This window comes from Bos grunniens, chromosome 18, assembly GCF_055505025.1.
Source record: "Bos grunniens cultivar Pamir isolate PY7600 chromosome 18, Bosgru_T2T1.0, whole genome shotgun sequence".
In the NCBI taxonomy this organism is placed as follows: domain Eukaryota; kingdom Metazoa; phylum Chordata; class Mammalia; order Artiodactyla; family Bovidae; genus Bos; species Bos grunniens.
Genome location: NC_141182.1, coordinates 23,704,364 through 23,776,264, shown reverse-complemented (window position 1 = coordinate 23,776,264; position 71,901 = coordinate 23,704,364). Strand labels below are relative to the sequence as shown.

At 44.1% G+C, this 71,901-nt stretch overlaps 1 protein-coding gene and 1 long non-coding RNA gene across 3 annotated transcripts; one reads left to right on the top strand and one right to left on the bottom strand.

The window, feature by feature from the left end:
* Positions 1-38,444: 38,444 nt before the first annotated feature.
* Positions 38,445-45,001, bottom strand: IRX6 (iroquois homeobox 6). 2 transcript variants are annotated; one of them, XM_086349540.1, is made up of 6 exons: positions 43,826-45,001; positions 42,586-42,843; positions 41,787-41,896; positions 41,275-41,582; positions 39,862-40,470; positions 38,445-38,905 (listed from the first exon to the last, which is right to left on the bottom strand). In XM_086349540.1, the coding sequence occupies exons 1-6, from the start codon at positions 43,868-43,870 to the stop codon at positions 38,898-38,900; spliced, it is 1,338 nt and encodes a 445-aa protein (XP_086205666.1). In that variant the 5' UTR covers positions 43,871-45,001; the 3' UTR covers positions 38,445-38,897. The 2 variants fall into 2 exon arrangements, with proteins under 2 accessions (XP_086205666.1, XP_086205667.1); XM_086349541.1 differs by having other exon boundaries at positions 38,445-38,902; positions 43,826-44,443.
* LOC147353240 (uncharacterized) lies at positions 42,808-46,399 on the top strand. The gene is made up of 2 exons (XR_015145015.1): positions 42,808-43,594; positions 45,947-46,399. It is a non-coding gene; the product is annotated as an uncharacterized LOC147353240 (long non-coding RNA).
* The last annotated feature ends 25,502 nt before the right edge of the window (positions 46,400-71,901 follow it).

Genomic DNA, 71,901 nt, shown 5'->3' with positions numbered 1-71,901 from the left:
GATTTGTCAGAGAGAAATGGGACTCCTGTCACTAGGAGGGAGAGTACAGCTAGGGGCGTCAGTGTCCATCACATCAACTAAAGACGGGATGTGTCTCCTGGTCAGAGGTCACCGATGGGGACAAGGAAGAGATCCTCGAAGAGTTAAGAGCCTTGGTGGGTTAACCAAGCAGGTCAGGGAGGTCCTTTGTAAGCACAGATGCAGTCAGCTTCCCCCCCTGGGCTTTTGATAAAAGCTTTTCCTCACAAATTCCTTAGCTTTAGCACCATCTTTCACAGCTTTCAGGTTGTTGCCACATTGTTCAGAAGAAAAGTTGATTTTCACACTTAAATTAGGTTGTTTAAAAAAAGCCAGCAGCTACCCTTACCTCTCCCGCACCTCCACTTTGTTCAAAGACAATATCCCTTATCTGGAACCCACTGGAATTTTTGTGTGCTAATTGTATATCCCGGGGCATAGAGAAGGAGGCGTTCAAGTGGAGATATCTCTCCAGGCCCTAAAGAGGGTCTTTACTGGAAGGGGGATGGGTGCTGGGACTGCAAGGAGTGCTAGAGAGGGCTCCAGTGGTCACCAAAGTGGACCCCTCCTGGAGCAACTCCCAACCCACCTGGGTGACAGATTGGGGAAGAGGAATGAACAGGAATGAGATTGTCTAGTCACCAATGACTGCATAGCAGATTCAGATAAACATCACACCAACCTTGTGTTCTTCCAACATTTTTGTTACTATACTAAAAGGCTACAAGCAAAACACGGGAGAAATATTTCAGTTAATAACGTGCCAAAACATTAGCATCCCAATTACACAACATCCTGTTACAAATTGGTTCGACCAAGATGTAGTAGTTCTACTAAGACAGATGCCCAAGTAGAAAAACAGTTAAAAGACTTAACCAGGCTGTTCCTGGGCTTCCCCGGTAGCTCAGCTGTAAAGAATCCACCTGCAATGCCAGAGCCCCAGGAGACACGGGTTCAATCCCTGGGTCAGGAAGATAGCCCTGGCAGAGGGCGTGTCAACCCACTTCAGTATTCTTGGCTAGAGAATCCCATGGACAGAGGGGCCTCGCAGGCTACAGTCCATGGGGTTGCAAAGGGTCGGACACGACTGAGTGACTGAGCAAGGCAGTTCCTAAATGAATCAATACAGAGGAAAGTTCAATCTTCATAACTTCCTAGCAATTGAGGAATTGAAAACAAGAAGATGCAATATTTTGGGCCTATCTAAAAGGTAAAGGTATTTAAAGAGATGCCACCCAGGGTTGGTGGAGATGTAGACATAAACTCTACCTTGAGTAGTAGCGTGTCAAGTGATCCAAATTTTTGGAGAGCACTTTGGAAATTTCTATCAAAAGCTTGAAAAATATGCATGCCCTGTGACCCAGCAAGTCAACATTTAGGGATTCTCCTGGAGAAATGATCATAAATATTTATAAAGATTTATGTATAAGAATAATTACTGAAGCCCTATTTGCAATAGCACAAACTAGATGAAACTGAATTTCCAATAATTGGAGGTTGGTTAAAAGAGCCATGAAAACAATAATTTTTGGAAGGATTTGATGACATGGGAAATGTTTATTATATACCTGAAATTAATGAGTCAAGTATGGAATACTGTGGGCTTCCCTGGTGGCTCAGCTGTAAAGAAACTGCCTGCAACGCAGGCGATGCAGGAGATCAATCCCCGGGTCCAGAAGAGCCCCTGAAGGATGGCATGGCAACCCACCCCAGTGTTCTTGCCTGGAGAATCCCATGAATAGAGGAGTTTGGTGGGCTACAGTCCGTGGGGTTGCAAAGAGTTGGACGTGACAGAAGTGATTGAGCATGCACTCACGCATGTGAAAGAGTGTATACATTGTACATACCATGTGTAACATATATATATTTGTATGTTATATATATTATGTAGGTTTGGAAGGAAGACTGGAAAGAGAATCCCCAGAATGTTCATTATGGTTATCTCTAGGTTTGGGATAATAGGTGATTTTTCTTGTGTGTATGTTTCTATATTTTCTATCATTTAAAAAAACAATATTGACAATGGCTACTCTAGTATTTATTGAGGACTTAATTATATGCCAGGCATTGTGATAAACTTTTCATAGATAAATCTACCATGCAACTATCTTGTAAGATAGGTACTATAATTATACCCACTTTACAGATGAGGAAACTAAGGGGGCATGCCCACCCAAAGCCCATGCTCCTTTTCTGATCTTTGCCCTGGAAACCCCAGAGTCTGGGTTCCCTGCTGAAAGGGCCCCATTATGGGTGGGCCTACAAAGCGGGCCCAGGGAGGAAAAGGAGAGAAGCTTCTGCCTACTGTTCAGGTCTTCCTTTGTTAGTTAATGCTCACTCATATATGTATGTTCTGAACTGATTTCCCCTGTCCTTCTTTAACCTAAAAGGAGGAAGCGGGGTACACAGGAAGGCGCACTATGTAGAATTCTAGTCCTGGTTTGCCTGTGATCTTGGGCGAGTCACTTCCCCTCTCTGGGCCTCAGAGTTTCCAGCTGGGATTAGACTTGCTGCTCTGATGCTATATGACTCTACTCACTAAAGAGGATCTCTAAATAACTCAGGGGAATTGCTGAGAGCTGGAGTCAAGGAGTCTTCTTTCTTCAGGCCCCCAAATCAGGATATCTAGGCCCCAAGTTCTTGGAGCTGTCCAAGGCACAGATGAGTCATCCAAGGCACAGGTGAAGAAATCCATTTGTTCATGCCTGTAATGAGTTCCTATGTACTGCTGCTGCTGCTGCTAAGTCTCTTCAGTCATGTCTGACTCTGTGTGACCCTATGGACAGCAGCCCACTGGGCTCCTCTGTCCACAGGATTCTCCAGGCAAGAATACTGGAGTGGGTTGCCATTTCCTTCTCCATCCTATGTACTACATTCACATATATATTCTTTTTGTTTTGTTTTCACCTGCATATCTTTTTTAAAAATTATGTATTTATTTTAATTGGAGGATAATTACTTTACAATATTGTGATGGTTTTGCCATACACCAACATAGATCAGCCATAGGCATACATGTGTCCCCTTCCTCTTGAACCCCACTTCTGCTTCTCTCCTCACCCCATCCCTCCAGGTTGTCCCAGAGCACTGACTTTGGGTACCCTGAATCATACCTCAGACTCCCACTGGCTGTCTGTTTTACATATGGTAATATATGTGTTTCAATGCTATTATTCTCATTCAATACTCACTCTACATGGGCCTCTATTTGGGAGGATATTAAATGACTCATGATTGATTTTTTTTTTAATCTATAACTTTTCCAATATAAAAATTTTAAGTTTATTTGTTGGTTTTTCATTTTTTATTTGGCTCAAGAAGTTTTCTGGTTGTATTTATTTATTTATTTTTGCCTTGCAGCATCTTAGTTTCCTGAACAGGGATTGAACCGGCATTCCCTGCAGTGGGAACAGGAGTCTTAACCACTGGACCTTCAGGGAAGTCCCATGACTGACCTATTGATTTCTGGAGAGAAATACATTTTTCTATAGCTTCGTTGACTGTGGGATGAAAGAAATCAAAACAAGGTTTTGTAGGAGTTCTCTTTGAACCCTCCTGGGAAGTTTAGTTTCAGAGTCAGCTCTTATTTTATTTGTCATCATCTACCAACTCGCTGAGCCTAAGTGAGGTCTGCAGGTAGCACCCAGAATAAGTGGGCTTTCACAGTCTGTGTCCTCACCTAAATCCTGACCCATTTTCAATTCCGTGTACCTTGATGAGGGGGCTGCTGTGGGTGTATATTGTCTGTAAGCGCTGGATCAGAGGTGAGAAACCTGGAAAGAAGGCCTCCTGTGAATATGCACAGTTCTGTGGAAATAAAGTGTCATGGTTCCATGACAGTTCCATGGTTTCAGTGACCCCAATTCATATCCTCACCTGGGGTCCACAGATCCCATATGACGGAGCCCTGCCCACTTCTCCAATCTCACCCTGACTCCACCCTCTAGCGTCCTCAGGTCCAGTGCTCTGGCCTCCTTTGGCCTGCAGAGATACACCCTGGGAACTTTGTCATTTCCGTCTCTTCTGCATTGTATGCTCTTCCCCTGGATTTTCAGATGCCTAGTTCCTTCTGGAGTTGACATTCAGGTATCCCCAAAAAGGCAAAGGCCTGGTTTGTTTACAGAGAGTCTCCAGTACCTAAAATAGAGATTGCCACATTTATATCCATAAATATTTGGTACATGAATAATTCTTCCAGTAGCCATCCCTGAGGTCTGCCTGGAGGAAGGAGCATGTGAGCTGGGCCCCAGACTCCAAGCAGCTCACTGGGCCTCCCTTCCTCTGGCCTGCTTCACATTTTTTCCTTCCAAACACACGCTCTTTCCCAGGATGACCTCATCTATGCGTGTGCTTGATTTCAGCTACTATCTTTGCTCAGGCCTCTCACCGCGACGCCGGTTCACCGTCCCTCCCTTCCCCTCTCTTTGTCTGTTCTCAGCTGTCCTATTTCTGGCGCTTAATTACAGTCCTGCTATGCAGACAATGACGATGCCATCATTCTCAAAAGATGATTGTGTCTGCTCGCTCTTTTGTCCCCAAGCAGAAAGACGGCAAGACTGTCCGGGTCATAAAAATGAGTGCAGTGTTAGTTAGAAACCATTTCAGAAAGCACTTGTGTGATGCTGTCTGTCACCACTGCGCTCATGAGGCTCACTCAGATGGCACAGAGAGCTTCTGAGCGGCTCTGTGCAGGATGTCTTATTAAACTAATTACAATTTTTTAGACCAGGACTCTTTTTTTAAAGAAGTTTTTAAAACAGGTTTTGTTTTGCTTTGCTTTGGTTTAAAGGACAGGAACTAGCTTTCTTCCAGCCAGGAGCAAATTTAGTTACTAAATAGTTCGGGTGGGAAACATGCTCTTGGGTTCAAGTCCAATTTAGGTCTTGGCACACAGAGCTGTTGCCTTCACTGGACACAATAGGCAAGGGGCCAGAGCCTCAGACTTCTCAAGGGCCTTCAAAAATCTTTGTGACCTGGTGGGGCGGGGGGCGGAATCAGTGGCTGCCAAAGGAAAATAGAATCAATCCTATCTGTTGAAAATGAATAAATAATGTTATACACAAAACTAGAAACTTCTTTCCCATTTTGTATAGCAAAAAAAGAAAAGAAAAAAGTTACATCTAAGGTAGGATTTGAGTGTGTACTTGATACAACACAGGAAGGAGCAAAGCAAAGTAGACAGGTCCAGTCTGTGGAAACTTCTCAAAAGCCTTCCTGCTAAATAGGATCACCATTCTCTGCCTCTCCACCTTCCCAGTAGCCACTTGAATGCTCGGGGAAGAAAGCTTTTGTTTTTACTCCTCTATCATAAATTGGTGAGCTTAAACTTCAGTGGCAAGAGGAAGGTTTAAGAATTAAAACGATGAAAACTTCTAAAATCTTTCTTTCCAATAGGACGGTAATTGCGGTAATAATCCCCTTTGTTATAGAAGCTACTGTATTATGCATGACCTTGACTTTTATTATGTACTGTTACCTTTAACTCAGAATCTATAACTCAAGGGACTATTAATTATCTCACCCTAAGTGTTGGTCCGAATGGGGGACTTTCTGGAGAAGTAAATGCCACATCGATATGAAGTGGAGCCCCTCGGTAGCTTGACGGTTGTTATCAGTGATTAGGGCTCAGCAGCCCACGGTCAAAGCCTTGAGATTATTCCTGCCTAGCTTCCCTTGCCACCTCAAACTTTTCTCATCACTGTGACCTCTATCTGGGATTTACCCCAGGTTGCAAAACAAAATAAGTTTACATACATGGTTTAAACACTCCTACTTTTTCATCAACCACATCCCTGGGGTGTGCTCTGCTGCTAAGAGTTGTATAAAAATAAAACATTGTTTTCAAATATTTCCTTCCTTGGGGTATTTTTTTCCCCCAATTTATGGTTTGTCCTGTGGAATTTTGTATTCTCATTTTCCACCATTTATGATCCTTGGAATAGAGAATGTGAATGAAGCTTTATATCTCGTTCAATAAATGTTGACTCTGCTATGTTGGGGGAGACACAAAGAAGAGAGTTTTTAAAATGAGCTAGAAATCAAGCAAGAAGAGGGCATTTCCTTTGCCATCTTTTTCTTAAAAGGGCGAGCCCGAGCCAATCTTCTGACTACTCGGCATCCGTTGGAAATTTTATCCTTCGATTTCAATCTTCGGTTACAGCCAAGGAACTATTCCGAGAAGTTCTCAGCAGTGTTGACTAACCCCAGAGCAAAATTTCCATTTTCCCCTTGCTAATGCCCTAATTGAATTTAGGGGGTCGGTTATGTCTTGCATAGGCATCTCCCCCACATCAATGGCATACATTCAAAAAGAGTCTTATGGAGTGGATCAGATAAATATGGGCTGCAAATGTGCTGATTTACCCCAGCTTGTAAAACAAAACAATTTACGTATACAATTTAAACATTCTTTCTAGTTTTTCATAAACCACATCCCTTGGGTGTATAATTGAGATTTCCTTGCCACCCAGAAGATAGCAAGATAGTCCGCTGGGCTTTGTTCCTCTTCTGCAGGAGGGCGGCTGGAGCTGTGAGCTGCTTCTCAGAAAGGAGCTGCCGGCAGCTGCAGATTGGAGTTTGTCAGATGCTGGACGCGGCCGGCGACGCTAGGGAGCAGACTGACACAAGGATTATGGGTGTGCTGCAGACGCCCCGTCTGAAGAGGCAGAGCCGCTGCAAAGAAAAGCGTTGTCTGTTTCCTTCTTTATTTCAGTTCTGTCTGTTGCCACAGACAGGGAGAGAAAAGAGGGAAGGAGGGCACGTTTCACGCTCAAAGGCTCCTGCCAGCTTGAGCCAAACTGATCAGAGTCCTCGCATAAAATTCAAGCTGAGGAGGAGCCCGAGGAGCAGGAGTAGGGGATATTTTTGTCACTTGGATCTCTCATGTTTGAGTCCTAGAGGATGGGGTGTAGGTCTTCCCACAGGTAAGGCTGTGGCCTGTCTTAAGACCTGAAATCTACATCTATGACCAAGGGATGTAGGCACCTTTCTCCTAACTGAAGTCAGAATAACCTTAGCAAGCCGGCTCATTCCAATCGCCAGTCAGGAGAGGAATGAATGAGTGAAAAAAAAAAAAAAATCACAAGTCAGAATATCAAAAGAGATGACTTAGGGTGCCAAGTGGGAAAAGCCAGTGGTAGAATTTCACAAGCACATCTAGTGATACTATGCTGACTTATGGGGCCCTATCTATTTAGTAAGAAGAGCATAGAACTAAGGACAAGAAGGAAACACACAACATTCAGCCCAGGTTGTAGAGAGGGAGAAGGGAAAGAAGAGAGGTTGAGACAGAGAGGGGGAAAAACTTTTCTGTGCATTGATTTATTTGCATTAAAATAATCTGATGCAAATATGACACTAGCATTTTTTTCCTCTCTGGGTTGCGAAAGCCTGTTTGTTTTTTACTATTCTCAGTGCTTTTTCTGTTTTTAAGTAATTTTTTTAAAGGAAAAATAATCAGCAATATGAGCCTTGTAGACCCCAGACAGAAGTCCACTTTCAACATAGCTCAGGCCTTGGTTCCCTAAGCCACTAAGTCAGACTAGAGCTCAAAAGTTGTAGGAGTTGGTCACCTTTATAATTTTAAATTGCACCATTTGGGTGTAATTGAGTCACTTTTCTCCACCCCCCCCCCACCCCCGCCCATCTCCTTTTAGTCAAATTAAACTTATTGATTAGAACCCATTAGTATGTAATGGATTGTTAATTTGACTCTTTTTACAAATCATATTTATCTGCACCAATAAAATATTTGGATTTAATATTCATCTGTCACATTTATGGTGATGTTGATTGAGGGCCAGGCAATTTGAAGCGAAAGCAGGCAACTTGTCCTTTTCTCACACAAGGGAAAATGCACAATTAGCTCCATGAAGTCTCCCGGAGGTGGAAAGCTTAAATGTAAAGAAAATTTGAGAAAAAGAGAGTGAGCCCCCCCAACTCCTGTCTTTGTGCTGTAAGCTCAAAACTCCATATCGCGTTTGCAAACTTCTCAGCAATAGAGCAGAACTGGGGTACCCCAGTGTGGTATTCAATTTATTTATAATGGTGTTGCAAAGTCTGTTAGGAAGAAGAATCAGATTTTTGGTAAACGTCAATTGAGCAGTGGCCTCTTGTGCTCATTTCGTCTACTAAGGAAAAATAGAACCCAGAGAAAGATCGATTTGATTCCTTGTCTTCTTTTGCTGGCAGAAGGCACTTAGCAGGCAGCTGTTTAGAGGGAAAACATGAATATATTTTCTGTATATTGCAAATATATATGAACTGAATACCTGCTACCGTGTATCGAGTGCCTCTTCTCTGCCTGGCTCCTGGGGTGATGATAAACATATTTAACAGCTAGCACAGCATCAGCACCCACAAACTGGAGCGGAAGCCAGCCGAAAACAAAACAGCTGGGTAAGTCTGGTAAGTTGCGCTACTGTCCCAGCTGAGTTTCTGTCCGGCTTGTTTCTTGAACAGGAAATACTACCTCGAAGTTCCTTTAATGCTCAATTATAGGAGCTGTATTTGCCTAGGCTAGTGATGTGTTTGATTATTTTCTTTCTTTCTTTTCTTGCTTTTAAAACATTCTATTTTATTTTTTTTTAACATTTCATTTTTATGTTTGTACCCAGTCCTAATGCAGGCGGTTTTTCTGTTGTGTTGTTGTTTTTGTAGGCTATCCTAAACCTTTTGAGAAGCAGGAAGGCTATACGTTTTAAATAAATAAAAAAGAAACACATGCTTTTCCTGATCCTGGCCAAACCCCATTACAAAGAGAACCAAGGCACCGTTAGAATTCCTTTGTTGTCCAGGGGTTGCCCTATCAATATTGTATAAAGCAAGCAGGTCGTTGGCTGGGCCTCGGAATTCTTTTTGTTATTTCAAGGGTTTGGGGTGATATTTGTTGTAATGAGAGCCAATCTGTAAAAATAAAATTTCCTTTTGCAAGGTGGCAACAAAAAAAGGCTTGCACAGCCAGTCCGGGCTATGACAATATTTAGTCTATAGTCTTTGCAGACAAAGAACTTGGCTGGTCATCATTAATGATGAAATGCATGATGGCTACAACTTTTTTGACAGCCAGCTTCTGTAGAAACTCTACGCAGCCTATTGTCAACTCATTTTACAGAGTTCGGGAAATTTCCATTTGTCACTTAACAGTCGTGTCGGAAGCAGGGTGCTTTGAACACAAATTAAGATTTTTTTCAATATCTCTTAAAAATTTCTGTTCTTTCAACAGTATGAAATGACCTAGTTTTTGAAGCAATGACCTTTGTGAACAACAACAACAACAACCAAAACAGAACTATTAACATTGGCGTTTTCATATTCAATACCATCATAATATTTTTTTCTCTAAGAAACCCAACCCCCTTCCTAAGCAGTCATTATTCTAGATAAGTGTGTGGTGAGCCAGGATATAGAGCGGAAGTGGGAAGTTTCCCTGGACTCAGCAGAAATTTGGTGTCAGAAGCAGAAATAGCCCCTTGTAAGTGCTAGGCTAATAGTCATGTAATTCTTCCTTTACTGGCCAGGTTGTAGGGGATAGATTTTTACACGAATACGTTATGACTCCGGACTGAACTGTAAAATCCTAGAGGACAGGGAATAGATTTCATTTGTTTATTCCTCTCTGCAGGCTCTAACGACATAAGTATTTGTTGGTTTTATGGTAGACTTGGGGATGAGAAATGTCTTTAAAATCTTGACCAAGTTACTTCAAATTCTAGCAATGCTGCTTTATCATCTCTGGACTGAGATAGTAATATTTTGAGGATTATTGAAATGTTGGGCAATTCTTGTGCTATTTGGCTGTTGTAAGGAACTGAGAAGCAAGACAAAAACATTTATAAAATACATAATAATGATTTATACAGTAAGTTATACTCCCTTAGGCAAAGATGTTATATAAACCACAAAGTATTTGGCTACAGCAGCATTTAAGACATCTTAAGATGCTTAAATACCATGAGATTTATAAATATTTTAATAGTTAAATGAATTTAACTTTGAAAGTTACCTAATATTCTATGAGGTTTGAGGTTGGAACTTGTTTTTCTTTTTTGTATTTGAATGTGCTTCATTCAGGTTGATGCAAGCAAGTTAGTAGGGGTACTTAATGGCATATCATAAAGGATTTAACTTAATTCCACCATAATGAATTAATTCTCCCAGTGACACTGTTTTCATTATAGATTTAATGACATCACCTTGGCCAAGATTCAGGAATTTAGAACTCTAAGTTCCCTGAATTATATGAAAACGAAAATGGAAAGATGATTCTTCTTTCTGCCTATGTGTACTCCAGCTGTGGATAAGAGTACATGGGGAATGTCTATTATTTTGAGTAGTTGAGTTAAAAATAAAACTCCTAACACCAGTAAGGAAATTGGATTCCACATTCTCTTAAATTGTCTTCAGGGACATTCATTTTACAAGACATAAGCCCAGAAGAAGAAGAAAGCCATAGTGTTTCTTTTCATTTGCTTATGTCATGATATTGGTTGTAAGCATAAAAGGATAAATATGCAATCTCAAATCATAATTCAGGAACAAGTTCTCGCCAGCTAAGGAAAGGGGGAGCGGGTGCAAAAAATATGCATTTTCAAGGACTGTGTTTGATTTCCTTTTGGATTTGTTTATTTTGTGGAATTAGAGGGATGGTGCATCCTATTTTTACAGGCTTGTATTGTTACCCCAGGAATGTTTTGGCAGATGCAAAATTAGAAACAAATTTTGCACATTCTCCAGTGCCCTTCAGGCCTTAAAGGACAGGAACAAAGTGTGGTGGTTTGTCATCAGAACTCCAGGAAGCCACAAGGAAAGAGGGCTTAGGCACCAAATTGTTCAAAATGGGAAAGAAATGAAAAACGTACAGCAGATGCTCGCAGCCCAGAGTGTGAACCTCGGGAAGAAGGGAGCACCAGTAATGCTAATTGGTCTTGAACAATGGCTGTTTGCACGGAGACACGAGAGAGAGCCCTGTTTCCCTCTGATTCTGTTCTATAGACATCGTTCCAGGATTTGAAATTGATAATTGTAGACACAAAGATACACTTGGCCTAATTTGCCAGCCTATTGGAGTCATGGGTGTCACCCTGCATGTCTACATGTGTGCAGATGGTTCCTGCCGGCTCCAATAAAATTGGAAAACACAGAATCCGTATTTTATTTTTTTCCATCAGACTATTGAAAGGGGCTGGTTGTCAGTGCTCTGGGTGTTGAAATGAGAAGTGTTATGCTGAATTTTTTTTTTTTCCAGAAAAGTTCCTTATGTTTTTAGACCAGAAACACGATCAAATCCAGTTATTTGGACTAAAATTCAGGGGCAGAAAAATAGGGCCAATCAGTAGATCACTAAATAGATAATAAAGCCACTCACTTAATCAAATCTGAATTAGTGAATGCTTTAGCAGAACAGATATGATTTCTAAGTTCCTTATGTAAATAGAACTTCTGCTTTAATCACTTAAGTATTTGTTAACACAGTGATTTCCAAACATCATTCAAGCACCAACTTTGTTTTTTGTCAGATCCAAGTGTAACTTATACTATTATTTACCTATTTTTCTATTCAAACAGACTTAATTTTTAATTAAGTAAATTTATTTTTAAAGGGGAAGTTTGCATCACTTCTAGAAATGGAAAAAAACTCACTAATGATACCACTTACTACCAATAGAAAGTAACCATCAAAATAATTGTTACTTGCCTAAGGCTTTCTGAGCCCCAGGCTTTCTCTTTCTTCATTAAAAAGGGGGATTATCCTGTGTCCTATGTCAGAAAGGTGCTGAAGATGTGCTAGGACCAATGGAGAATATCTCTTTGATAATCAGAAGGATGTAAAGAACAGTGAAAAAAGGACTGAATGATTTGACTCCACTCAAAGTGCTCACAGTGGTCCCATTCCTTTGGGCTGGACCCAGAAACTAGTTTGGCTTTTAGATGCTTGCCTGTTGGGTAAGAAAGTACTTGCCCATCAGAATGATTACTCACCTGTTATTTTCCTAGATATATGCTGAATTTTGTTTCATAGGAGTTTGGAAGATGGTAGGCTAACTGAAAGTTACCTTTAATTGAGTTCTTGTTATGTGTGTGGGCACAGTGTTAAATGTTTGCAATGTGATCTCAGATTTAACCCTCACAGTAAATCTAATTACACAGGCATCCCACTTAACAAATGTGGAAACTGAGGTCAAAAGAAGTTAATCAGCCCCAAATCATACAGGACACAATCCAATTTAGGCTGCCTACAGTGTAGGAAGTTTTAATTCTATATTTTACAACAAATAAAGCTTATTTTTATTTGGTATTTTACTCATAGGGCAATATAAATTCCCTTCTATAAAAAGCTCCCTTTTATATTGGTCAGCTATTGCCACAGCAAAGCTGTGTAATAAGCCATGCCTAAACTCAGTGACTTGCAATAATGATCATTTATTATTGCTCATACATTGAAAGATTCTGCTTTAGGATGCAGCAGTTGAGACAGCTCTGCTCCATGTCTCTCTTTCTTCTCCTGGAACCAGCAGGCTAACCAGGATATGATCTTAGAATGATGGCAGAGGGGCAAAACAGCAAGCCTATCTTTGCAAGCACAATCAACCAAGCACATTTCAAGCCTCCAGTAACATCAGTGAACATTGTATTGGCCAAAGCAAGTCACAGGGCTGAACTCAAAGGGCAGAGAAATATACAACAAATATGTGATGAAAGGCATGGACACGATGGGGTGTGGTGGGGTGATGAATCTGGGTCAATAATGTAAACTCCACTCCCTCTTTGTTAAGCACAAGAGGAGATCTCTTTCTGCCACTTTCCTGGTTATTTGTTTATCTTCTCACATACAAAGAGCATCTCAATGCAGTCCCAGTTCAATAGCAAAACTATTGAACTAGAGAAAGGAGAAGTGTTCTAATTCTACATACCTAATGTAGTTCTTTTGGCTTCCATCATAAACTTAAAGTTCAAGAAGAGAAAAATACCTTTTCCAGGGCAAAGAATGAGTGGGTGGTGGGGCAGCTGACCCAGATTTCCCCACTCTCATCTAGCAAAGCTTCCACTTTGCAAAATCAATGAGGTCAGAATCAGGGAGATTTTCTTGAAGATTTTTCAAGTAAACAAGGGAGTTATCACACTCACAGAGAACAAGATGTCTTATTTGAATTAAAAGAACAACACAATAAAAATGTTTGGAAAAGTTACCATAGAGATATTTTGGATTCATCCCGCCCTTGTGTCTAAAATTAGATGTTACCCATGATGAATTGGCAGGTGGATTCTTTACTGTCTGAGCCACCATGCAAGCCCAGCATAAGCTTACATTTAAGTTAATACTTGGAGATCGATTTGTACTGCTTTACTAGAACAGTCTTTTGGACTCTGTGGGAGAGGGTGAGGGTGGGATGATTTGGGAGAATGGCACTGAAACATGTATATTATCATATGTGAAATGAATCACCAGTCTAGGTCCGATGCATGACACCCAATGCTCGGGGCTGGTGCACGGGGATGACCCAGAGGGATAGGATGAGGAGGGAGCGGGGAGGGGGGTTCAGGATGGGGAACACATGTACACCCGTGGTGGATTCATGTCAATGTATGGCAAAACCATTACAATATTGTAAAGTAATTAGCCTCCAATTAAAATAAATAAATTTATATTAAAAAAATAAATAAAATAAAATTCTCATTTGGGATAAAACATTTTCGAATAGGAGTTAGTATCAAACAATTAAATACCATTTTAAAGTAAAAAAAAAATAAAATATTTTAAAAACAAAAGTATTAGTGAAGTCATTTACATCATGCCATTTCAAATATGCTAGTTTTGTTTACACTCAGGCATGGAAACATTTTCATTTCTCATCTGGATGGTACTGCCTTTTATTTTCATGGATGAACAAAGTTCACCTCATTTGGGTATGATTGACTCCTTCCAAAGCTAAAAAAAAAGCAGCATGCCCGCAAGGGAAGAAACATCTGTCTCTTCCAAGTACTGAGTCCTTGCAGAGAAAATCATGGTCCTTGCCCAGGCAAACCCTCCACAGTGCGTGGTGGCGGATCCCAAGTCTGGAGCAGGCGGAGGGGTCACTGGCCTGCTCTGCCCACCGCACTGCTGGTCCCATCTTTCACATGCCCAAGTGCTGAACACTCAGTCTGTGCAGTAAAGTATTTGGAATCCCTGCTGGAAGACATAGACTACAATTTTTGAGGCAGAATCAGAGAACTTCCAGAGCTGAGAAGCTCTGAGAGGCCATCTGGTGTGAGATCCTCGTTTTTGAGTGGGAACAGAGGCCCCCAGAGATGAAGTGTCTGGCCCTTGGTAGCACAGCTCGTCGGTGGCTGAGCCGAGGCTGGATCTGCTGACGTTATTTATGAAGATATCGTTCTGCTTTCCTTAGGGAGGGCTCCTTGAGGGCTGGGTTTCTGCTGATTTCATCTCTGTCATCCTTATTAACTTATTAGTGTCTCTAGGACTGACACAAGGATTCCCTGCTGCTCTGTGAGTTGTTCCTGGGGCACGGAGGACAGTCCCACGCAGCTGTGGGAAGGGCTGATATATGTGAGCTGCAGCCAGCCCTTACTGCGTAACATTTTGTGGTTTTAAGAAACGTGTTAGAGATTGGAATTGTGTGCCTCTGACTCAGTAATTCCGTATTCCCTCTGGGAATGACTTGAAAAGAAAAGACATAGTAAAAATAAATTTGAAATATTAAAGCACAAAGATGTTCATGACAGTGATTTTTATCACAGCACAAGGTATGTAGCAAAGCAAGGTCCAGCAATGAGGACTGATGAAGTAAATGGTGTCTTGTGTTGTCATTTCAATGATGCAAGAACATATGAGATAATATTAAATAGAACATAAAAAGCGAAACTATATAGACCCTATGATTAGAACACAAAAAAGCAATTTATTTTCTTTAAAAAGTACAACCCCAAATCATGAATGTTATGAAACTAGAAAAACTCATTGTCTTGGATTGGGTAGATTGTAGGTAATGGATTTTTAAAAACTCTATCTAGGAGTTTCTCTGTTTTGTTTAATGAGCATTTCTTATAGAACAACCAGCCTCTATTTCCAAATAAAAATCATACTGATATTTATTATATCATTTGATAACTGCAGCCTCCTAACAGCTTAGGTAAAGCATGCTTTATTACTTCTCATTATATAAACAATGCAAATGAGGCTCGAAGATTTTTTTTTAAAAGCTCAATTCTTCTCAAGTATTAATCGTTCAGTCGTGTCTGACTCTTTGTGACCCCGTGGACTGTATTGTCTGCCAGGCTCCTCTGTCCATGGAATTTCTCCAAGCAAGAATACTGGAATGGGTAGCCATTCCCTTTTCCAGGGAATCTCCCCAACCCAGGGATCAAACTCTGGTCTCTTGCATTGAGGGCAATTTTTCTAGCGAGTGTTGGAGCTGAAATTCATAAGATTTCCAGACTCCTGCACGGATGTTCTTACACAGCCCGGTCTGTCTGTGTGGTGTTTGCCCTTTAGTTTTACCCAACAGCACAGCATGCTTTGTGGCAACTGGGAAAAACCAGCACTTGGTCCTGTTATATTGGCTGGGTAAGTTTTCTTGTTCCTCTACATGCTCTAATAATGTACCTCTTAGTAGCAAGAAACTAGCTCTCTTGGGTAAGGAACTCACTAGAAAAGCTCTTTTTAAAACAGTTTTCTCAAACCCTGGAGCAGACTGTCTTAGAAAACTTAGGAAGTGGTGGTGGTGGTTTAGTTGCTAAGTCGTGTCCAACTCTTGCAACCCCATGGACAGAGGAGCCTGACAGGCTACAGTCCATGGGATTCTCCAGGCAAGAATACTGGAGTGCATCGCCATTATTATTATCATTGAGATTATTGTGATTAACTATTCCCATTGTCCAGATGGGGAAGCTGAGGCCCAGGGAGCTCAAGCAACTAATTCTTTCAGGTTTACCCACTTAGGAAGATGAATCACTGGCAACTCTCAAATCCACTCCCTTGGCTACTCTGCCAGGATCTTCCAAATTTATCTGATAATAAGAAGCCCACGTGGTTATGTAAACATACAGATTTCCATGTCTCCTATCAATCATGATTCAGTGGTTCTGGGGAAGGCCTGGGAATCTGGATTCTTAGTGCCTCAGCTGATTCTCTTGATCATATAACTACAACTGTCTCATTTTTAAGATACCAAACCCAGAGTCTGCCTGGCAAACGCAAATGATTCCTGTTTCTCTATTCCTACACCTGAACTCAGGTCGTGCTTTTAAAATGTGAAGTCAACTAAACCTCATCTTTATGTCCTGGGAGACAGCCTGGTTGCTTCCTTCTCATTCAAAGAAAATGGTAGGCTATAAATTCAGGGTGATTGGGTATTTTTGAGAATACGTGTGAAAAAACCCCAAGCAAATTAAACCCAAAGATTCATAATTGCCACTGGGCCTCACTAAAGTTCTACTCAAATATATCAAAGTTTCAGAATATTCATTAGCCCTCCTGTCTTCGAGGAAGGAGTGTTGTTATTGATGCTGCTGTCTTTTAATTTTTAAAAAATTCTCATCCTATTATCACGATTAAGATAAAGAATTTATTTGAGATGACACAGTGTGGTAAAAAGTGAGACGAGGGTATCTAGTGCTCCTACGAAATGGCTGTGTGCTCTGGAGAAAAGTATTCCCCAGGCTCCATTTTCCAAACTGTAGAATGGGAGGTTCTCTCTAAAGCCCCTGCTCTTTATGAATTAAACAAACAAAATAAAACTAAATAAATGAATAAATAGAACCGATAGCACAAAAATAAAACCAAAGATGGCTGTTCTAACTTGTAGCAGCATGCTCATCTCAAAAACCCCACCTGGTGGGTTGCTGCTAATGTATTTTTCTGAGAAAATATACAGCAGATGTTCTTTGGGACCCTCTTTTGTGTTAGGCAATTAAGACAGGAGCTGAGAAGAAAATACCGAGCCTCCCTAATCTCACCGAAAACAAAACCAAACAGAATACTCTGACTTTAAAGTGTTTACAGTTTAGGAAGGAGAAAGACACTAATGAATCACATAAATAATGAGACATATTACAATATCAATATTGCATATTATGCCAACAATAGGCTAATTATTTAAATAATATTGGAACAGGGGTGAGTGCCATGAGAAAGAGAGGTTTCCTGGAGGAGGTAAGGATGGATCTGAGAATGAAAAGGGAAGTGGGAACATAGAGCTCATTGGGCCCTAAAACATAATGGTTGTCAGTCAAATCTGACTTTAAATAAATGGAAACTTCACAAAGAAAAATTAACCCCAAACAGAAGTAAATTTGCTGCAATTCCAAAAATTCTGAATAGTTGCACCAGCCTGAGCCAACTCTCGAAATCTAATAACTATATTTTGGGGAATTTTGCAAGTGGTTTGTTTCACACAGCCATTATTAAAAATTAGACTGTTTAACTTTTCAATTAAGTAAATCATATTCAAAAGAAAGGTAATATATATTTAAAGGTCATCACTTCCTAATTATTATTACCATATTGCTGATCTTGAGATTATTACTATAGCTGTGTGATGGAAATGCTACGTCAGATGTGCTACTCAATCTGCCTCTTTTCCCAACTTCACGTTCTGTGATATATTGGTAGCTGGAAATTGACTAGAGTAGGAATATTTGGGCTTCCCACGTGGTGCTAGTGGCAAAAACCCTCCTTCCAGTGCAGGAGACACGGGTTTGATCCCTGGGTTGGGAAGATCCCCTGGAGGAGGGCTTGGGAACCCACTCCAGTATTCTTGCCTGGAGAATCCCATGGACAGAGGAGCCTGGCGGGCTATAGTCCATGGGGTTGCAAAGAGTTGGACATGACTGAAGCAACTTAGCATGCACTCAGGGGTATTTATCCTCTAGGAATCAGCCAACAGTAAGAATCAGAGCTTTCTTTTTCTCTACCCTACAGAGCCAGCCAGTTGTTAAACCAATGCCCCACTGCCTGGAGCTGCCCTTCAGAGCTGCTGACTCCAGCTGGCCATCGAGTCATGAAGTCCAATCAGTCAGCCCACTGCAGTGTGAGGACCAGTTGGTGGAGCTCAGTCCCCAAGGACCCAGAGTGGCATCCGGTTGCTTTAGAAAGGCAGTTGAACCTCGGTGAGGACGAGCACAGGACAGAGATCACTGCTGTGCTTCTAGGGCATTTGAGGCTCAGTCTGACTCTGTCTGAGCTGGCATCATTGGGCACTTTGCTGTACTGTAGGTGGCCCTGCAACAGAGGTGAATGAATGAATCAATATTTCTTCAGTACTTGGAAGCCAACAAATAAGAGGTGAAGAGGAGGGAGTCTGTAAGAAGAGAGAATAAAAGGAGAGATCTGTGGCAATTTCCTCCTGGGGAAGTTTAATAACTACTATTTAAAATAATAAAGTCATTCATTGTCATGGTTTAAAAAATTCAAAACCAGAATTTATGAGGAGGGAAAAGTAGCCCCCTTCCCCATCCATTCCCCTAGCTGTGGTTTCCCTAGGTAGCCTTCCAGACATTTCCATGGAAATGCAAAATTTCTCATTCTCTTCCCACACCAGCTTGCTATGCTGTTCAGTGACTTGATTTTGCCTCTTACTCACTTAATGATGGGGCCAGGCTCTTCAGAGAGGCAGCGCAGCCTAGTGTTTAGAGCATCATTCTGGAGTCAGACTGCCTTGGCTCACCAACTACCAGCAGTATAACCCTGGACAAGTTCCTCTCCTTTCTCAGTTTTCTAATCTGTAAAACTGGACCAGAGTGAAAGCACCTGTTTCATAGGACTTTATGAGCTATCGGTAATAAATACATGTCAAGCCTAAGGGCAGAAGTGACACCTATTAACTTTTTATATCAGATCATTTCTTTCACTTCATTTTTTAAGTCACCTACTATTCCATTATATGAATTTACAAAACTATATTTAAGCAGGCTCCTTTATATTTAGGTTATCTCCAGCTTTTTGCTACTACAAACAATGTTACAATATAATCACACAAACATATTTGCACAATTGTGTCAATTTATGCACAAGAACAAAATTCCTGAGAGTTAAACTACTGGGCCAAAATTTAATAGCTTTTACTAAAATTATGTGTTTCCCTGGTGGCTCATGGTGAAGAATCTGCTTGCCAATGCAGGAGACGCAGGTTTGATCCCTAGGTCAGGAAGATCCCTGGAGAAGGAAATGGCAACCCTCTCCAGTATTTCTGCTTGGGAAATCTCATGGACAGAGGAGCCTCATGGGGTACAGTCCATGGGCTTGCAAAAGAGTCAGGCACAACTTAGCAAATAAAACAACAACTAAAATTACTCCAAATCAGTTTACAACAAATATATGCACCCCACAAAGAACATCAGAATGTCTGTTGAATTTCAAAGGCAATAACTGTAGGCATTATCCAATCTTCTCATATTTGGATAATCCACTCACTCTTATCCAATGCAGTGAGTGAAAACTATCTTATTGTTTACATTTTTCAAATTACTGATATGTTTAACCATCTAGTCACATTTTTATTACCCATTGGTAATTCTTTAAAAAACATGTAATGTTTTTGTATTTTGCCCTTTTCTTTATATTTTTGCAGTTTGTTTTCTGATTTATTTTTAGCCACACAAAATATTTTTATGTAGTCAAATTTATCAATCTTTAACATAATAGTGTCTGGGTAGTATGCCATATATGAAATAACCTTCTTCTGCCTTTTTGTTAAAACACAATTATTTAACTTTTCTATTTTTTTATGGTTTCACATATGATATCTAAATATCTGAGACATCTGTAAAAGTTGTAAAATGTGCATTAATGATTAATTTCACTTTTTCCAAATGTTTAGCCAGTTTTCTTAGCACCATTTATTTAATAAACCCTAGCTTCTCCATCAATTTAAATGAGACTTTTATTATATGTAAGATTCCTGTATATATTTAGCTTGGATTTTTTTAATTCATTGATTTGCTTCCCTTGTTCTGCACCAGGACCATATTGTTTTTATTATTGCAGCTTCATAACATCCTTTAATATCCTATCGTGCTAGTTCCGCACAATATTTTTTATTTTCAGAATTTTCCTGGAAAATCTTATCAGATTATTTTTCCATATGAATTTTGATATCCTTATGTCAAGGTACTCCAAAAAAATCTCAATGAATGCTTAATTAATAATCACTTCCTTGATGCATGTATTAATTAACTCAGTGAAGGAGGTCCTTTTACAGTGTATACATATATCAAATCATCACACTGTACACTTCAAATGCCACAATATTATTTGTCAATTGTACCATAGTGAAGCTGGGAAAATATAATTACTTCCTTCTTTGAAAAGCTCTTTCTGACCCACTTTCTCTTTTATGCTTCACAATAATGTTGGGAATCCCTCTTTATAGGTAAAAAATCTGAGACTCAGGGAAATAGTGACATTTGCCTATGGTCCCCCAGCTGACACAGAGGCAATGTCCTAAGACTCAAATCCAGGTTTTCTTTTTCTTTTTTTAATGCATTAAGATGTTTATTTGGACTTCCCTGATGGCTCAGACAGTAAAGCGTCTGCCTAGAATGCGGGAGACCCAGTTTCAATTCCTGAGTGGGGAAGATCCCCTGGAGAAGGCAATGGCACCCCACTCCAGTACTCTTGCCTGGAAAATCCCATGAACGGAGGAGCCTGGTGTGCTGCAGTCCATGGGGTCGCAAAGAGTCGGACACGATTGAGCGACTTCACTTTCACTTTCAAGATGTTTATTGTAGTTTCATGTATAAGTCTAAAAAATTGAAAATATATATACACAGCAATAAAATGGCTACAGTTGTGTAGTACTGATCTAAATATTTTCATACATAATACCTCACCTAATCCTTATTGTGATCTTATGAAATAGATATTATTATTAGTGTAATTTACAGATGGGAAAAGATTATATAGAGATGAATAATTTGTCAAGGCCTAATAAGTAGGGGAACTGATGTCAAATCCAGGTTTTTCTGACTCTAAATCCAATGCCATGTCCGTCACCCCCAGAAAATATAAATGAAAGAGTAAGTTTGGAAAAAAGGGAAAAATACAGTCACCTTTATCCAGAGCCTAAAAATAAATCAGTCAATCTGAACTTACTTGGAATCCAGGTATATGTTGAGCTGTGTATTGTGAAATGTCAAACGAAGCCAAATGACACATAATGTCAATGTGGTCCACTTACATTGACTGATTCTGACCTTCCTCAGGCTAGTCCTTACGGCTGACTGTGAAGGAGTAAGTACCAGAAAGTGCCCCAGAGGTTCTTGCTAATATTATGTAAGTACAACCATACTCCTGCTTTGGGCTGCTTCCTTAAGAATGGAGGAAAAAAAAAGAATAATGCTGAGACTTTGATCTCATGTTTTAAATCTGGCTGTTATAAATAGATAGATTTTCAGCTTAAATATACTAATGATTTTTTTTCACTATGCAAATTATATTGGTTCCTTAGCAACAGAACAAATAAGTGTTTCTCCTCTAATTCTGTGTATGTTAGTTTAGAGAAGGCACACAATAAGTTAATTAGAGAGTGGTTGGGGGTGATTTGTAAATGTCATATTAACATGCTCCTTGCTTTGTAGCAGCTGAAGACTTTAAAATAAATGGATGCCATTTTCTGGCATGGTGGATTTATTTTATTTGTCTTTAGAACATTTCTGCAACTAATATTTGGAATAAAGATTTAGAAGTGACCAGCAAACCAAACATACCTTTGGTTGCAGCTTCTAATAATATATGTGCTCAGTTTCAAGAAAAACAGGGATATAAAAATCTAATCTGAAAATGAAGATAAATCAGGGCATTGTTAGGATCCCACTGCGTTAGAGATAGTCCTTAGAGCACTTTCATTTTACTGGGGGGACAAGTTGGGCTTAGATGGGGCAAATGACCTACACCAGAGCCCAGTGTAGGTGCTTGGTTATGAAATAATATAAAATATCTATTGGTCTCTGCCCCCGGCTCCCAGACTAGGGCTCCTAAAACTCTTGTAATTTCCTAAGTGGTAAGAACATTAGAAGGATCTCTTGTTCTAATATTGGTCTTTGACCTCTGTGGCTGACACAGAGCTCCAGAAACCCTGGAAATTTCCTGGGTGACAGGATTGTCTTTTGTTCTAATGAAACAACTTGAGTGGGTTCCTGGGTGAGGGCGGGTCATGGGAAAAACCAAGTCATGATTAGAAGTTTAGAATTTTCAGCCCCACTGCCCTCCACCTCCATTTCCTAGAGAAGGGAGAAGGGAAAAACAGAGTTAATGATTGATCACGCCTACGTGATGGAGCCTCCATTAAAATCTCCAAAGTATGGTGATTGGAGAGAATCTGGGTTGGTGAGTATGTGAAGTCGCTGGGAGAATCGTGAGCCCAGGTGGGACATGGAAGCTCCATGTCCCTTCCCACATACCTTGCCTTGCACATCTCTTCTATCTGTGTCCTTAACCATATCCTTCAATAAACTGGTAAATGTAAGTGTTTCCCAGAGTTTTGGGATCTGCTCTCGCAAAATAATCCAACCCAAGGAGAGAGGTTATTGGACCCTCCAATCTATAGCCAGTTGGTCAAAAACTCAGGTGGCAATCTGGGCTTGTAACTGGTATTCTGACACCACCTCTGGTAGGTAGTGCCAGAAGTGAGTTAAATGTTAAGATATCCAGCTGGTGTTGCAAAGAATTGCTTGTGGTGGAGGAGAAACATACTGGGGCTCAGAAGTGTCACAAGTGAAGTGTTCTTTGTGAGCATGGCAGTAGTGTGAGAGTAAAGAGAGCACACAGGCAAGAAACATATAGTAAGAAAGAACTGGGCTTTTCCCGCACACACGGGAAACTGAGTTTTCCCTTTGTTCTGGTGAAGCTTCTATTAACATTCAAACCCAGGACTCCCTGTTCTGTCTGCCACCTCTCCTCTCATTCCAAAGCTTGCCCCTGTGCTCCTAAAATAACCACTTTTCTGGTGGCTCAGTAGTAAAGAATTCGCCTGCAATGCAAGACCCATAGGAGAGGCAGGTTTGATCCCTGGGTTGGGACGATCCCCTGGAGGAGGGCATGGCAACCCATTTCAGTATTCCTGCCTGGAGAATTCTATGGACAGAGGAGCCTAGCAGGCTACAGTCCATAGGGTTACAAAGAGTCGGACATGATTGAAGTGACTTGGCATGCATTACTATTTGTTGGTAAAGCTTAGTTTATATTTCTGCCTTTTCTGAACTTGATTTCTGTCAAAAGTTACCCTTCTGTCCTTTCCTCCCACCATGGATGAACCATATTACATATGATTCATGAACTGTTTGCAGGAACAAGAGAAGGTAGGGGTTGTGCTGGGGGGAGGAATTCTGTGATATCCAGGATAAATTGTGAGGTGTAAAAGCTGAAAAGAGCATTAAGGAAATATAAGCATAAATTTATTCATTTAAATAATAGCTCATTTTCTATTTTGATTGTTTCAGTTGCATGGTATGTTAAGTTTCAGCATATATTTATATCAGTTTAAACCACTATCTTCATTATGATTATTAAAAATGTAAGGTGGAAATTCCAGGAAGTCCAGTGGTTAGGATTCAATGTTTTTGCTGCAGAGGACCTGGGTTCAATCCCTGATCAGGGAATTAAAATTCTACAAGCCACACAGAGCAGCCAAGAAAAGAAAAAAGTAAGGCAAAGACTGCCTTTATGCTTTATATCACCCAGCAGAACAAAGATCAGTTAAATAGACAATGATACAAGCTTTGTATTTAGAGACAAAAGCAAATTTTATGTCAATTAAGAATGCATTTAGCTGCAAGTACTAGAAAACCCAACCAATAGTGGCTTCAAACAAAGGACAGTCACTGTCAGGTTATGTTAAGTCTGGATATATGCAGTCCCAGTATTGGTTCAGAATACAAATGACGTCAGGGTTGAAACAGTGGTCCCAGCTGGTGCCACTGCTCCAGGCATGACCTCACATAACCCGTCCAAAGGCAGGAAACACGTGGAGGCCAGGAAGTGAGCATGTGAATCTGTTTCCTTTAAATGGGAAAGAAAAAAAAAAATCTTTCCCAGAAGCCTCCAAAGGGTGTTCTGTTATAGCTCATCAGCCAAAAGAAAGCCAACTTTAGCTGCAGAGAGAGCAGGGAAAACCTCTTTGCCGGGAGACAGGTAAGGATGAAGGGATTGGGCATGATGCTCCTTGGCAGCCCTGGTGCCTCCCACGTATTGACTCTGCTTGCAGCATCTCTGTGGCACTCTTCATACATGCTGCTGCTGCTAAGTCACTTCAGTCGTGTCCGACTCTGTGCAACCCCATAGATGGCAGCCCACTAGGCTCCCCCGTCCCTGGGATTCTCCAGGCAAGAACACTGGAGTGGGTTGCCATTTCCTTCTCCAATGCATGAAAGTGAAAAGTGAAAGCGAAGTTGCTTGGTCGTGTCCGACCCTCAGCGACCCCATGGAGCACAGCCTTCCAGGCTCCTCCGTCCACAGGATTCTCCAGGCAGGAGTACTGGAGTGGGGTGCCATCGCCTTCTCCGCTCCATACATGCTAGTTGTGTTCTACTGTGAGGGGCTGGGGCTTTCTCTTTTCTGCATGTTGGCATTCCCTTGGGGCTGGGAAATTACACCTCTGGGAGCAAATCAGATGTGGAGGAGACACTGGAGATGAACACCAGCTCCCTGGCCCTCGAGTGGGGCAGCTCTAAGACATATTTCATGTTAGTTTCCAGTGGTTTCCAGTGGGATTGAGCCCAACTGCCCGCAGAAATAACCTGTTTGTCCATGCACTCTGAATTGACTTCCTTGCCTTTTCTGTCTTCCTTTTCAACCCTTGCACTGGTATTTTCTGAGGCTATATTCCAAAGAAACCACTTGTATTCAAGTCTTGGCTTCCCTGGTGGCTCAGGGGTAAAGAATCCACTTGCCAACGCAGGAGATGTGGGTTTGATCCCTGGTTTGGGAAGATCCCCAGGAGAAGGACCTTGCAGCTCACTCCAGTATTCTTGCCTGAAGAATCCCCAGGGACAGAGGAGCCTGGCGGGCTACAGTCCATGGGTTCACAAAGAGTCGGACACAACTGAGTGACTAAGCATAACACATATTTAAAGTCTTTTTTGAATTTGTCAGGCTTCCGTGGTGGCTCAGCAGTAAAGAACCGGCTTGCCAATTCAGGAGATGGTGGTTCAATCCCTGGGTCGGAAGGTCCCCTGGAGGAGGGCATGACAGTCCATTCCAGTATTCTCGCTTGGAGAATCCCATAGACAGAGGGGCTTGGTGGGCTATAGTCCATGGGGTCACAAAAGGGTCAGACATGACTTAGCAACTGAACAACAACAATTCAACTCTTGCTTTCAAGTTAGCTTCCAGGGGAAATCCAGTCTTGCCATATGAACCTCTTCAACGTCAGTTCTGCTAACTGCGGAAGGGAGAGAATCTCCACTAGGATAGCCACTCGTGAGGGTTAATGACGAAACACATGAAAATACATTGCAAACTGTAGAGCATTAAGTGGACAAAGGGATAACGTGGGCTGGAAAACACAAGGTGGTTTCACCAAGCTACCAGTTTAAATTCCATTTCTGTAATTTCACCCAGACTTGCCAAGGACTGAATTCTTTGGGCAGAGATCCCTTCCTCTGACAGGTAAAGGAAGTGTAATTGTTAAAATGGTACTTCCCCTCAATCTCAGCTGACAGCCTGGCTTTTATGGCTGTTACTGCGCTAGAATTCCAATTAACTATTACTTCTTTAGAGATGGGGAGTTGGCGATGAAATGGACTACATGGTTGCATTACAGTTTTTAATATTCGGTATGTTGACAAAGATAAACAGGTCATTCTCTATTACAGGTACTCAGCTGGAAATCTGTTGGGACTGCCTCAGAAAACTTTACCCCAGGTTTCATTTCTCCACAGGGGAAAAAGGGTGATTGTATTGGGTACAATCACCTTAATGAAGCCAGGCTTTTAAAAAATAAAAAGCAACGTCATCTATTTCCATGTTGTTGAAAACCTCATCTTGAAAAAAAATCATTTTTAATTGAAGTGTAGTTGATGTACAATATTGTGTCAGTTTCAGATGGACAGCAGAATGATATGTTTTTCCAATTCTTTTCCATTATAGGTTATTACAAGATATTGAATATAGTTCCCTGTGCTGTACAGGACGTAGAAAGGTGAAAGCCATGGTAATTTCAGGGTGGGGTTGAAGTAAAGGCACCTGGATAGTGTCCATGCTGTGACCCCCATCTGTCTGCTTCAGTCATGTGTGACTTTTTGTGACCCTATGGACTGTAGCCCTCCAGGGTCCTCTGTCCATGGGATTCTCCAGGCAAGAATACTAGAATGGGTTGCCATGCCCTCCTCCAGGGGGTCTTCCCAACCCAGGGATCAAATCTGTGTCTCTCATGTCTCCAGCATTGGCAGGTGGGTTCTTTACCACTGGTGCCACCCGAGAACCCCCTGTATGATTATATTAAACCCTAAAAGTAAAACCACTGCTGCTTGAATTTAAAGCTGAGATGGCAGGGCAACTTTGGCAATGTGAGTACTTCAGCCAAGAAGCCACAGGTACTAGAAAAACTATGCCAGGAGGAAGTACATCTCCACTTTTGTGATGCTATGCAGTGTTTTATAGACTTTCAGTGTTTTATAAATGTCAAATTTGACACCAGAGTTTTTATTTCCTGTTGTGGAACTTGGCACCCTATAGTAGGGGTTAGTTTGGCTGGAGAATGGGGAGATGGGGACCTCAACTCTAGAAGTGGCTTTCTCCAAAAAGTGCTGTCCAGGGAGGTTGGATTTCTCCTTTGGGAGATGGAGTGGAAATGTTAAAACTATCACTTACATTCTACTTTTAAATATACATATTTACATGTATATATATATGTAAATATACATAATAAATATAAATATACATAATGTATAATTATGTATAAATATAAATATACATTATAAATATAAATAATGTATATTTATATTTATTATGTATATTTTAGTACATGCATGTAATTTATAAACAAACACACCTATATTTGGGGTGCACTTCTGAACATTTTTTATAAAAATAATAGACACTATCTGGCACTTTCTGTTTATTCTTATAAAAAGATTATTTTTAACAGCTTTACTGAGGTATTTGGGCTTCCCTGGTGGCTCAGCTGGTAAGGAACCCACCAGCCAATGCAGGAGATGCAGAAGAGGTGGGTTCGATTCCTGGGGTGGGAAGATCCGCTGGAGGAGGAAATGGCAACCCGTTCCAGTATTCTTGCCTGGAAAATTCCATGGCCAGAGGAACCTGGTGGGCTATAGTCCCTGGGGGTGCAAAGAGTTGGACAGGACTGAGTGAATGACCACATTGAGGCATAATTGATCCACAAAAATGACACATATTTAATGTATACAGTTCAATGAGTTTGGGCATCTGCATACACTGGTGAAACCATGCCCACATCCCAGGTAATGAATATGTCCATCACCTCCCAAAGTTTCCTTGTGTTCCTTTTTGAGTGTGTTTGTTTTTGTTTTGTTTGGGAGTAAGAAGAATTGACATGAGATTCACCTCCCACAACAGATTTTTAAGAGGCCAGTGCAATATCACTAATGATGGGCAAATTTTTCTTGAACAAGAATCAAACAGGTAAATCACACTTTGGCCAAAAATAAAGAAGCAGATCCATATATACTGAGGTTTCCAGGGTCTTGAACTCAAGTTCAGAAATTTGGGCTCTTTTCTTTTCACATGCCTTTGATTTACTCTCCAACTCTCAGTAAACTTCCATCTCCCCTGCTTTTCTCTTCTTTTTTCTTTCCTGATCTCTTCTCTCCTTCCTCATTTGTTCACCTTTCCAGGTTGGGTTTTGGACATCTACTTCTGATGGGTCACTGCACTTGGTGTAGGGAGCAAGGTGGACAAAACTGGCTTCTTTCTGTCCTTCCCTCCCCACCACTGGACTCATCGTGCCATTATGGCTTTTCATCCTGTAGCAGTAGCAGTGTTAGTCGCTCCATTGTGTCAGATGCTTTGCAATCCCTTGGACTGTAACCCACCAGGATCCTCTGTCCATGGGATTCCCTAGGAGAAGAATACTGGAGTGGGTAGCCATTCCCTTCTCCAGGCGATCTTCCTGACCCATGGATCGAATCTGGATCTCCTGCATTGCTGGCTGATTCTTCACTGTCTGAGCCACCAGGGAAGCCCTTTGTGTCCTGAATCACTGTGTATCATCCCTTCCCACCTGTAGGCATTCATTTTTCTCTTTACAACTTACTCCTCTAGACACATCCACATATTCAAGTGCCTTCTCTGACAGTCATATTCCATAAACTGTCAGCTCCATGCAAGAGGCCTCTCTGTCCTGGATTTATGGCTTGGCAAAGCCATTTTGTAAAAAAATGATTAACGATAATTAACATTTTAACTTCAGGCCATTTAATGACGCTCGACAAAGGGGTCAAGTGAAACTCATGGGTGTCATATGTCAAATGTCACAGTGAAGGGAGGGGGCTGAATAGGAGCTGAGAGTTAGATGAAGAGAGAGTGGGAGGAACCACAGATGGAGCTTCTGCATCTATCCCAGGGCCTGTTGCCTCCTGGACCACAGTGAAAAGGATACTGCCTACACCAAAGATTAGAAGTGTCTTTGCTTCAGTTAGGATGTATGCTGGAGTATTCAGTTTTGTGCTAAATGCAATAACAGCCCACGCCCTTCTGCCACATGCATTCAATGTACAGCATACTGCACATTAAGTAAAGTCTACTGGATACCCAGTGTTGAGGGACTTCATTTCCTGAACATCCCAGGCTTGGTCACCCTACAGCTGGCTCCTCATCTCTGAAGTCTCTGAACTGACATCCTCCATGCCCATTCATCTTCGTGCCCTCATTTCACTTCCTCTCCCCAATCCAGGCTCCATTTCTGCTTTTCCCCCACGTATTCCTTTCCCTCTTTTTTGCTCACTGAAAGTTTACAGATCTCACCAGTGCTCAGGAATACCCTCCCCGAGGATAGCCTCATCCCGCTGCTCTGCCCCAACCTTAGGGATGGAGCCTAAACACCAACCACCACCAACAAAAAGCTGAGCATAGGTGAGACCAAGAACCAACATGTTTCAGCAATGGAAGGTTGGAGCATCTCATTGACAGGGAAGCCTGGTGGTTACAGTCCATGGGGTTGCAAAGAGTTGGACATGACTGAGCGACTAACACACACACAAATTTATTTATTAAGCTTCGCTGGATCTTAGTTGCTGCATGTGGGATCTGGTTTCCTGACCAGGGATGAAACCCAGGCCCCCTGCATTGGGAGTGTGGGGTCTTAGCCACTGGACCACCAGGGCTGTCCCTATATCTGCGTTCTTAATCACACTACCACACCACCTCTCGACTAGCTGAGTGTGTCATGGTGGCCACACAGCAGGGGAAGGGCAGACATAAAGAGTAGGTACCAATACAAAGTTGCCTTTTCAAAAACATTTATTTAAAATGTTAAAGTGAGTATATGTAAAGGAAAATATCAAGAGAAAATGGTGCAAGTTTGGCTATGGCCTGAATCTTAAAGGTGAAATGAAAACTGGCATAGGCTGATAGCTCTGACACAAGCATAGCTGAATCCAGTAAATGGTGCTAGTGGGTGTGTTTGAGGAGCCAGAAGGAAAAATGAGGAGCTTTCCAATGTAATAAAAAAAATCCCCACTGTTAGGCCCAGGGACAGTCCCTGTGGTCGGCAGTGTTCTGACCTTGCCTCGAGTGTCAATGTCAATAGCTGTTGTCACCAGGCAGTGGGCCTCCCGTTTGGTACTTAGAGATTCTCTTTATGCACTTAAAAGGCATCATTAGTACCAAGTGGCTATTAAAGCAGTCTTGCTGTTCAGAACGATTTTCTGAAGCAAATGCAGAGGAAGCGTGTTGAGGGTTGAAGTCATTAGCTGAGACCACAGAAGGACTGACCGTGGGCAATGATGCCATTAATCTTGATAAGGGGAAGTGTGAGCAATTCATAAAAGTCTGCTGGGTGAGGTTTCTCCCTAAATGGACACCCGGGAGAGTGACCCCATGTCTTTGCTCTAGGTAAGAGGGACATGTGTGAGCTGTGACATCGACTTGGCAGAAGGAACAGGGCAGGCGGGGGTGGGGACAGTGATTTCAAGATTCCCTGGGGAGGCAGGGACCACGGGGGTACAGTCATAGGAAAAGAAGTTGCAGGTAGCAATTTACATAATACGTACTATTGACCAGGTACACGATTCTAATGCTTTACATATTAACTCTTTCTTCTTCACCACAGTCCAATGAGGCAGGCACTATTATAATTCCCATTTTGGAGATGAGTAAACTGAGGTCCAGACAGGTTATGCCATTTGCCTCAGGTGGCACAGCCTGTAAATCGCAGAGCTGGGATTTAAACTCATAGGTCTGCTTTTAGAAGTCACTTTGCTCCCAGCATGATCTGAGAATGGAGGCACTCAGCCTCCTTCTCTCTTCTCTTGAAGGATGGCATGGACTTTGGCGGTCACACAGACCTGGGTTTGAACCCCAGCTCTGTCATTTTCCAGATGTAGCACCTTGGAAAAAGGACTTTGCTTCTTTTTGTGTGTGTGTTTTGTTTTATTTAATTAATTTTGAAATTTTGGTTGCGTTGGATCTCTGTTGCAGCATGCAGGCTCTCTAGTTGTGGCACACAGGCTTTCTAGTTGAAGCATGAGGGCTTAATTGCCCTGAAGCATGTGAGATCTCAGTCCCCTGACCAGGGATCGAACCCACACCCCCTGCATTGGAAGGTAGATTCTTAACCACTGGATCACCAAAGAAGTCCCAGGACTTTGCTTCTTAAAACTCAGTTCCTTCCTTTATAGAGTGCTATGAAATTATATGTGGTGTCAGAGACTTAATGGCTCTTGAATATATGTTACTGGCTTCTTCTTCCCCATCAAGGCTGCAGACATGATCACCAGGGCAGGATGTTGATGGGGGAATATGATTGGCAGCTAGATGCCTGCCCCAGCCAGCATCTCTTTGGCTAGTGGCTGGTATAGATCATTGGTCAGAGAGTCAGCACCCTTTTCTCAATCACCTACTTCCTAACTGGACTTGTTTAACTTGGGTTCTCGGTTAGGGTCTGCTATGAGCTAAATGTTTATGGCCCTTCAGAACCCCTATGTTGAAGCCCTCAACCTGAGTGGGACTGTATTTGAAGATAGGGCCTGTGCAGAGGTGATAAAGGTCAAATGAGGCCATAAGGGTAGGCCCCCAATCCTACAGGACTGGTGCCCTTGTAAGTAGAGGAAGAAACACCAGCATTCTCCCTTTCCACCATGAGAGGGTACCATGATACAGTGGCTATCTGTGAGCCAAGAAGAGAGCTCTCACTAGAAACCAGATTGACTTGCACCTTGGTCGTGAACTTCCCAGACTGGAATTGTGAGAAAATAAATGTCTGTTGGTAAAATCACTCAGGCTGTGGTATTTTGTTATGGCAGCCTTAGCTGACTAAGACAGAACCCCAAATCTACAAGTTGAATGGGAGAATAATAAACTCTGCAAGTACATTCAGAACTGTGCCTTCAGCAATGATACCAATTTGGGTAAAGATTGTTTGTTATTATTCAGTCACTAAGTCGTGTTTGACTCTGTGACCCCATGAACTGCAGCATGCTAGGCTTTCTTGCCCTTCACTATCTCCCAGAGTTTGCACAAACTCACGTCCATTGAGTCGATGATGCCATCCAACCATCTCATCCTCTGTTGTCCCCTTCTCTTCCCGCCCTCAATATTTCCCAGCATTAGGGTCTTTTCCAATGAGTCGGCTGTTCACATCAAGGTGGCCACAGTATTGGAGCTTCAGATTCAGCATCAGTCTTTCCAATGAATATTCAAGATTGATTTCCTTTAGGATTGACTGGTTTGATCTCCTTGCTGTCCAAGGGACTCTCAAGTGTCTTCTCCAGCACCACAATTTAAAAGTACCAATTCTTCAGCGCTCAGCCTTCTTTATGGTCCAGCTCTCTACTACGAACTCTATGCTACTCCTCCCATTAAATGGTAGAGTTGAATTCCTCTCCTCCTGACTCCAGACAGGCTTTAGTGACTTGCTAAACCAACAGAATACAGTGGAAGTGACATCGTGTGACTTCTGAGGATGGGTCATAAGAAACCCTGCAGCTTGTCCCAGGCCTCTTGGAACACTTGCTCTCCAAACCCGGCTGCCATAATGTAAGGAGACTCAAGCAGCCCATGGGGTGGGTGGAAACTTATTCAGGGGGTGGAACCCCACATCCTCCTTGGAAGTGGGTACTCCAATTTCGGTCAAGCTGCATCTACTAACACCTCACGGACCAGAAACAAATCATTCCCAGTAAACACTGCCCACATGTCAGATCCATGGGCAAAATCAGTGACTGTTGAGCCACTAAGTTCGAAGGAGATTTTTCCCTCTGCAATACATAATTGGAACACCAAGAAACACTTCCAAAGGGCTCCCAACCCTGCTCAGAGCCACCTCTGAGCTGTCCCAGGCATGACTTGGCTCATGTGCCTAGGACCTTCCACTCTATGTGCAGGCAGCTGGGATATGAGATGAGCAAGCCTCAAGAAGGTCTCCCTGGCTTGACACTGGCCACTGATCTCCCAGATTACATCCATCTCTGAGCTCCTTCATAAACAAAATAGAAAAATGTAACTGTTATACCTCATTTTATTCTGGGGAAAACATGAAGTCCATAGGGTCTAGGGAGCAACTAGAGGCTCGTCAACTTTTTCTGCTAAACCTCATTACTTACTCCTACACTGTTCTAAAAAATGCTGGGGCTAGAAAGAGAAACAGCCTTGTTGTAGTTCACCGATTCTCAATCTTGGCTGTACATTGGAATTACTGAAATTCAAAATTACTGTGTGGGCCTACCCCTAGAGGTGGAATTTAGTTGGTCCGGGGTATGGCTTCCCAGGTGGCTCTAGTGGTAAAGAAGCTGCTGGCCAATGCAAAAGATGTTAAGAGACAGGAGTTCAATCCCTGGGTCGGGAAGATCCCTTGGAGGAGGGCATGGCAACCCACACCAGTATTCTTGCCTGGAGAATCCCATGGACATAGGAGCCTGGAGGGCTACAGTCCATAAGATTGCAAAGAGTTGGACATGATTGAAGTGACTTAGCACACACAGTTTGGATATTGGTACAAAAAATCAAAACAAAACAAAACACTTTCCTGGCTGATTTTATGCACCCCCAGGGTTGAGAACAAATACTCTAGCCTCATCATCATTATCATTGTTGGCATTATTGTGCTAAGGTAGGTTGTCTAAGACTCTAAATAAAGCCAAGTTGGAATTTGGAGACAGTCCCAGGCAATGAGGGAAGACCTCCGTCTCTGATGATCTCATAAATAATAATCACCCTTCACATTAATACAGATTAACTCGCCAAACAGTTGAATGTGTACCAGCCTTGATGTGAACTGATCGTGGCATTAACTAATGCTGAATCTCAGCGTGACCCAATGAGGCCCTCTTCAACTGTCTTCGAATCCTCCGATTCACAAAGGAGAAACCTCTGTTTGGTTGCTAGCATGTCTTTAACATCTCTCCAACTCTTGGCAAAAATCAGGGCATTGATTTGCACTGACCAAAATTTAAGTAACACTGACCTACATCTTTGTCTCCATGGCAGCTAGAGAAATTGTGAAACAGCCATATGGTTCAATGTGATTTCAACCTACCAGGAGAAAGCTGAATCTCAGAGGCTTTTGATGACTTGCCCAAGGACTCAGGTCACTGCCTCTTCACCCTCTCCAGTTTCAGTTTCAGTTCAGTCACTCAGTTGTGTCTGACTATTTGTGACCCCATGGACTGCAACATGCCAGGCCTCCCTGTCCATCACCAACTCCTGGTCAGTGATGCCATCCAACCATCTCATTCTCTGTTGTCCCCTTCTCCTCCTGCCTTCAATCTTTCCCAGCATCAGGGTCTTTTCAAATGAGTCAGCTCTTCGCATCAGGTGGCCAAAGTATTGGAGTTTCAGCTTCAACATCAGTCCTTTCAATGAATGTTCAGGGCTGATTTCTTTTAGGATGGACTGGTTGGATCTGCTTGCTGTCTAAGGAACTCTCAAGAGTCTTTTCCAACACCACAATTCAAAACCACACTCTCCAACTTAGTATTTAATGAAAATCATGCCAATGGAGGGGGTCTTCCACCATATAACTGGGAGACAGCCGTTGGGCTCCATTCTTACTCTGATCTCAGAGTAAGGGCCAAGCAGATCCCACTGAGAGGGCAGGGGAAAGAAGGCATCCAGGGTAGGACAAAGAACCTGGAATTGTGGAGAAGAGTAAGACTCACTGGTTCAAGAGATTGATTTCAGGAGGGATGTGGAAAAAAAAAATTGGTTCAAAAAAGAAAGAACCTTCTATTGCAGCCAAGGCTGCAACAGGAGACAGTGAGAGACTCACCCCCTCCATCACTTCTTTTGTTTGCTTAAGATACAATCTTCCCTTCGTGGTGTTGACTTTTCTTGAATATGTCAGGATTCTGGACAGCAGGCAGAACTATATTACATGAAGAGGTGCTGGGAGCTCCAAAGATGCTTCCAATGCTGGAACCCTAGTTAGCTGTCAGACTGCTGGGGGAGGCAAGTTCATCTCCCAGGTCACCTCCTCCTCCTCCTCTGATAACAACTAATCTTTGAGCTTCAGGATGGGGGGTGGGGAGCTGAACCAGATGAGGCGATTGCATGTGAATCCAGATTAAATCCTGGAGGGAATATTTGCACCTGTTACTGGGATGTGATTTACTCTTGGCCAACATCAGGCATTTTAAAGCCTCAGGCTGAACTTAGGGTCTGGCCACTTGAGGGTCAGCCACTACTATTCAGGTCAGAGGCCCCTCAGGCTACTTAGGGTGCTTGTCACATAAGCAAATCTTCCAGCCCACCTCTCAGCGGGATCCTTTAGTCATGGTCTGATTGCAATGGTGGAGATCCACAGGCTATATTTTAGCAAACACTGACCAGGGTGTCTCAGACAGTCTTGACCCAGGGAAAGGTGGGCAGTGGGAAAGGGGTGGGGATGCTCTTGGCCAGGATGTGGGGGCAGGTCCAGGAAGCACTGAAAGTCTTTTTCCATTGGACATTCCTGAGAAGGAAGCAGGGCAACCTGGAGCTCCAGAGGCAACAGATAACACTCATAGACAGACTGTCAGAGACAAGCTCTTATTCATAATAGAATAAAAGAATTTTAAAACAAGAAAATGCACTGACAGTAGAACTTAGTGGTTAAGGGGCTTCGCAGTGGTTCAGATGATAAGGAATCTGCCTGCAATGCGGGAGACTTGGGTTCGATCCTTGGGTCGGGAAGATCCCCTGAAGAAGGGAATGACTACCCACTCCAGTATTCTTGCCTGGAGAATTTCATGGACAGAGGAGCCTGGTGGACTATAGTCCATGGAGTTGCAAAGAGTCAGACATGACCAAGCAACTAATTTTCACCTTTCATTTAAGAATCAGCCATACTCAGGGTCTGACTTCTTTACTTGCTAACTGGATAACTGACATCAAGGTATTTTACTTCCCTGAGCTTCATTTTTTTTCATTGAGTAGATGGGACATACTAGAAAATACAAAGGTTCCTGGGACTCTTGCAACGTATAAATAAGTCAGTGCATTTAAAGGACATGGCACTGAGTCTGGCACATGAAAAGGGCTTTATAAGCTCTTATCATCATTACCAGGGTCATAGGATGTTGCAGCCAAAAGTGATCATAGAGGTCATCTAGTGAGTCCCATGCCAATGTCATGACTACTGGCCGGAAAGGAATCAATAAAGGAAGAAGGCACTTAAGTGCTACGGCTCCCTCGGCTCAGCCTCTCTCTACCCAGTCCTCTGGTGGTTGCTCCCCAGCCAAGGGAAGAAGCACATTTGTCATCAAGGGAGTTTGGAGAGACCTTCCTATAGTCTCTCCAAGCCTGAGAACGTCACCTTGCTGCCTTGATCGTCGCTCACTTTGCAGGGCTCACAGGCCAGCTGTCTGCAGGCCCCAGCAGGCTCAGCCAAGGACAGCCGGGTTGCATCCCCCCTCCCCTTGCTCAGACCTTTAATCAAAACAGTATTCAAAATATGATTCTGGGAGATTATATTGGGAGATTTGCAGGAGGCTCTCAGTGGGGGCAGAGATAGTGGGAACAGATTGCTGCTGGGGGCCAGAGGCTGGGATCGCAGGCTCAGACTCGCCATTCTCAGGCTTTTGGCTTTACTCTTGGAGCCGACCATCAGCTCTGCAGAGAACATTGAGCACAAGGATGGAGAACTAGATTATCTCCATACTTGACTGCAGGGGAAACTAAGAGAGGGCAAAGGGCTTGTCCACGGCCACATATTGAGGGAGTAATGGGCTTCCCAGGTGGCTCAGTGGTAAAGAATCTGCCTGCTAATTCAGGAGACACAGGAGAGGTGGGTTCGACCCCTGGGTTGGGAAGATCTCTTGGAGGAGGGCATGGCAAGCCACTCCAGTATTCTTGCCTGGAAAAATCCCATGGGCAGAGGAGCCTGGCAGGTTGTAGTCCATGGGATTGCAAAGAGTAGGACACAACTGAGTATGCAATGCAACGGGATTAAGGTGGCCAAGCCACTTCCTGGAATTGAAGGCTACTCTTTATGGCCCCTCTCATACTCCAGCCCTTCTCACATTCCAGCCAACCAGTCCCAGATCTTTGGGACAAGCCTGGGCTACAGGCTCCTGCTTTGGGTTGTGGGAGGTAGGGAGAGGCTGGATCCTGTAGATGAGGTCCTGGATGGTACCTGGACCTTATTTTCTGAGGTTCAGGGTCCTATAAAAGCTCCATGACTGGAGGCAGGGTGCAGGTAAACCCTCTGCCCACTACCATCCTCCCTATACTCTGCATCCTAGTCCCAGTTCAGTCACATGACCTTGATTTAGGTGAGTCTCTTCTCTCAGGAGTTCACTTTCCCATCTGGAAATCTGACTCCATGTGATGCTACCGTCCCTCTCCCCTCCACAGAATGGTTAGCTGGTGCCCCACTTCCAACTGGGGGCACTGGGAACTAGCTTCCGCAGCCTGGCGGTGGGGTGGGGCTGGGGTGGGTGGGGGTGGGTTTACCTGGCCCCCTAGGAGGGGGTGGGGTCGAAAGTGCCTTGAAAGAAACCTCTAGCTAATGCTCTTTATTACAAGCGTTAATCCTGCAAAGCCGACTGGAAATAATGTTTATCTTTTCGCAGTTTAATTTCCCGGACCCTAAGCCGCCGGACAGTGAGGGCGACTGGAGGGTCCCCGGAGAGGCTGTGGGTAGGAGCAGCTGTCACCCAGGAGCAAAAAGAAGGCAGGGAGGGGGTTTCCCAGAGGAAGAGGGAGAGGAGTCAGAGCGAAAGGGGGCCTTGGACGCTGAGTGGAGAGTTAGATTTATCTTCACCACGGGTTCTCTATGACCCTGAGTCAGTCCCTGTCATTTGGCCTCAGTTTCCTCATCTGAGGAAGGGGTTTGTGCTTTTGTAATTCATTATCTCTGACTATTCTATAGAAAAGGCAGAGTGGGGCGCGGGCAGGTGGCCTGTTCCCCTTGATTTTTTAAACATCCACTTTTCCTCTCTGCAGCCTCCAAGGTTCTTAAAATCTCCTCGCAAGGTTGCAGATCCTTCCTGTCCCAGACTTCAGTGACCAGTCTGCTGGCACCGCGCTGGTCTGAAAGGCTGTCACCCAGCCACGGCCGGAGGGGCTGGAGCCCTGCAGTGGAGACAGGGCCCCTAGGCGCACACCCCAGCAGCCCCCCGCCCCACCCCCGCCTCCCCGTCCCCATCGGCTCCCCGGACCTCCCACTAGGGCACCATCCCGGGTTCGCCTCTCTCTTTCCTCTCGCACAGCGGCGAACGCACTCGCGGGCTAAAGCCGAAGCCACTGGGCCGGGGACACGAACTCAGGGCTCTCACCTCCGCCCCTCCGCACTCCACAGCCCTAGTCTGGACGCTGTTCACTCCGGGGACAAAGCCGCTTTCCCCGCTCATCGGCTCCCATTGGTTGGCCCGTACCGGAAGTGTTTGCTGACACTTGATTAAACGGGAAGAGTGCCCTCTTCTCGCCTCTAATCGACCGGGCAAGCTGTCCGACTTGGCCGTTGGGTCAGAGGGGTGGAGCGGACCCCCATCGCCCCTCCTCCCAAGAAACTTAAAACTCAAATACGAAACAAATCCAGCTTCTACCCAAATATCCGGACAGCTCCCCTCTCCCTTTTCCTGCCCCAACCCCAAGTTGTGCACTCGTTCCCCCTCTCCAACTCCTCGGAATCGGCCGGGAGTGTCTGCAAAGTTTTGTGGGCCTTGGCCATTACCTTGTCAGTTTCTCTCCCAGCTACAAATGGGACTGAAATCTGCAGCCCATGCTGCCCTGTCTCCAGAACCTCTGACTGCATCCCCTCCTCCCCACCACCCCGACCTCACTGAGCTCCCCAGTTGCAAACAAGCCACACAGCTTGGGTTCGGTGGATTATTTTTAAGGACACAAAGAGTGAGAAAGGGGAGGAGACACGCGTGGTCCTTAGGAGCCAGGTCAGCATTGAAGTTACAAAGTGAGGGTGATGGGGTGAGTGAACAGGAGAGGGAGTGGCTTGAGACCTGAATCCAGAGGGGAGAGGCAGACTAGAGTGCTGAGCTAGGTGCCCTGGGCACACTCGCCCAGCCTTCCCACTTGACCTTCCCCAAGGTGCCCTTCCACCTCCTCTGGGGATCTGAAAAGACGGACCTCTGCCAGCCACTCCCCTCCTCTGAGTGCCAGGAGGGCCATTCGGAGTATTTCTGTGTGTCTGTCTCTTAGGCGAAGTGAGAGCCCCAGACCCTGGTGAGGTCTCTTAGCTTCTTAGTGTGGAGGTGAGTTCCAAAAAGCAGGGCTTATTTCCAGGATGCTTCTGCTAATTGCAGCCATTGCGCTAACCTGCTGAGAGAGGAAAGGTTGATTAAAACCCGAAGGCCACTCAGGGGCTATTCCTAGGAAATCCAAGGTCGGTGGTGTCTCATCACAAGGGAATCCAAGGTCTACAGGCAATTTGCTTGCCAGGGGTAACATTTGGACCCTGTTAGGTAGAAGTTCAAATAAGACTGTAACCCAATTTTCTAAGCTAGTAGTTAATCCTGAGAGAAATGACTTCAAAGAGCAGAATCTGATGGTAATTGCTGGAGGCTTCCAAATGCTTTGGGAATGTCCCTTTGTGGGGTGAAATTCCCTTCCAACCCAACACAGCCAGTGAACCAGTGAACCAGCCAGGTGCAGGAGACAGCTGATTGGCAGTCCTACCCAGCTTGGTAAGAGGGCCCTACTCAGACAGCACTCATCTGAACTACACCCCTAGGGATTTCAGTGGGCTGCACGGAGAGCTTCTGGCCTTAAGCACTGGCCTTGAACAGACTATAGGTATCTGGCCTTTCCCCTGAGACTTCTGGGAAAGCCCTTGTGCCTGCCTGGCCCTAGCAAACTCTTGGTACAAGACCATCAGGGGAGCCAGCTGGCCTCCTCCAAAGGGCAGGCAGGGGACAAGAATGCTTGGGCTGGAGGGTCATGACGGTGCCCACCTGGCACATCTGGAGAGATCTAAACATTGGAGAGACCTTCTCCTCAATGACTTTCTAAGTGTTTCCTAGGTAAGTTACTGTCTCATTCTAGCATAATCTAGTATTTGGTTTTAAGACGATTCAGGAGCTAGAACTCTGATCTCTAAACTTCTGTTTCAAGGAATGCGGTGAGACACACTTGAGCTAGGCTATGTCTGAACCTGGGCAGAGAGCCTGTGCAGCGGCTGGGTACCCCAGAGCTGGGGTACGGGGACTGGGGTGAGGGAAGGTGGGGAGGGGAGGGGTCTTGGTCAGACACGCCCAGAGCCATTGGGGGCCCACTACCTTCCGCTCCTGATGGGTACTGGCACCGCACCGCCGGCTCCCTCCTCCGCGGGCAGGGCGCACAGTTCAGCGGCAGACCCTGTAGGGCAAACGTGGGGTTTCCAAAGGCTTTGGCTACTCGGGGAGACTCTTGGCACGCGGAGTCTCTGGGGACCGCGGGTCGCGCGCCCGGGCCTGGAGGCTGTCCGGGAATCAGATGGTGCTCAGGACTTCTTGGCTGGGGCAGGTTTGGAGGTGCCCCTTCGACGACGCTGGCGGCCGCCGTGTGCGCCAGAGACCAGATGCGCGGTGGTTTCTCGCTGCAGGGGTAGTGCATGGTCAACGTGGGGCCTCCTGGCTCGGCCCGGAGGAAGTCGGCTTCTCCCGATCTGGGGGGCTCAGTGAACGAGAAGCGGGGTGCCGGCAGACTGCACTCCCTGCGCTCCTGCCGGCCCTCTCGAGCGGCGGCACATTGCGTCGCCGGCAGCGGCTGAGTGTCTTTATGGAACTCAGCCAGTCTGTCCGTAGCTGTGGCCACTGCTTCCTCTTCATCCGCCTCCTCTTCCTCTTCCTCCAGGTCTTCCAGGTCACTCAGCCGGAGCCCCCGGGGCTCCTGGCCAGCAGTAACGTCTGAGGGAAATCAAGAACAAGTGAGAAAAGCCCCAGGCCCCAAGGGAAATCCTCGGGAGTGCCCATCCCGGAGAAGCTTTTAGCAAGATGTGCCCTGCACTCAAGGCAAACTCGGTGTAATTCACCAGGATGGCCACAGCGCCTCCGACACTTGTCCCAGGGCTGTGGGCCTGCGGCTGGGAAAGAATTCCCGCCCTTAGTTAGACCTGCTCTTACCCTTCGGAAGAGCCCTCCCCTTTGATAGCGCAAGGAAATGGACACTTTCCCTAAGACCTGGATCTCAGTTTCTCGGCCTTAAAAAAGCAGAGGACAGTTTTTATACAGTGTCAACACTCAGCAGTGGCTGGTGTGTATTATTTAATTCAGAAAATATTTACTGAGCACCAGCTATGTGCCAGACATCATTGAGGCTTTTAAGTATTAGGAATTTAGAGAATACAGCAGTGGAGGCTTTCTCTGGTGGAGCTAACATCCCTAAGAGGGTAAGTATGCCACAGGAAATAAAGTAGGCGCATGTGGTAGAGAATAACTAGGGAAGCTAGCTGGTGTGGGTGCACAGGGAAGGCTTTTTGGAGGTGGTGCTTTCAAGTCTGGAAGAAGGCAGTTCCCAGTTCTGTAGGGAATTCCAGGCAATGGGAACTGATTGCACAGGCAAAGGCCCAGAGGCATGCAGGGGTTGCAGGTGTCAAAGGAAGCCAGGGGAAGCCTTCCACAGAAGCTATGCCATTCAGTGGTTGTGAAATCCGATCAAACTGTTTGATGAGTGGAAAACCCAGGTAAGTTGGGGCAGGGAACATGGGGTACCTTTGGTGTCACCATTTAGGCAGCCCAGCAATTCCTCTGCTCCACCCTCCTCCTTCCTTTCTTCCCCGCCTTTGTTCTTGGGTGCCCAGGTCATCTTGTTCTCCTTTTTGAGGCGCCGGCGCGCATTGGCGAACCAGGTGGACACCTGGGTGAGGGTCATCTTGGTGATGATGGCCAGCATGATCTTCTCGCCCTTGGTGGGGTAGGGGTTCTTGCGGTGCTCATTGAGCCAGGCCTTGAGTGTGCTAGTGGTCTCCCGGGTGGCATTTTTTCTGCGCCCAGCACCACTCAACTCCACCGCTCCATACCTGCGGGGAGAATCTGGCTCACAGTTCTGGGGCTGGGAACCTGGGGCTGCAGGCAGGAGACAATCTCTGTCCCTGAAGGAAGTGAGGTTCTGCTCACCATCCTAGCCCACAGCCCCCCCACCCCATGCTCTGTGGATTGGTCCTACCTTGGCAGGGGAGGAGGAAAGGACTTATGATGCCAGCCACCAACGCCCCATGCCTTACCGCTCATACTGGTACTGCCCCAGTGTTGGCTCATAGGGATAATAGGCTCCTGGTTGTGCCAGGCTGGATGTAAAGTTCCCCGCAGCCTCCTTAAATTCATACTGTGGATTCTGGAGGGGGAGGAGGGAAGAAATAAGGACTACATTTGGGGAGGAGGGGTGGGGAGTTGCTAAGGGTGTGAACTCTGGAGTCAAGTCTGGTTAGTACTGCAGCACCACCACTGGCATTGACTGTGTGATCCTGGGCACAGCTGTTTAACCCCTCTGTGCCTCAGTTTCCTCTTGGTAAATGGGATGACAATCATGCCTAAAGGTTACTGAAGAAACATGCTTGGCAGAATTCCTGGTGCAGCATAAGCAATATTCGCTGTCATTTAACTGTTACTACTTGTGTCTCCCCAACTGCCTCCCAACAGCTGGGGCACTTTCTTACTTCCTTTCCGGAGCCATTCTCTGCCTCTTTCTATCTCTGTGACTTTGGGTAAGGTTACTCAAGCCACTGTGAACCTTAGATTCCTCACCTGTACACTGAGCCTAGTGATGACTTGCCTACTTCACACAATTAATCGAGGTACAGATGTTTTCTAAACAGGATGGACTTCTACAAACTGTAACATGTTGTAAAGATTTTTTTTTTTTTACTTTATATAGAATCGTAACCATTTCCTTTCCTCGAACTGGTGCTGTACGTCCTAGATTTTCCTAGATGGAAATATCACACGGGATTTCGCCCCTGCCGCTCCTGCCCCCAGGCGGGTGGGTTCTGTCGCGCGGACCCAGGCTCCACCCCGGGTACTCACCAGCGCCCCGTACAGCCCCGGCGGCTCGGGGCTGTAGGGCAGGTAGCCTGGGTAGCTCTGGGCAGCTGCAGCGGCCGAGTAGGGAGCTCCATAGATGCCCAAGGCCGCGCCCAGCTCCGGCCTCGCACTGCCCAGCAGCCGACTGTCGTAGGGTGCGCAGCAGAGTGCGGCCGCCGGGGTGGAGCCCGAGGCCACATCTGGGACCGAGCGCGGGGCGGATTCGCAGCAAGTGGCGCTGGAACTTGCAGAGACCAGAAACTACGGGGGCGAGAGAGGGGGCACCGGAGGTCAGAGACCGGCGCCTAGGGCTGACGGGAGCCAGCGGCGGAACTGCCAGATCAGTCCTTCCTTCAATGTGAACTTAATTCCCCCTTGTGCTGAGCGTTCTCCTGAGGACTGTGACGGAAATGATCCGTAGACGCCATTTATCCAAACCGCCTTTATAGACTCTCTTAAAGCTTTGCTAAAGCTCCAGAGTTCCAGGGGCTCCGGGTCATGGGAAGGTTCTGAAACCGGAATTACAAAAGCAAGACTCGGCCAGTTCCCTGGTGAACCCTCCCTCCTCGCAGCCACAGGATCCTACCAAGGCCGAACTTCAAGTTTGCCTTAGAGACCGCGTCTCACTCTTCCCACTTTATAGATAGGGAATGAGGACTACGGAGAATAGGAGGCTTATCCGAGATCACAAAGCAGGGCAGAGGTCAAGCTGGGGCTAGTCCTTGGGCTCTCTGCTGAGAAACTGAACAGGGGTGGGCGTCTCCAGAATTTCCCCAGGAGACCCTGTCACTGCACAGTGCCCACCCAGATCTGGAAAATCGAAGGAACCGGAAGCTGAGAGCTTGGACCTACCCGTGGAAGGGAGAGGAAAAGAACAGAGGATCACAAACGAACGAGCCCAGAAAAAGAGTGAGACAGAGTCTGAGACCCTCCCGGCCACCTCGGATATCTGTACAGCGAGGAGGCCTGTCTGGAAGGTTCCCGAGATCCCACCCACCTCGCGGAGCGCGAGGTCAGAGTGCCCAAGTTTCGGGTCACACGATTCTTCAGCTTGCCTGGGGGAGCGGCGCATTCTCTGCCAGGGATGGGGCATGTCAGAGGGGTCTGCGGTACACTATCCAGGTTCCTGCTCTCTCCGGCTTCCCTGGGAACTCGTGGGAGAGGAGGGCTTTGCGGGCAGGTCCCGGCACTGGGCACTCCCTCCTTCCAGTCTGCCCCCATCCCTCATGGGGGCGGCTCTTACCTGGGAAGCACTGCCGTAAGGGTGTCCAAAGTGCGGGAAGGACATCGTGACTGTCCGTGACCCCGCCGCCCTCTTCTCTTGCGGGTTGCCGCCTCAGCCCCGCGGTTCTGCGCCTCCAGCCGTCAGCGGCCTCGGTTCCTTACACGGTCGCCGGTGCCCAGTGCTGGGTCCTCCGCCGGCTTGGCGTGGCTGGAGGCAGAGCCAAAGGCAGCGCGGCTGCCGAGCCCTGCGCTCCAGAAGGCTCCCCTCCGGCCCGCGAGGTCCGGAAGACAGAAGGGCCCATGGATGGGCACGGGAAGGGAGAGGATGCGGGTTCCCAAAAGCGCGCGGAGGCGAGGCCAGGTGAGGCGCGGTGCGGGGCTGTGCGGCTCCCGAGGTGCCCCAGTCCAAGGTGGCCAGAGGCTCAGTGTGACGTCACGGTAATCCCGGGCCGCCAGGCGGGCCCCCGGGCCCTGGGGCCCCGGGCCACCAAGCCTGCCAAGCGCAGCCAGCCCGTGCGCGCGCGCGCGCGCTCTTAACCACACTCAGACTTGTTCCGGGAGGTTTGTGCAGCTGGTGAGGAACGTCAAAGACCCTGACCCTCTCTGCTTGGCGCAGGATCCTACCCCTTTTCGCCTTAAGCTCACGCGCGCGCGCACATACAATCTCTCCAAATTACCCGGGAGAAGTAGGAGAAACGCCTCCCACCGCGCCACGCAGGCCCCGGGCGCAGCGCGCCTACCTCCTCCCCTGCGGCCCGGAGGAGGAGAGAAGCACCGGGCGGCGAGGGAGGAGAGAATACAAAAGAAGAGACAGGAGAAACAACAGGAGGAAAGTGGGGGAGAAAGGCTAGAGGGAGAAGGAGGAGGGGAGAGGAGAGAGATGAGGAGTCTAAGTGAACAGAGGCGCGCGGGGGAGGGGAGGAAACAGGGGTGGGCGAAGGCTGGGTGGAGGTGGAATGCTGGCAGGTGGAGGAGCGCAGAGGCTCGGGGGACAAGCCTCCAGCCCGGCCCCCCAGCCCCCACCTCCGCTGCAGGAAAGTTTGTTCGCACCGCTGGCCCCCAGCTCGTTGGGGGCAGCGTCGGTGGATCCACTGTTCCGGCCGTCTTTTGTCCTCGGGGGCCTGGCTCCCCGCCCTAGGACTCTAGCTCGATCCAGGATCTCCATGACCCGGTCTTTACTAGGGTCTTGACCCCAGGGTTTCTCTGCTGCTCTCTGGTCCTCTAATAGACCGAATAGCGCCCTCTCCAGGTCAAGTTCAGATCCCCCCCTCGGACTGTGTGGGTAAAGGCGCCAAGTCGGACCCCCCTGGGCATCTGCAGACGGCAGGCGGAGATTCCTGGGCGTCTTCTCGGAAGGCGAGACTTGGCTGTCTCGTGCGCGCCGCTCGCTGGGTCCACGGGGGACCGGGGAGCCGCACGAAGGCGCTGGGGCCGGGCTGCAGCCACTGAGCTCCGCTGGGGGTGGCGCTGGCGAGCCACGGTTCAGCGCGCGGGGAGGGCGGCCGGTTCTCCGAGCTCCTCTGGGTCTCCTGGCTGGGCCCAGCGATCTGACCATCCCCTGCATTCTAGGGGCCCTCAAAGGGGCACTGATGGCGGACGAGCTCATTGGTGCCTGGGAGGGGGCTGTGTCCCCAGGGCGAGGAGCCGCCAGTTTGCGAGGACGGGAGAAACTGGACTCCTGAAGGCTCAATCCCCAGGCCTCCCGGGGCCTCCAACCCCAGGACATCTGGGGGGCGTAAAGGGGTTGTTAGTCCGGTGGGAAGAGGTCTTCCGGGGATGCTGCCGGCATCCGAGTGGAACTCTAGGGTTTTCAGGTTTGCAGGCCAGACACCTCAGATTGTCTCAGAATGTTACTCGAGGGGTCACCGAGCTTTACATCTTACAAAAACGCTCTCCCAGGCCCTCTCTGCGCCTTCCCAGAGGAACCGGGGGTGGTGGTTCAAAGGCCTAGCTCTATTTTCTAGCTGAAACGCAAGAACGCGGGGACTGGAGGTTAGGAACTATCGGGATCTCTGACCTGGGTTCTGGCGAGGCAAGGAGGAAGCCCAGGGACGGGTAAGGTCTGGGTCCCTGGCCCCGACTCAGGCACTTTTCAGCGGAGACTAGTAGGCCCGGAAGTCAGCTTCTTTTTTCTTTACAGATTCTGCAGAACGCGCACCGTGCTTGAATAAGCCGCAAACCGCAGACTCCACCGCCTAAGAGATTATTAACAGGAGCACCAGATCCATTCCAAATAGGAACAAATCCAGCGAGGTTTCCTGGCTGCGGCTACCTTGTGTCGTTACCTTGGAGAAACCTTGCGTTCAACCCGGGAAAATCCTAGTTAGAAGAATTACAGTTATCGCCAGATTGATTTAGTGATAAAAATTCACCGTAATAGATAAGATTCCTTGATTTTTCAAAATGCATTTTGGAGCCATCTACACGTTTGCAGCTGGGATACATCTATTTTTTTTTTTTTTTAAGTAAGAATCGGAGAGAATTCATTAAATTAGTCCCTTGGGGAAGATTACTGCTAATTAATTAATTGCAAACATTTCCAGAGGGATGGTATGTCAGTTGTAAACTAATAAAATTAGGTAGTTGAAATACTTACTCAGCAACTTTGTTTGCCCATTCATTCCTAAGAAGATTTTTTTTTTTTTTAATGACAGAAAAATGGGGAGGGTGGTGAAGAAAAAGCATTAGTTCTATCCCCTGGCGATTGGGTTGCAAAGGAGAAACTACCATATAGGATTTATTGATTTTCAGGTGATTTATAAGATCTCTGTGGTATCAGTGCTGTGAGCAGAGCCTCCAGGCCTACCTCTTGTCTTCCCTCTCCAGGATTCAAAAAAAGCAACATGATTTGGAAAAAAAAAAGAAAGAAAAGAGGAGGAAGAACAGTGGTGAAGTGAATTGGGAGGTGTGATATAAATGCTTCAGCATTTTTCCTCATCTGCAGAAAAGAAAACAAACAAAAGAGCCGGTTTTTCTGTTAAGGCATCTTTCTTTCTATTGTGTTCAAAGTTGTTTTAAGGTATAAGAATGTCTTGGGGAGGAAGGCTGCTCTTTCCAGGCGTGGAGACCTTGATTTCACATTGCTTTCCTGGAGAGGCGGCACCCAAAGCAAGTCTACCTGGTGCCACTGACATTTGATTGTCACCACCTTAAGCATTTAGTAGGGTTCCGTAAAAGTGTTCCTATGAAGTGTGCCTTTTCCCATTATTTGGGGACCCTCATTACAAAACCAAACCATCAGGTTCAACCAGTATCAGCCTCTGTCTGGCAGAAACCTCGGGTGAAAAGGAGTGTTTCCTGGAAAGTGATTCAGGGAAGCTGCCATGGAATTTGCTCTCTTCCGGACTTGTTGACAGGCAGTCACATCGACAGCCAAGTGCCCTGAGCCTCTCCACCATGCTGGCTTTTCATTGCTTTGTTCAGCCCTGACTCATTTAGTTTGGGGAGAACTGCCCAATTGTCTGTGTGTCCGTATTGAATTTTACTGAAGCAAGTAAATAAACCTATCGAATACAGACCCAATTATATTTAAGGGAGTCATTCCACCTTGCTTTATACAGATGATACAGATTCTTTTATTGTATTATACCACATACCCTGATAGTGCCTCTAACCGCTCATTAAAACAAATCTGAAACAGTCAACAGTCAAAGGCCTCTTTGGAGCAGGGAGAGTACTAATCTGACATTGTTTATTTGAAGTTCAGGTTGCTTTGATTGAAATGTACTGAAGGTCTCGAGCAGGCAGAGTAAGGGATGTGCCTTGATAGTAAACCTGAATGCAGGTGCCACACACATGAAAAGGAAAATAAATCATACTGTACTATTTTGAATATTTTAAATATCTCTGATTTCCTAATGATTTAGAAAGACAGCAGATTTTTACAGGGAGAGGATGATAACAGCAAAATGCCCCAAATCAACTTTAGATGCCTCAGATCATAGATGGAATGTGTGAGTATATGGATAAAATAACACTGATGAAAATGTGCTGTTATATTTTTTAAGTATGAATTTTTTGTGTGACTGTTTTTGAACTGAGAAGGGTGACATCTCCTCAAATCTATGCATGAATGAACAAGTGCATCTGGACACGTGCATCTATAATTTATACTGATCAGTCACCACAGGTCTCCCCGAGTAAAATCAAAATGAACACTAATTGTTTTGACGGAAGTAGTGTGCATGGCATCTGATTGTGAAACACAGCGAGCCCCTGCCTTGCCTGAATACATATTGTCAGCAGCAACTCTGGCATCAGGAGAGGAAAATAAAAAGGCAATAATTCCCAGATGAGGGTGTTGATGTTGCTTGTTAGGAAATAAAAATAGAAAGAAAGAATGAACTTCTAGATAAAGTGAAAAATGAGACAATGCAGAGATCCTGGTGTGTCAGCAAGCCAGGTAGAAACCTGAGCTCAGACTTAAAGAATTGTAGCTTTGCATTTGTAGATTCTTGGGAGCTATCCTAAACACCTCTGCTTTATCTTATTTAAGGCTCATGATAAGGAAATTGAAAAGGTGGGAAGCAAACCTCAGATCACACAAACGGGCAGATGACAGAGGAGGAAACAGAACTGCAGTTATGGTCTTTCCACAAAACCTTATTTCAAACATATATAAAGCCAGATATAGCTGGAGATGTAGTGCCCTGGAATAACACAATGTAATTTAGCCCAGAAATATCTGACGGGACACCACAGTAAGCACATTAGTTCAAGTCTCTACTACATGCTTTTATATCAATTTGTTTTATGAAAGAGCTTATGTGATAATTTAGGAGTTTTAGAAATTTGATGAAGATCATTAATTAAAATAGAAAATGGCAAACAGACCCATCTGTGATGGATAAGAATAATAATAATTTAAAATCCCAGCAACAACAAAAACTTCTAAAAAAATCCACCCAAGATTATGTCTATATGATGGTTTATAAAACAATTAATGCAATTTTGTTAGTGACTGTGTCAGGAAGAGATATATATATATATATATATATATATATGAAAGTATTTCATATATATATATATATATGAAAGTATTGGTCTCTCAGTCGTGTCTGACTCTTTGCAACCCCATGGACTGTAGCCTGCCAGGCTCCTCTGTCCATGAAATTCTCCGGGGAAGAATACTGGAATGGTTTGCCACTTCCTTCTCCAAGGGCTCTTTCCCAGCCAGAGATCGAACTCGGGTCTCCTATATACATAGTTGGGAGACCCGGGTTTGATTCCTGGATCGGTATATATATCTATATCTATTTACCAACCAAATTATTTACATTTGTATATATATATTTTAATCTTTGTTTTTGCATCAGTAGACTGGGGGGATTGGTGCATTAACTTCTCAGTTACAAAGCAGCTTTTATGTGTAGAAATTCTTCGTTATTTTTATCTTTGACATTTTTCTCATGACAGCTCAAGGAATCTCAAGGAATTAAAATTCGAAGTCAACAAGAGATGTATGGATTTGAAAGCCAGGGAACAGTTCCAGAAGCCAAAGTCTTTGGGAAAAAAAAAAAATGCGTGTAAAAAACAAAGACCTGAAAGAGGCAACATATAAAGGCTTGCTAGGATAGGATGCTGTGTACTTTCTCCCCTTTGCACCAGGGGAAACCACCAAGAGTGGTTTTGAGTGTACAGTTAGGGAACAGACCTCCATGGCCAAGACCAGTAGGAAAGGGAGCTCATTTGGCGCTGGCTCTGATTCTAGCCAGGGACTGTGCCTTTTTGCATACAACTCTCTAACTGGATCATTGCTAATAGGCCATAATTAAGGATGCTATTTTGTCATTCTTCTCCCTAAAGTATTTCACTGTCGTAGACTTTAAGGCTTCAATTAAAATACGAGCAGCTTCAAGCCACACACATTTTGTCTGATTAGCTGCATTCCGCCAGTTTTCTCTTTCACTGTGGTTTCTCCTACTTTTAAAACTGAGCATTAGAACTGGCCAGGAGCCTTCTTTTTTGTGCCACCTGGGGCCCACTACTTTAGGGAAGCTGGGACCATTTGTGATGTCACGTGCTGGCCAGAGTAATTTACGACAAATCTTCACAAATCAATAAAAATATGGAAAGTATATCATTTTTAAAGGGGGAAAAAAAAGAGAAACATATGAGACATGCCCATTAGGGGCATAGCCATTCTAATACCTGCGTGTCTGCTTAGGTCTGCAATTAAAAACATTCTGATAATAAATCTCCTTGCAGTCTCTTTTAATGCTTTTAACTTTCCTGAAGGTTCAAATTGGTATCCCAAAAATGTGCCAGGACTTTCACAAGGTATTTTATAGACTCATAAATAAATATGGCAATTAATCTCTGCTATATTTCTTTCATATTTGATGACAATTTATTATGGCATTCACCCATTCGGTGCACAAAAACTCTAATGCACTTAAAATCGGATTTCAAACCAAACATTTTATGGGAAAATATAGTATTGATCATCCATTTAAAGATATCATGAAGATGATTCATAACCTGCTGTAAAAAAAAGATCTCATGAGAATCTTACAAATGAGTGGGGTGGTGGAATCGTCTATTCATAAAACCAGAGCTGTTGGATCGGTTCCTCTTGTTTTCTTCATCTATCTTTGAGCTTTCCAGCACTGATTACTTTCATAAGTTGCTGTTTTATAAGAAAAATCCTTTTCCATGACATTTTTCATAGTGACAGAGGTTGTGAAATTTCACAGTATTTTCTTGTGCAATTTTCTTTCAAAATTCTGTCTGCAGGAAGAGTTTCCAGGGCAATAGAAGATGTTTCCATTACTTTGGAGTCAAAAGTACTGTATAACCCTCATGACACTTACATGTAATTGGCAGATCGTGGTGGTTCTAAGAAACCTTGAGCCCCTGATAGTCCACTGAACTCATCTGCTTTGAATGTTTGAATATCTTTTGTGTACACACAGTCGGGGTGAGAATATAAGAAAATTCTTCCCTTCAAGTAGCACATGGCCTGTCTGGGAAGAAAGACCCAAATCATTTATTCAGTAGACATTTTCTGAGTGTCTACTGAATGCTGGGCATGGTTCTAGGAGGTGAGGATTCAGAACTGAACAAAACCGTTCCCTGCCTCATGAAGGTTACATTCAAATGAGTTAAATATTATTTGCATCATCCTGAAATCACTTATCTAGCACTGTAATACTTTGGGAAAGTGGCTTAGTATTTACTGAATGCTCACAAGACTCAAGGCATAAAGTTAAGAACCTTTTATACCTTCATTCATTCCTTTGCCAAGTATTCACTGAGTTCTTGTTTTTTAAGAGCACTGACTTAGGGGCTGTGAATTTAGTTCAAAGAGACGATGAAAATTTCTGTCCCTATGGAGTTTACAGTTTAGTTGTAATGTCTACCTGATATTAAAAATCATTTGTTTTGTTTTACAGAAGTTGGATCCTAAGAGAGCTTAACTTGCCCAGTGTAACAGAGCTAGTTCTGAAAATCTGGGGTTTGAACTAACTTCTGGCTTTAAAATCTGGGGAAAATAACATTTCTGATTAAATACTTACTTGCTGAGATGATGCTGTTTCAAGAAATAACCACCTCCCCTAACATACAGATGATCTGAACTGCTGTGTAATTGTTTATAGCATATGATTGGCTTCCCCTACCTTTTAAAGTCTATGTAATACCAATTTTCTGCATAGAGATGAAAAAAATGGAGCAGCTAAGTGGATGTTTTGGTCCCGTTGACACCAACACCTTGGATTCTCAGGAGTTAGTTTAGTTTTTCCATTCGCCTTTGACTGATGTACTGATGACTAGGGTTGTATATGATGTCTAAATGACTAGGAAAACACATCTCATAAATAGTGGCTGATGGGAATAGGAGATGGAGCACTGCTGAGCTGTGACTCAGTTGCTTCGGTGACTCAGTTGCTTCAAATCTACCTATATTACCTGCTACATCTATTACAGGTCCATTACTTACTTTCTTCTTTCTTCTTTTCTCTTAGTCACTCTGAGGGTTAAATAGGGGAGGTTTTCTTACCCTCTTTTCACAGATGAATAATCAGGGTTCAGAGGGATTAAACCTCTGGTTTAGGGCACATAACTGAGTAGCATTTGAGACAATCTTGGAACCAATGGGTCGCTAAACTGATGCATGGTCTTCTCATGGGTTCCAGCACCCTTTGCAAGAAAGCATGAAGTCCAAACTTGGATTTCTATACAGGTTTTGGGAAGTAGCCTAGCAGCTCTTTATATCTCTGGGAAGGTGGCACCTTGATCTTTCATTTTGGTTTTGCTATCAGGTTTCCCCTGGCAGTTTTAAAGCCATACATGCATCTGCTTTCTGCCTAAGTATCCTCTGTCCATGAAACTCTCCAAGTAAGGATACTGGAGTGGGTTGCCATTCCCTTCTCTAGGGAATCTTTCCAACCCAGGGATCAAACCCTTGTCTCCTGCATTGCAGGCAGGTTCTTTACCCTCTGAGCCACCTGGGAAGCTTTCTGATGTTTCAGGTTTATTCTAACAGAGAGCTCAGAAGAGAGAGTTTGCAGTGCTCACAGCAATGACAGGGCATGACACTGAATACGAGAATTTAATCAACAGTAATAAATCCACAAACAGGACTTTGGATCTCCTGCCTGCATTTCTGAAACCCCAAAGCTGGCGTCTTTCAGAGGGGATACCTACATTAGCTCCAGGCACATGCTGCTTTGAACCTGCAGAGATGGAGACACTGGGCGCAGTGTCTGTCTCATGGCCAGGAGAAAATGGACTTGACAGAGACAGCATGAAATACATGAGTGGGATTAGACTGTCAGTGTAGACTGGAGAACATAAACCATTTCCTGTGTCACTCTCCAGCTCAAGGGCAGGGGCAGAGCAGAGGGGAAACCTGCAACTATAATTATGAAATATAAATTTATACATATATAAAGGGGAAGGCTGAAAGTGGATATTAACCACTAAAACTCCTTTTACATTATACACCACAGGGATATGGAAAAGCAGTGTGGGGATTAAGGACATCTTTTTGCTAGAGTAATTTATTACTCTAGATTATGCAGTTAACGGAGAAAGGGAAAGTTGATACTTGATTGTTTCTCTGTAAAAGTTAAATGTGAGTAACTGGAAGGTCTTGCCCCTGGCTGTAAACACTTGGTGTTAGAGGAAAAGATGGCCAAGAGCTTAGCAGAGCACTGGTTTGAGAGACAACGCTGGAATCTAGCCTTGGTCCTGCTGCTTTTGTCTGGAAGGCTTTAGACAAGTCTCTTTTCCTCTGGAAGCCTCAGTTTACTCATCTGCAAAATGGAGAGCCTGAGTTCCATGATCTACAAGGGTCCCTTGGGCTCACATCTTTCTGGAAGTCAGGTCATGCTTCCTTTTCCAGGACTTAAAAATTCTTCTGCTACCTTTATAAGCACAGACTCTCTGGAAAGTTCTTTTTTATCATGGATGGCAGATTGAAGACTTTTGAGCATTTAAAAAAAATATACATGACCAGCCTCGCCTTCTGAGATTCTGAGCAAGCCTGAAGTGTGGCCTGGACATCTGTATTCAAGAAAAATATAAAATATAGTAGTGTGCGCATGTCAATCCCAAACTTTCAATCTAGCTCTCTGCCCTACCCTTCCTCTCTGGTAAGCATAAGTTCATTCTCTAAGTCTTAAGTCTATTTCTGCTTTGTAAATAAGTTCATTTGTATAATTTTTTTTAGATAACACATATAAGTGATATCATATGAAATCTGTCTTTCTCTGTCTGATGTATTTTACTTAGTATGATAATCTCCAGGTCCATCCATGTTCCTGACATGTACATATTACTATATTTAAATAGATAACCAATAAGGACCTATTGCATAGCATAGGGAACTCTGCTCAATACTCATAATAACCTACATGGGAAAATAATTTGAAATATATATATATATGTAAAACTGAATCACTTTACTGTACACTTGAAACTTACGTAACATTGTTAATCAACTACGCTCCAATATAAATTAAAATTTTTAAAAAAGAAAAATAAAAAAATAAAACAAATAGAAAAATAAAAAATAAAAAGTAGAATATGCATGTGATAAAATGCTGTACTACCTGTGGGTGATATGACTGATTGTCTAGCTCATACCCAATCCCTGCTTCTTCCTAACTAAACATGTTCTGACGTTGTCTGGGGTGACTATGCACAGTTGTAACTACTTGCTTATGGATTTCTAGCACCTTTCAATGAGGGAGAGGAGCATGCCATGTGAACCAATTCTGGCCAATCAAACATAGAAGAGATTTGCATGGAGGATTCTGGGAAAGCACTTGTTTTCATGATAAGAGAGGCCAGGGGCAATGTGGCACACACATTCTCTTTTCAGTCTGAACAGCCACTTTCATTTGTTCATTAGTTCAACAAATGTTTATTGAGCACTTACTCTGTACTGGGTAGGATTCTAAGATGTGGGGGTACAGTTGTGAACAAAACAAAATCGCCAGCCTCATGGAGCTGATATCCTGGCAAGAGTCAGACAATAAACAAGGTACACAGGTAAAGTACAGAGATTCTAGAGGAAGAGAAAGGCTACGGAGGAAAAAAAGAAAGCAAGGAAGGAGAGTCACTGTAAGTAAAGGGTCAAGATAACTGCACAAAAGTACCCCTTTATCAGGGAGCCAATTAAACACTACCTCTGGTTATGTCAGACAAACTGGTTTTGTCTAAGTCTCTGTTAATTGGGTTTTCTATTACTTTCAGCTGAATGGATTCCTGAGACAGTGTAGTGGGGGCACAAAGAGACAAGTAAGTCATCTGATTATTTCATCCCCACTCTCCAGAGGCACAGACTCCTAACAGTTTCTTGGCTGCCTTCCAGAAATTTTCTATGTTAATACAAGTCATATAAATATAAGCTATACATGCAATCTCCTAATCCCTCTCTCTCTCTGTCTCTCTCTCTCTCTCTCACACACACACACACAATTAATGACAGTATAGCATGGGGGTTGGAGGTTTGGATATAGGCAACCTGTGTAGTATAGCACAGGTATTATATGTGCAGTTTATATAGTATTGCATGATATACAGGCTGCCTATGTAGTGACCCCAACACTTTCTAGCCATGACTATCTTGAATAAGTTCCTTTTTTAAATTAAAAAAATTTTTTTTGGTTGCTCTGCTGGGTCTTGGGCTCTTCGTTGCAGCATTCACGCTTCTCTAGTTGTGGGACACAGGCTCCAGAATGCTCAAGCTCAGCAGTTGTGGCCCACAGGCCTAGTTGCCCTGGGGTCCATGGAGTCTTCCTTTCCTGACCAGGGATCGAACCCGCATCTGCTGCATGGGAAGGCAGATTCTTTACCACTGGACTGTCAGGGAAGTCCCTTGAATAAGTTTCTTAATTCCTGTTTTTCAATTTCCCCCATTAGGAAAATGAGAATAACAAGCTTACCACAGTTTCTTCTGATGATTTAATATACTATGAGATCAAGCATATATAGCTCTCTCTGGTACACTGTGACCACTCAAAAGTGTTTGCTACTTTATACACAGAAGGCACACAGATATCCCTCCTTTGGACCCCAGCGTATTATTCCTTAGTACAGAGATCAGTATTTTTTCTCTTAATGTCCATGGGACATTTGAATGAGCCCTCTTGATGGAGGATCATGTTCTAAAAGGATTTATGTCACTCAGCAGCTGGCTAACAGCACAAGGAGGATCTGCTGAGATTGGCTTTCTTTCTTTTTTGCTAGTTTTCCCTTTTCACAGCTCCTTGTCTAATAAACTTTCCCCTTTAGTTATTTTCAGAGCTAGGCACCCTCACAGGGCAGCATTTATGATGCGTTCTACTTCAGCATCTAAGAACTAGATCTTTGCAGACTTTTCCTCCATGAGGCTGCGTCTCTTGTTTTAGGGTGGGTGGGTAGACAAGTAAATGAACAAACAAGGAAACCAACCTAGAAGTCCTCTATGTACAGAGACAACATGATAGGTAATTTGGTGACATTAATCCTATGAAGGAAGGGGTATTTAAATGACAACTAGTCCAATGGGGGCACAGACATGAAATAAATCAGATAATAATACCATTACACGTGAAGTGTAATGAGGGAGAATAAGCATAAAGGGCAATGGGAGTGACTAATCTTAGCTAATTTTGCCTTATAGCTTGTGCTGAAGACCAGGGAATAATCTGGCCATGACAGGCAAGCTGGGTTTTTGATCAGAGAAGGAGGGAGGGGGCATTCCATGTGAGGGAGGAAATGAGCATAGGCAGCTCCATGAAGTGAGATATGGGGGATGATAATAGGGTACGTGGGAAGGCATGGATGGGATAGGGCCAGAGGAAGTGATGTGAACGGACTGAGAAGGGTGTTGGGTACCTCTGAGTCTCTGATTCATGTCTCTGGGATCGAGGAGTGTCATAAATGACAAATGTAGCATTTTCTGGAACTCTAACCTTTGCCTAGTGCACACTCTCTGCTTCTTTCCTATCCCACCCTCCTATAGGCTGTCCTATTCTGTGGGGGCTCCAAAAGAAAGGGGTGAAAAGTGGCTGAGTTTGGGAGAGAAGTACAGAAGCGTAGGTCACAGGCAGCAGCCACCTGATGTGAACAGCCATCTCATTGGAAAAGACTGTGATGCTGGGAAAGATCGAGGGCAGGAGGAGAAGAGGGTGTCAGAGGATGAGACGGCTGGATGGCACCACTGAAGCAATGGATGTGAGTCTGAGCAAACTTTGGGAGATGGTAAAGGACAGGGAAGCCTGCTCTGCTGCAGTCCCTGGGGTCACAAAGAGTCGGACATGACTAGCGACTGAACAAGAACAAAGGCAGTGGGAAGGCTGAAGATGATATGCCTGTGTCTTGAGAGTGGGTGCTAATTCAGGTATCAGTCAAGATTCTTTTTGTTGCTACAATAGATGAAGCCAGGCTCAGTTAAGAACAAAAGGTAAATGGAGAGTGGATTAAAGGACGAGTTAGATGCAGGTTCGATCCCTGGGTAGGGAAGATTCCCTGGAGAAGGAAATGGCAACCCACTCCATTATTCTTGTTTGGGAAATCCCATCGACAGAGGAGCCTGGCGGGCCACAGTCTATGGTGTTGCAAAGAGTCAGACGCAACTGAATGACTGAACACACACTTTCAGAGATCTCAGCAAGAGACTTGAGGACTTTTCCTCCAGAAGGAATGATGCCATTGGATGCTGTTAAGCATCCAATAACAATATCCCTTTTAATAAGTGTGATATTCCTGAGAGAGAGAATATGATTGGTCCATTTTCAGTCTAGTATTATTGCGACTGGACCAATCATCTTTGGCCACAGAAAGATGGGGTGATGGCTCAAACTTGGGCACTGAGGCTTGCAAGGTCTACCTGTTATAAGCCAAGCAACACTTTGAAATCTAAAATGGTGGATCAAAAAATAAATCAGGACAATCTCCAGGAGTGGAGCAAAGTTATCCTTCGCTCAGGGCTTGGAGGAGGGCAGTTAGAGTTACCTCTGCTGGATCCTGGCCCTAAGAAATTTGGACTTCATAATTTACGAAGGCAACAGGGAGCCAACAAATCCATTCAGCACACATGAAATATTTCAAGTGAGGCACAAGGGACTTGGAACAGGTCTTAGAGAAGATGGATTTACATCTGGCAATAAAATCCCAACTCCAGTAACCTTTGCACTTAGGTCTGGATTTTGTCTGGATCTTAAAGCTTTTATAAGTGTTTAAGAGCATGAACTCTGTAGGGTTTGGAATTTCTCTTGCCTTCTCTCTCCCCAAGGATTGGGCTACCATGATAAGGTTGGGGGCTGGGGGTGCCTACTTTTCATTTGCCTGGTGCTGGAACTCTTGGGTGATGTAATTAAACTTGCTGAGCTCCAGCATCCTCACCTGTGAAACGGGGGTCTTTCTACTGACCTTATAGGACTGTCATGAGTGCAAAGTCCAGAACACATTTGGAAGCATTTTGTAAAACAACATATGAGTGAATATGATTATATTGCTGGAATTGAGTTTTGGAGGCGAAAATCATTGCTTTGGGTCTCAGCTTTGCTTAGGAAAGTCACCTGGCCTCTCGGATCCTCAGTCTCCTCATCTATGAAATGGGGACAGTAGTGCCTATCTTGCAATGTTATTGTGAATGTTCGAGGATCATTTACACAAGTGATCTTGTATGGGTGTGAGCACAGGGTCCAGGCACAGCACATGATAATCCTCCCTAGCTCCTGCAAGGGTGTTTAAGAAATCACATCTAACATTCACGGTGCGTGAGGGTCTCTCCAGGAACCAAGAGATCTTCAGAGTCCTCGTTTGTGGCAGGCATTTTTAGTGTTCACCTATATACTTCTCCTTTCTTTTTTGGTGGCCTGGAGAAGACACGTCCAAGCTTCCTTGCCATTAGACAGTGCCATGTTACTGGTCTGGGCCATAGGATAATGAACAATATGGGTCACTTCTGGGCTAAGGCAATGAGAAATCTCTGTGTGAGAGGGCTATCATTCTTTTTCCTTGAATCTGCAAATGTGCGGGTCTCATGTGGACATGGTCTCACTGCATGGAGGATGGTTAGCTTTAAGATTCTCTGACATGCAGCAAAGTTTGCAAGAATTAAGAGACTTAGATTTGGGAGACATTTGTTGATGCAGCAGATTCTAACCTATCCTGACTAGTGTATTGCTTACTGCCTATGTGGACAAGTAACTTCTCTGAGTCTTCCTTTTGTTTATCTGTAAAATAGGATAGATAATGGCATCAACTCATAAGGTTATTAAATGAGATGATGCATGTAAAATGCTTAGCTCTGGGTTTGGCCATAGAATATGCTTGATGATCATGGCAATAGTGATGGTAATAATGATGGTGGGGTGATGGTGATGGTGATGGTGATGCTGGCAGTGATTCAGAAGCTGGATACAGTAACTGGATTCAAACCCTTCTATTTAAGTAGGAGAACCCAGATAATCTCCAGTTCTGGGCAGCAGTGGGTGAGCATCTTCTCTGGCACATACTGAAAGTGAAACTCACTCAGTCATGTCTGATTCTTTGTCAGACTCAGTCATGTCCGACTCTTTCCATGGACTCTATACAGTCCATGGAATCCCCCAGGCCAGAATACTGGAGTGAGTAGCTGTTCCTTTCTCCAGAGGCTTGTCCCATACTAGGGATCGAACCCAGGTCTCCCGCATTGCAGGTGGATTCTTTAGGGAAGCCCTGGCACATACTGGTGCACAGTTTATTGTATCGTATGAAACCAATTAAGTGTCAATACCTATGGCGGTCTATGCAACTGCCTAGTCTATATATAAAAGAACAAATACAAAAAAGGGAGCTCAACCAGCAATATGCTCTTCTATTCTTAGTGTTGTGACTTCTTTCATTTGCTAAGAATATGAAGCCAGACATTGTGCTGAGTGCTGCCACTGTAGGGAGAAATGAGAACTGGTATGTGCCCTCAAGGAGTTCATAGTCCGTGCAACATTTATAATAATTGCACCAAGACACTATAAGAACAGAAGTTCTTATATGTTTTATATCTCCATCCCTACTTTGCCCCAAAAACAAATCGCACAAAATTGTCCATGGAAAGAATTTGGGCTTCATGGACAGAGGGATGAGAGTCTGAATTCCAGCTCTGCTACTTCCTGGCTGAGTCTTTGGGTAAAATTCTTCACTTCTGTTAGCCTGAATTTCCTTTTCTTTAAAAAGGGGATGAGAGCTGCTATCATGTTCTGAGAATTAATTTTAATATATGTAACATACCTTTGGCAGAACTTAGCATTTAATAGGTGCTTAATAAATATTAGCAGCTCTTAAGTTCCTTGAGAGTCTATGTTATTTTGGACTCCCAACATCTAGCTCATAGAGAGTGGTCCATATGTATTGATGGAATGGCAGGTAGAGAAAATGATTTTCAATAATAAAGCACCCTTTGAAGTATGTGTATATTTTGAATCCATTTTCTGTTTAAAGCAGGGATTTTACTTGGCTTTAATTAAAAATAGAATTCTGTTGGGACTTTCTTGGTGGTCCAGTGGCTCAGACTCCATGCTTGCAATGCAAAGGTCCCAAGTTTGATCCCAGGTCAGAGAACTAGATCCCACATGCCACAACGAAGAGTTCACATGCCACAGCGAAAAGATCCTGCATTTTGCGATTAAGACCTGGTGCAGCCAAATAAATAAATATTAAAAAATATGGAATTATATTACTCATATTTTTCTATTCTTAGCCAGTTATTAACACTGAGTGAATTTTTCTTGCTAACTTTATTTCCTTTTTTCTGTGATTTCCATTTCACTCCCCTTCGTATGTAAGGACATGTGTGATATATGTAAAATATGTAATGTGGTTTTTTGTGTGTGTGTGTTTAATTTATATGAATTGGATTATATTAAACATTTTGCTCTCTTTCTTACTTTTCTCATGAAGCCTTCTGTTTTGTGATCCGTCCACATCATTCTATCTACGTCTGGTTCATGGTTCCTCACTACTGTGTATATTATGTATTCCATGTCATCCCTTTTTATTAACCAGAACATTGGATTTACCAGAACACCTTTATTCCCCAGCCAAGACTACTTTGCTAGAAATATTGTCTTCATTTTCTACCGAGTAAATCAGTCATTAAATTATGACCTTATGATACAATTATGGCAATAATGATGTCTGTGCCCAGTTGCCCACATTGAGAATTATCGTAGGAAAGAACTGAAAGCAAGCTCTTTGATTTTATGTCTCTCCGTTCCGTGTATGCTTGCCCATATGCCTGTGTGCTATTGGCCATATTGTACTTTCCTGTGTTTTAAATAAATATTCCAATTTACATAATTTTAGTGAATTTCCGTGGTGCATGAAAATATAAACTCAAGGCTATGATGTCAATTAGGACAATTCATATCCTGTAATAAAAGCAGCCTTAAGTTTAGAGGCAGCCAATCTGCATTCGAGTTTGGGTTCTGCCTCTTGTTAGCTGTGTGATTTCAGCCAAGCCATTTAACATTTTCAGTAAAGTGGAGAGTAATAAATACAGAGTTGTCGTGAGGATAAATGCAATAATAATTAGACACGATATAGAAATGCAACATCATATCATATTTTTTTTTGTTTCAGATACAGACTTTTAAAACTGTAATTGGCAAAAATCTGAGGGGCTCTGATGGTGCCCCTTTCCCGTTTGTGCCCGTGAAAGATGTTGTTAATTGAGCTGGACACAACCTCACAATCCTTTTCAACTTAGTACTCCAGGAAGACCACTGATTGATTAGGGATAATTTGCACCCCAAATTTTAATTTTTAGTTTTTGCCATCCTTGATTTAGGAACTGTGTTGTGTCCACTGGGGAAGCGCAGAGATGAGCACATGCTAGGTTTACCTTCGGAAAGCCTAAAGTCATGCAGAGGTGGTGGAGCAGGTGTAATTAGCTCCAAAACAAGACAAAGTAGGATGTTATGATGAATTATTCAAGTGTTACTTACACACAGAAAAATGGGAAATGGACACACAATGGGCACCATTGAAAGTTTCTTAGAGCTGGTAGCATTTCAGTTAAGCCTTCAAGGTCTGAGATGATTTGGGAGGTGCACACATTGTAAAGAACATTTCAGGTAGGAGGACGGGTCTAAATCAAGTTCAAGATATAAGAAATGCAAAGTATGTGTGGACAGCTGCTCAGTCTGGTTTAAATCCAGGTACCGTAAAATAGACAAGATACACTGAACATTATGATAAGAAGTTTAGAGTATTCTCTTCTGTTTTTGCTACTACTATTAGCACTGTAACTATTAATAATACAAATTGGTGTTTATTGAGCACTTGGGCTTCCCTGGTGGTTCAGATAGTAAAGAATCTGCCTGCAATGAGGAGACCTGAGTTCAGTCCCTGGAGAAAGGAATGGCTACCCACTCCAGTATTCTTGCCTGAAGAATTCCATGAACAGAGAAGCCTGGCATGCTTCAGTCCATGGGGTTGCAAAGAGTTGGACACAACTAACTTTTAGGCTGCTCTAAGCATTGTGCTAAGCATATTAAATATATGATATCAGAGAAGCCTGGCATGCTTCAGTCCATGGGGTTGCAAAGAGTTGGACACAACTAACTTTTAGGCTGCTCTAAGCATTGTGCTAGCATATTAAATATATGATATAATTTGATAATTATAAAAACTGTATAAAATAATGTATCAGTTAGCTATTACTGTATAACAAACAATCCCAAAGTTTAGTAGCTTAAAGTTATAATCACTTATTATTTATCATGAGTCTAGAGAAGTTCTGCAGATCTGGGCCAAACTTGGCTGATTTCAGGCTCACTCATATGTCTGTATTCAACTGATGGGTCCGCTTGGGTCTAGCTGGTCTAAGATGACCTAAGCTAGGCAGCCTCTGCCGAATGCTTTCACATTCTTTCATCAGGACATCTTGGATGTTCATGTGTCTTTGACAGGATTCTGAGACAGAGACTGGAAGGATTCTGAGTCTGAGATTGGAAACATGCAAAGCCTATGAAGTCTTCTAGGTTTGGAACTGACACAGTCACTGTTCTATTTGACCAGTCCAGACTCTAGGAATGGGGAAATAGGCTCCACTTCCTGATAGGAGATGCTGCAAAAATCACTGATGCGTAATCAATCTACCACAAGTAGTAGCTACTATTATTATCTTTACAAGTGAAGAAATTGTGGCTTGTGTCTTGCCCAAGTTGTGGGAGGCTGTGTCTTGCCCAAGTTCACATAGCTGGTAATGAAGGACCAGAACTTGTACTTGACCTGGGGAAAGCCCAATAGAGACCATGGGCACAGGAGTGATGTTGTCAGCTGACATGGAAGGAAGTGGGTATTTCTATGGCTAAAAGCTGGGACCAGGATTTCTCTGGTGGTCTAGTGGCTAAGACTCTATGCTCCCAAGGCAGGAGTCCTAGGTTCTATCCTTGGTCAGAGAACTAGATCTCACATGCCGCAGCTAAGAGTTTGCATGCTCAGCTAAGGGTTTGCATTGTTGTTTTTGTTTAGTTGCTCAGTCATGTCCGACTGTTTGGGAAACGTATGGGATGTAGCCCGCCAGCCCCCCAGACTCCTCTGTTCGTGGATTTCCCAGGCAAGAATACTGGGGTGGGTTGCCATTTTCTCCTCCAGAGGATCTTTCCAACCCAAGGATTGAACCTGCATCTCTTGCACTGGCAGGCGGATTCTTTACTGCTGAGCCACCAGGGAAGCTCCAAGAGTTTATATATTGTGACTAAAGATCCCACATGCTACCATGAAGATCGAAGATCCCTGCATGTTGCAAATAAGACCTAGGGCAACCAAATAAACAAATAAAATAAATATAAAAAAGTAAAATAAGAGCTGGCAACATGGAGAATGCAAACCTTGATTATTTCAACATCAGTCCATTCCACTTTCAACTCAGTTGGCCTTGGGACATAGCGTTCTCTTGGAGCACTAGCTGGTTATGGCATTTGGCTTTGAAAGACACTGTCATTGAGCCTAATTTTGCTCCCCTTAATCCTCTGCACCTTTCAGGAAGCCATGCATGTCCTTTTGGGGCATCTTTCCAGCATGTTCTGTGATTATTAGGCATCTTCAAACTGAAAGGGACTGTCGTTTCAAGGACTTGTGTCACCCAGCATCCCTGCATGGCAGCTACCAGTGGCTGAATGCTCTGAAGACTGTGGAGAATTAGTGTGGACCTAGCATCCCAGTGGCCTCACTTGCCATCATTGAGAGGTCTGGGCACGGCAACATGGGACCCTTCCTGGAGGCACAAGCAAACTTGAATTGAACCTTAATCAGATGTGGGCTTCAGAACTGGACACCTGCTAACTCTGGTGACTGGAGATTAAAAGTATAGCATGGCTTGATTTTCTCTTAGGTGAAGGCTGAGAGACTTTTTCTAAGTAAAGTTACTCACAGATTACAAATTAAGAGTCATGGTTCCCATTACCATTGATTCCAGGTGGCCACTTGCCCAGGAAAGACATTCTGAAGCTTAGTGGGAAGTTAAGAGCACGTGCTTTGAAAAAAGACAAACCCAGGGTCGAATTCTACAGCCCACTGCCTTTCTGTGAGGTGCCTAGCGCGTGTGTGCTCTGTCGCTTCATGTGAGTCGTGTCTGACTCTTTGCAACTCTGTGGACTGTAGCCTGCCAGGCTCCTCTGTCCATAGGATTCTCTAGGCAAAAATACTGGAGTGGGTTGACATGCCCTCCTCCAGGGGATCTTCCCAACCTGAAGGACAAATATGGGTCTCCTGTGTTTCTTGCACTGCAGGCAGATTCTTTACCCATTGAGCCACCCAGGAAGCCTGAGAAGTACCTAGACAAGTGACTTAATCTTTCTGGGCTTTCGTTTCCTTTTCATGAAATGAAGACAGTAACATCTAAATATTAGGACTGGCATCAGATTTAGATGAACTGGTGTGTTGGAGCTCTCCCAACGGCCACTCTGATCAAGAGCAGGGTTGTCTCACTGAAAAAGAGGAAACTCTGAAATCTTACACAGCCAACCAGAAAAAGCCAAGTGCTTGCAAAGAATCCAACTGTTCTTCCTCCAAACCTTGATATTCATAATTAACACCTCTGCCCACTACTAATGGGCTTGGCTTGAGGAGACCCACTGTGTCAGTGGTTCTCAAAACTGGCTGCACATTATAATCACTTGGGGAGCTTTAAAATATTCTTAATGTCCAGGTCCATTACTAGCTCAGTTAAATCAGAACCTCTGGGGTGTGGCCCAGGAATCAGCATTTTGCAATGTAAATGTACATCAACAGACGAATGGATAAAGAAGATGTGGTATATACAAACAATGGAATATTACTCAGTCACAAAAAGGAACAAAACTGTGCCATTTTCAGAGAAGTGGATGTATGCAGAGACTGTCATACAGAGTGAAGTAAGTCAGAAAGAGAAAACCAAGTATTGTGTATTAGTTCATATATGTAGAATTTAGAAAAATGGTACAGATGAACCTGTTTGCAAAGCAGAAAAAGAGACACAGATATAGAGAACAAATGTACAGGCACCAAGGGGGGAAAGGAGGGTGGGATAAATTTGGACACTGGGACTGACATATATACACTACTGTGTAAAAAATACATAACTAATGAGAAACTGTATGGCACAGGGACCTCTAGTCAATGCTCTGGTGGTGACCTAAACGGTTGTTGTTTAGCCACTCAGTTGTGTCCAACTCTTTGAGACCCCATGTCCTTCACCATCTCCCAGAGCTTGTTCAAACTCATGTCCATTGAGTCAGTGATGTCATCCAACCATCTCGTCCTCTGCCATCCCCTTCTCCACCTGCCTTCAATTTTTCTCCAGCATCAGGGTCTTTTCCAATGAGTTGGCTCTTCACATCAGGTGGCCAAAATGTTGGAGTTTCAGCTTCAGTATCAGTCCTTCCAGTGAATATTCAAGACTGATTTCCTTTGGGATTGACTGGTTTGATCTCCTTGCAGTCCAAGGGACTCTCAAGAATCTTCTCCAAGACCATAGTTAGAAAGCATCAATTCTTCGATGCTCAGCCTTCTTTATGGTCCAACTCTCACATCCATACATGACTACTGGAAAAACCATAGCTTTGACTATACAGAACTTTGTTAGCAAAGTAACATCTCTGCTTTTTAATACACTGTCTAGGTTTCTCATAGCTTTTCTTCCAAGGAGCAAGCATCTTTTAAATTCTAATTAAAATGGTAAGGAAATCCCCCCAAAAAGAGGGGATATATGTATATGCATAGCTGATTCATTTTGCTGTACAGCAGAAACGAACACCACATTGTAAAGCAATATACTCCAATAGAAATGAAAAAGAATTCCCCAGGGTCAGAACTAGGGTAAGGCATAGGAGCTGCCTAGTATGCACGATTTAAGGAGGCACCCACAGTCAGGTGCTAACTGTGTGCTTGCAGGATGCTGAGAGTGAGTGACTCCTTAAATGTTGCATCCTAGGTACCTCACTCTGCTCACTCTGGTCCTGGCTCTTTCCCCAGGGTAATTTCAGTCATCAATCAATTTTAGGAATTGTTAAAACTATGAACTTATATATCCCTGGGCCACAAAAGTGATCTAGCTCCATTTTACTTTCCTGTTCTGTCTGCCCTCTTCTCCTCCACTCTATTTTTTTCCTTGACAAATGGAATGAACCACTTAACTCGATTTCCAGATCATCGAAGTGTCCAGTAAACAAAGCATCCTTTAGTTAAAAGAGCTTATTCTCTTAAGCGTATAGCTAGGCAGATTTTTGTCTTCCTCCTTTTAGGGAGACCCCTCCCCACTGTACCCTCATAGCTTACCAAGGTTTTTAATAAGCGACATAGCACTAGCACTGGACTTCCTATGAGAACGGTCTCCTAAAAATCTCAAAAATCCTCTTTATTTTATGGTCCTGATTGCTTACATTTATCATGTTGTAGTAGGTTCTCCCTGTGAAAACAGGGAGAAAACAGAAATCATGTTCATTCATCGTTATGACACTCCATCACATAGAAAACCACCTGGCATATTGTAGTAACATTCAATGAATAAATGAATGAAGGATTAGGCTGGTGTTTAGACTCCATTGCACCTTTTTGCTTGGGACCTCGTAGTCCAATTGCATCATCGTTCTCTCTTGGAACTGCTTGAGGATGGAGACAAACCATCAGAATCCCATTTTTGCACACAGTAGAAAGGCAGGAAATGTTTATTACAATGAGGCAAAGCACCTTTGGAACCCCCGCCTTCCCTCTCTGTCTGTGAGTAGCTTAAAGAAGCTTCCCAGAGGGACTTCCCTGGTGGTCCAGTGGTAAATAATCCACCTGCCAATGCAGGGGACACAGGTTCGATCCCTGGTCCAGGAAGATTTCACATGCCGTGGGGCAACTAAGCCCCCAGAACTACTGAGCCCAAGCGCTACTTGGCCAAGTACTCTGCATGCCCTAGAGCCTGTGCTCCACAGCAGGAGAAGGCACCGCCATGAGAGTAGCTCCTGCTCGCTACAACTAGAGAAAGTCCTCGCACAGCAAGAAGACCCAGAACAGCTGGAAAAAAAAAAAAAAAGACTTCCCATAGCTCACAATTCTTAAGCCAAGAAAAGCTTAGTGTTGGCAACAGGAACCTGCTCCTGACCCATGGTGGGAAAGGTCAGCCTTTGGTTAGGCTGTGGCTTGAGAGCAGGTCAGTGGAGGAGGGCAGCCCTGGGGGTCTTCTGCTTGGGGAAGGCAAGCCCTGGCTGGGAGAAGAGAAAGGAAGCCTCTTCTTGGCTCCCCAGTTGGCATCTTAGGGCCTGAGGTTGAGTTTGAGAAATAAGGGTTTGAGGCGAGGACCTGAAGCTCAGTGTAATGTCAGCTACACTCCCAGCTGCCTCTCTTTGAATATGTACGTCTAGGAAAGAGGCCTGCAATTCAGACTAGTGCAGCAGCCAAAATCTTTTCTTTATTAAAATGCTTTGTGCTGCAGGATATGGGGGAGTTAAGCTGATCTGTCTCTGAGAGTGTGTTTGCCTAGAGCGCACTATTAGATACTTTGTCTTCTTTAAAATAATACTAAGAGATGGGCTTTATGAAGTCTCTCTGTTCCTGCCCTATATTGCTGCCTGCAGAAATGGGGCCCGGAGAAGAGACCATTTGCCCTTCTGGGAAGGGCCTTGATGTACCACGAAGTGAGGGCTTTCCCACTGCCTGGATCCCAAGCAGTGTGCAAGCTGGAGTAAACAAACGAGTTTGAGAAGACGCGGTGTTATCCACCAGGATAAAGACACCGTTGCCGCATCTCCATTTCCCGTTACAGATGCTATCAAATCATTCACAGTAGCATTCCTCTTGGATAAAAGATTTTATCGAGATCATTTATTTATAAAGAAAACAGTGCCTATAATGGCATCATTACATTCTCCATTAATCATCCCTCAAGTCTTTCACACTGTGTTCAAGCTCATTAGTATTTGGAAGATAAAATATATACATTTGGTTATCCTTGGGCACCTCATGATTTCAAAAGGAAGAAGAAGGAAAAAAGATCCTGACAGCAAATCCTTGAAAGTGATTGCTTTTTTACAGGCTGCGTGCATGGAGTTTTGTGTTTCTCTGAGCACGTAAAGGCATCTCGTAGCACATATTATGCTGGTAACCTTGGCAGGTTTTTGTCATAAATAACTGCCCTCTTAAGTGGTGCAATATGTATTATTTTTCTCCTGTGAACTTGGGGCCTCACAACGTGATTCTCCAATTGCAAATAATAGAATGTGGGTGAGACAGGTATTCCTAATTCAAGAATAAACTTGAAGAAGTGTCGTGTTTAAAGCTGCATGAACACGGAGACTTAGGGTGATACACTAGTGAGTAGCAAGCAACTTCTCTTTCTGCCCAAATTTGAAGTATTGCCTAAGCCTTGAGCTTCTCCATTTAAATATCTCTTGCTTGGGTTGCCACAAAGAGCCTTTGTACATTATTCTGAAAAGCTGTAGGCATAGGATTATGTGTTCTTACACGTCTTATTTTAGGCATCAGTAGCAAAGTATACCAAAGGCAAATTTATGTTTAGAGCTATCAATAAAACATAACCTAGAGTCTGCTAAATTAGTAATCATGAAAAACCTAGCCAGATCTCTCTTTCTCATGCTTTCTCTCTCTCTCTTTTTATATTACAAAACAACTTCTAAAGTATTTGCCTTTGGTGTGAGGGTGGTCTCCTAAGACAGCGTATTCTTAAATATCTCAGAGGTACCTGCGGGCCTTCTTTTTGGACTAAGGTATCAAGGGAGAGTGAAACTAAAGTCTAATAATGGTTTTAAGTTAAATGCCTTCAAGTACTGCCAAGGGCCTTTACAATCAGATGTCCATCACGAAAGGCATAATTTATCAGCAAGATGGAAAAGATAGTGTTTGTCAGCGGTTGTTATTAACTCAAATGAATAGATAGTTTTGCCGGGCCTCAGAAAGCTCTATTTCAACCTCACGGACACCAAAACACTACACATGAAACCATTTAGCCGAGAGGGAAAATTACTCCCCATCTTACCACAATGACTCTGGATTTTCTGAAGGGAACATAAACAGTAAAGCAGCAAGGAAGATGCCCGCCATGGGGCGGTGTCAGCCCAAGAGAGAAAGCTCTTTCTTTATGATGGGTTTCATATCCGGAGGGAGAGCTTTTCTCATCATTGGGGGGTAACAGAGCCATCTGGTACCCCCAGAAGGCAGCACGCAGACAGGCGTCTGGGTGTGGTTTCTTTTCGGTGCCTGAATCATTTGCAAGAGGTCGAAGGACTAGAAAACACAGACAATTATCTCTCGGCTGCTAGGATATGAGGGCTGGAAGGCCTTGGAGATCAGTTGGCAGAGTGGTTTTCATTTTCTTTCTAGCCTCAGAATTCTTTCTTCTTTCAAAATATCATGCAGAACTCTAATTATAAAAGAGATAAAAGCAGAACACTCTGGTTAAGGTGGGGATGGGGGCCTCAAAATCCCACCCACTGAGCCCCAGACCCTCCTCCTTCAGCAGCTTCTGTGAAGCGCCTCAGGGCTCAGCAGAACATACATTTAGAACCACCACTTCATAAGCTTCCTTCATTCCCAATCCTGACACTCAGAGAGGGTAAGTGACTTGTCCAAAGTCACACAGCTCACACGAAGGGCAGAGAAGAAACAAGCAATGCCAGTTATAAGATTTGTCTGCTTTAATGACTAAGCTTCAGAAGCAGATAATTTGCTTCCGTGGCCACACCTGGCCTGCCACTTGCTTTGATAGCTTCAGAAGCTGTGCATATCCCGGTGGTTCTATCTTTCGCTTTTCTTGCTTTATTCTTTCAGCAGTGAGCAGGCATCCTTATCATTAAACAGTTTTAAAGATGATGTATAACCCTAATGATTATGTCCACCTCATCGTGTTTTTAATGTTGGATGCTTGCATATATATTTCATCTCTTCAATTTCCCATAACTCTATAGAGAAAGCTGGGACTTTCGTTACTGTTGGGAAATCCATGGTGTGTAGGCTCAGCACCACCCAACAGTCCTATTATACTCATTTTAGCCACGTGATTCCAGCGGGAGCCACCCAGTTTTCACAGATCCCCACCCCACTGACCTCAGTTGGATCAGCATTAGATGCTGAGTGGAACCACATGATAAGAAGCAGAAGTTGTGGACTCAGCCACATTTCCTACCAAGGGGGATTCTCAATTGTGGTGAGAGAAAATGAATTCCACCCGCTATGTCTGAGGAGGCAAGAGTAAACCCCTGGATCCAGTTGTTTAGTTTTCTTCAGCTGCAGACCAGGCCCAGCTGTTTCATGGTCCCTCACGTGCTCTGGCTGTTTGACCCTTCCTTCAGTCCTGGACAACCAACAGAGCACTGCAGGTTAGAGATAGAGGGTCTGGGGCGTGGAGTCATGTAAACATGCTCGCTAACTCCATCTACAGGAAGTCACTTACTTGCTCTTTCTGTCTCAGGTCTTTTAAAGATGTTTCAATGTGGACCATTTTAAAAATATTTATTGAACTTGTTACAATATTGCTTCTGTGTTATGGTTTGGTATTTCTGGCCACAAAGCATGTGGGATCTTAGCTCTCCAACCAGGGATTGAACCCACACTTCCTGCATTGGAAGGTGAAGTCTTAACCAGACTGCCAGGGAATTCCCCTTGGTTTATCTGTACAATGAGGAAGAGAAAAGTACCTGTCTCATAGAGTTATTGCAGCTAAACACTTGAATGCAATTTCTAGGACTTAGTCCTGTAAAAATCAACCTTAGGTTCACTCGGGGTGTCAGTTCAGGAATGTGTTTGTATAAGTGAGTAGGGGAGTGGCCAGAGACTGCAAAGAGTCAGGGGAGGTGAGAACCAGAAGGGTATTAACCATTGACCTTTCTCATGAAGATTAAAATGGAAATTTTTCATCCAAGCAGGTGGTTTCAGTCTGGGCCCTTGACGGTTGCATGCTGTGCTATCTTCTGCTTGGCATAGCATCTCTGATAATTTCTGACTTCCTCGATATGATAAAACCTTAATATTCTCTGAGTCTGTGAGCATCTTCCCATCAGTAACATCTCCATCACACTGTGACAATCATATGCTTTTCTTTCCATACACTCTGCTAACTAGAGTTTTGTATTTTAGCCCTTGTAACCAAGGAAGCCCCACATATTTAGATACATCTAATCCCTGATTCCAAGCTTCAAGATTGAGTTCTTTCCTGATGCCCATGTCTTTTACTGAAGTACCACAATTGGGGTAATCTATAGGCAGAATTTTAACTTTTTAATTTTTAAAATTGTATTTATTTTTACTTTAAATTTTTTTATTGAAGTATAATTGCTTTACAATGTTGCATTAATTTCTGCTGTACAATGAAGTGAGTCAGCTATATTTATACATATATCCCCTCTCTCGGACTTCCTTCCCACTCCACCCCTCCAACTGCCCATGTAACTCAAATATCAAAACAACAAACAACCCAATCAAAAAATGGGCAGAAGACCGAAATAGACATTTCTTCAAAAAGACATATGGATGCCTAAGATGCACATGCTCAACATCACTAAATTACTAGAGAAATGCATATCAAAACTACAATGAGGTATCACCGCACACCAGTCTGAATGGCCATCATCAAAAAATTTACAAACAAAAGATGCTGGAGAGGGTATGGAGAAAAGGGAACCCTCTTACACTGTTGGTGGGAATGTGTAAATTGGTGCAGCCACTATAGAGAACAGTATGGAGTTTCCTTAAAAAACTAAAAATAGATGTAAGGGTTGATCCAGCAATCCCACTCCTGGGCATACAAGCAGAGTTTAATACATTGTTTCCAACAGTTTCTGAGTACCTCCAGGGAAATAAGAGGTAGATAGCAATATAAGGTAGTAAGGGTTCCAAAGGAGAGAGGAGAAAAAGATCTATGCGAGTGTGGGGCAAAGAGGGACTGCTTGCAGCTCTGGGGGTTGGGAAAGGGCTCACAGAGAAGGTGGCTTTCGCGCTGGGTCTTGAGGAGAAGGGGAACATCGGTGACCAGGTAGGGGGTCAAGACAACGCAGAGTGTGCTGGAGGCAGTGACTCTTCCTTAATGCGACACATCTTTGTGTGATCTGCGGGAAGCACAGATCGGAGTCTGGTGGTACCAAGTGGTAGTGATAATAATAGAGAGCATTTTGGGGATGCTTCCTATTGGCCAGATTT

Excerpts from the sequence above, each read along its gene's own strand:
- IRX6 (XM_086349540.1), bottom strand. The coding sequence starts at position 43,870 with ATGTCCTTCCCGCACTTTGGACACCCTTACGGCAGTGCTTCCCAG. Across the intron at positions 41,897-42,585 it reads CGGGGCTGTACGGGGCGCTG|AATCCACAGTATGAATTTAA; the intron begins GTGAGTACCCGG and ends CTCCCCCTCCAG. Across the intron at positions 41,583-41,786 it reads GGGCAGTACCAGTATGAGCG|GTATGGAGCGGTGGAGTTGA; the intron begins GTAAGGCATGGG and ends TTCTCCCCGCAG.